The sequence below is a fragment of the Rana temporaria genome, chromosome 5, assembly GCF_905171775.1.
Source record: "Rana temporaria chromosome 5, aRanTem1.1, whole genome shotgun sequence".
NCBI lineage: Eukaryota > Metazoa > Chordata > Amphibia > Anura > Ranidae > Rana > Rana temporaria.
In genome coordinates, this window is record NC_053493.1 from 270,901,806 (window position 1) to 270,973,894 (window position 72,089).

The following is a 72,089-nucleotide window of genomic DNA, read 5'->3' on the forward strand; positions in this document are numbered from 1 at the left end:
CGCAAGTCGTCCGCGAATCGGGATTTACGTAGTTTACGTACACGTCGAAATCAATAGGCCCGTACGGCCTACTTAGCCGCAATGCGCACTGGGAAATGTAGTCGCCCGGCGCATGCGCAGTGTCAAAAAACGTCAAAAAACGTGAGGTCAAGCCTCATTTCCATACAACACGCCCCCTCCAAGTCATTTGAATTAGGCACGCTTACACCCGCTCGTTTTAGGCTACGCCGCCGAAAATTAGCAGGTAAGTGGTTTAAGAATCACTACTAGCCTAACTAAGTTACGGCGGTGTAGCCTAAAAAGACTAGGCTAGGCCGTCCTAAAGTTAGGCGCCCCTACGTGAATCTACCTATATGTTCCTTCCACAGCTACTTCCTGCAGTGCCCAGAGACTGTACACTCCCCTTTGTAGTCTTTCAGACTGTAAAATATGTAATTTCCCTCACAGCTGTGAGATTGAATGCATCCAAATTAGCATCCAATCCTTCCCAGTCACACCTGCAAAAAGGGTCCAAAATCTCATCTCACAGATCCCAGCATTATTCAAGGAAATAATATACACAGTCTGCTTTGAAATATAGCTGTGCTGATGCCAGGAGGTATGAATAGATCACAATTAGCCCTGGTTCACACTAGCACAACATGAAAGTCGATGGCACGTACCTGATCTGAGGCCAATATGCAGAGAGGGGCCCCCCTTGCGGCTAAGTGCAGTATACCCCTGAGAGTGGAACAGTAGATATAGTGCCCAAAGAAGCACAGGTTGCAAGCTGGGTCTGGATGAGCAAGGTGTATGATCACCTAGAGACTGTAGAGGACTGTAGGTGGCAATATGTGCACTTAAGATACAGAAGTAGAAGCTAAGCCATACACAGATGGACAAGCTGGAAATAGATAGCCAAGTCCATAGGGCAAGCCAGGGTCATACACAGGTGATCAAGCCAGTAAGCACTAGCATAGTCTGTGAAGCAAGCCAGGGTCACACACAGGTGATCAAGCAGGAGGAAGGTCAGTAGAACAAGCCAAGGAAAATGCAATGAGAAGAGGTCAAGCAGGTCTGGAACAAGCCGGGTCACAACCAGTGGAGGTGCGTCCATAAGGGTGCACGGGCGCCGCCCCCTCTCTCCTGCCCCTTTTCTATCACCAATAGATAGATTCATGCATTGCATAAATCTATCTATGGCCGCCGCTGCCCCCCCTATCCAAGTGCCCGACTCCTGTTTGGGCACCTAAATTACAGCAACGTTTTTTTTTAAGCACCTGATTAGAGCCATAGGCTCTAATAGGCGTCAAAAAGGTAAACAGCGAGCGCCATGCTTGGCGCTCGTAGTTCACTCAGCTGTGTTAGAAAAGCGAATGAATATTTGCTTTCCTAACACTGAACTGCCTCTCCAACAATCAGATGCTCGGGTCTGTTACCCGTCACCTGATTGGCTGAAAAGACAGGCGCTGTGATTGGATGCCTATCAGAGGACGGGAAGAGAGGACGGGAGAAGACATCGAGGAGCATGGAGAAGCCACCAGCTCGCAACCCACCGCCATCACCCCCTGCCCCACCGAGACAGGGTAGGTGCCTGCCAGATGGCGGTCAGGCGAGCAGGCTCACTGGTAGCATTTGATGGGCACAATGGAATAATTTGATTGGCACAGTGGGAGCATTTGGTGGCACAGTGGGAGCATTTGATGGTACAATGGGAGCATTTGATGGGACACAGTGGGAGCATGTGACATGGCACAGTGGCAGCATTTGATGGCACACTGGCAGAATTTGATGGGCACAATAAGAGCATTTGATGGGCACAGTGGCAGCATTTGATGGCACAGTGGGGACATTTGATGGCACAGTGGGAGCATTTGATGGGACACAGTGGGAGCATGTGATATGGCACAGTGCCAGCATTTGATGGCACAGTGGAAGCATTTGATGGCACACTGGCAGCATTTGATGGGCACAATGGGAGCATTTTATGGCACAGTGGCAGCATTTTATGGCACAGTGGGAGCATTTGATGGCACAGTGGGAGCATTTGATGGGGCACAGTGGGAGCATTTGATGGGGCACAGTGGGAGCATTTGATATAGCACAGTGGCAGCATTTGATGGCACAGTGGCAGCGTTTGATGGGCACAGTGACATCATTTGGGCATAGTGGCTGTGTTTGATGGGCACAGTGGCAGCATTTGATGGGCACAGTGGCATCGTTTGATGGGCACAATGGTGGCATTTGATGGGCATAGTGGTGGCGTTTGATGGGCACAGTGGCAGCATTTGATGGGCACAGTAGCGGCTATTGATGGGCCCAGTGGTTGCGTTTGATGGCACAGTGGCTGCGTTTGATGGCAGAGTGGCTGCGTTTGATGGTACAGTGGCTGCGTTTGATGGCACAGTGAGGCTGCGTTTGATGGACACAGTGGCAGCAATTCATAGGCACAGTGGCTGCATTTTATGGGCACAGTGGCTGCGTTTGATGGCACAGTGGCTTCATTAGATGGGCACAGTGGCTGAATTTGATGGCACAGTGACTGCATTTGATGGGCACAGTGGCGGCTATTGGTGGGCATAGTGGCTCAGTTTGATGGCACAGTGGCTGCGTTTGATGGCACAGTGGCAGCAGATGATGGGCCCAGTGGTTGCATTTGATGGCACAGTGGCTGTGTTTGAGTGAGTGAGGCTGCAATTGGTGTTTTTCACAACAGGAAATAAAAAAATTACACAGAGGTTCAGGAGCACAGGGATACTGGCGACGATCCAGCAATTTGGAGGAGACAGCGGCAGCCATTTATAGGCTAGCAAGAGATCCCATCTGTCATGTTATGCGTTCGCTATTGCGCATGCACGTACAACTGTTCACGTTGTTGCGCTACGCCAATTCCCCAAACTTCTACCAGTGCACATGCATTTACATTAGCGTGTTTCAGAATGCAAGGCAACTCACACATAGAACGCCTTGCCCAGGGGCAGACTGACCATTCGGGCAATCAGGCACTGCCCGAGGGCCCCATACCACTAGGGGCCCCATCAGGGTTGCCGGCCTCAGTAAAACCAGGGACAGTATGTAAAAAAATGTGTTTTTTTTTAAATCCCAAGATTATAGCTGCCCCGCTTCTCCATTACCTTTTCAGTGTGTGTATGTGTATTCTGTGTGTATGTATACTGTGGGCTGGATTCAGATACGTTACGCCGCCGTAAATTAGGGCGCAAGTTCCGTATTCAGAAAGAACTTGCGCCCTAAGTTACGGCGGCATAACGTATGTGCTCCAGCGTATGCCCGTCTAATTCAAATTTGGATGATGTGGGCGTGTTTTATTAAAATTTAGTGTGACCCCACGTATTTGACGTTTTTTACGAATCCCAGTGTGCATGCTCGAAATTCCGCCGCAAATCGTCAATGCTTTAGACGTGAACGTAACTTACGTACAGCCCTATTCGCGAATGACTTACGCAAACAACGTAAAAATTTCAAAATTCGACGCGGGAATGACGTCCATACTTAACATTCGTACGCCTCATATAGCAGGAGCAACCTTACGCCGGAAAAAGCCCAACATAAACAACGTAAAAAAATGCGCCGGACGTACGTACGTTTGTGAATCGGCGTATCGACCAAATTAGCATATTCCTTGCGTAAATCGACGGAAGCGCCACCTAGCAGTCAGCGTAAAATTTCAACTAAGATACAACGGCGTAAGAGACTTACGCCGGTCGGATCTTAGTCACATCTATGTGTAACTGATTCTAAGAATCAGGCGCATAGATACGACGCCGCAACTCAGAGATACGACGCCGTATCTGGAGATACGCCATCGTATCTCGTACCTGAATCTAGCCCTGTGTGTGTATATTGTGTGTCTGTGTATGTGTACTGTATGTGTGTGTATATTGTGTGTCTGTGTGTGTATACTGTGGCCCAGATTCTCAAAGGAGTCTGGGCGGTCGTATCTATGCGCCTGATTCTTAGAATCAGTTACGCATAGATTTCTATTAGAGCCGACCGGCGTAAGTCTGTTACGCCGTTGGATCTTAACTGCATATTTACGCTGGCCGCTAGGGGCGTGTACTCTGGTTTACGCCTAGAAATATGTAAATCAGCTAGATACGCAAATTTACAAACGTACGCCTGGCCGACGCAGTACAGATACGCCGTTTACGTTAGGCTTTTCCCGGCGTAAAGTTACCCCTGCTATATGAGGCGTACATGCGGCGTACCAATGTTAAGTATGGACGTCGTTCCCGCATCGAATTTTGAATATTTTAAGTAGTTTGCGTAAGTCGTCCGTGAATGGGGCTGGACGTCATTTACGTTCATGTCGAAACCAATACGTCCTTGCAGCGTACTTTGGAGCAATGCACACTGGGATATTTTACGCTACGCCGCTGCAATTTACGGAGCACATGCTTTGAGAATACAGCACTTGCCCGTCTAAATTGCGGAGGCGTAACGTAAATAGGATACGTTATGCCAGCACAAAAATATGCCAAACTACGAGAATCTGGCCCTGTGTGTGTATATTGTGTGTCTGTGTGTGTATACTGTGTATGTATACTATATGTGTGTGTATATTGTGTTTGTATACTGTATGTGTCCCCATAATCTATTGGCTGGGGGCCCCATAATCTCCTATTGCCCAGGTTCCCCATAATCTCCTATTGTCCTGGGGCCCCATAATCTCCTATTGCCCTGGGGCCCCATAATCTCTTATTGCCTGGGGCCCCATAATCTATTGCCCAGGGGCCCCATAATCTCCTATTGCCTAGGGGCCCAATAATCTCCTATTGTCCGGCGGCCCCATAATCTCCTATTGCCCAGGGGCCCCATAATCTCCTATTGCCAGGGGGCTCCATAATCTCCTATTGCCCGGGGGCCCCATGAGTTGTCAGTCCGCTCCTGGCCTTGCCGCACACTTCAGAAAGGCACTGTTCTGTGTGGGTTGACGCACATTCACAAAGGTACATGTAAGAACACAGTCTAATTGGTAACAGTAGCATGACTCACATTGCTGCACATTGTCAAAACGCACGGCATTTGGTAACACGCAGATACAAATGAATGGTAGCGCAAGCAGAACCCACGTTGCTGCATGTTTTCAAAATACAAGCGTGTGTTTTCTTGCAGGTTGCCATGCATTCGGAAATGCTCAGATGCAAACAAATGGTGATTTGCAATGCACGCAATGCACATTTCCACATGTTTTTGAAATGCACAGCAAAGGGTGGATTTCTGTGTGGGCTGACGTGCATTTGGAAACGCACAGATGAGAATGCAGCCTAAATGCTAACGCAAGCGTGGCACACATTTGAAAAGCGCCACAAAGCGCATGTTTTCTCACAAGTTGCTGTGTGTTCGGAAAAGTGCAAATACAAATGAATGGTAATGTAACATGGGTTGCCACACGGCTTTTGAACAGGTTGGCGCGCAAAAGAGGACTCTGCCTTAAAGATAAACCAAGTATGAAAACAGCATTGCCATGTGCTTTTGAAATGTGCTGATAGTTGTGCATTATATAGAGAACAGAGAAACCAAAGAAGTGGACAAGGGGAGGGAGAAAATAATATAGGCTCAGTTTTGGTAAGATTGAGGCCATAATACTAAGGAAGTGGTGTGACATCCAGACTAAAATGCAAGTCAGTAAATTAGTGATACGTGAGGAGACAGGGTGAGCAGAGGAGTAGCGAGATAGATGTGAGCATTGTCAGTAAAGAAATGGTATTAGATGGTATGGCGGGCTCTCAGCTGACCCAAGGAGGAGGTGTAGATAGAGTAAAGAAGAAAACAGAGGACAGAACCTTGGGGAAACCTTATGGAAAGAGAAAGAGGAGAGGAGGAGGTAAAGTGATACTGAAGGTGTAGTGAAACAGGTAAGATGAGAACCAGCTGAGAGCAGAATCACAGCGGCCAAGGGAGTGGAGTGTATTGAGGAAGAGCAGGTGTTCAACTGTTTCAAAGGCAGCAGAGAGGTCTAATGCCGCGAACACACGATCGGAAATTCAGACAGCAAATGTCCAATGTGAGCTTTTTGTCGAAAATTCCGACTGTGTGTAGGCTCCATCAGACATTTGCTGTCGGAATTTGAGAGCTGGTTCTCAATTTTTCAGCAGCAAAAGTTCTTGTCGGAAATTCAGATCGTCCGTATGCAATTCCGACGCACAAAAATCCTACGCATGCTCGGAGTCATTGAACTTCATTTTCCTCGGCTCGTCTCAGGCCCCATACACACGGGAGGATTTATCCGCGGATACGGTCCAGCGGACCGTTTCCACGGATAAATCCTCTCGAGGATTTCCGCGGATTTCTATGCGATGGAGTGTACTCACCATCGCATTGAAATCCGCGCCGAAATCCTCTGGCGATGACGTGTCGCGCCGTCGCCGCGATTATGACGCAGCGACGTGCGCGACGCTGTCATATAAGGAATTCCACGCATTTGTCGAATCATTACGACGCATGCGGGGGATCCCTTCGGACGGATGGATCCGGTGAGTCTATACAGACCAGCGGATCAAGCCGTTGGGATGGATTCCAGCAGATAGATTTGTTTGGCATGTCAGCAAATATTCGATCTGCTGGAATCCATCCCAGGGGAGAAATATCCGCGGAAACAGATCCGCTGGAGTGTACACACCATAGGATCTATCCGCTGAAACCCATTTGCTGGGATTTTTCAGCGGATGGATTCTATCGTGTGTATAGGGCCTTAGTGTTGTACGTCACGGCATTCTTGGCGTTCGGAATTTCCGACAGCATTTGTGTGACCGTGTGTATGCAAGACAAGTTTGAGCCAAAATTCCCTTGGAAAAAAATCTACGGTCTTGTTGTCGAAATTTCCGATCGCGTGCATAATGCCACGTACACATGATCGGATTTTCCGTCGGAATAACCTTGGATGTTTTTTCCGACGAAATTCCGCTTGCGGTGACATACAACACTACGATGAGCGGAGAAAATTAAGTTCAATGCTTCCGAGCATGCGTCAAATTATTTACGAGCATGCGTTGGAATTTTGCCTGTCGGAATTGCTACAGACGAACGGAATCTTTTGTTGGCAGAAATTCTGACAGCAAAAGTCCGATGGCGCATACACACAGTCGGAATTTCCGTTCAAAAGCTCACATCGGACTTTTGCTGTCGGAATTTCCGTTCGTGTGTACGGGGCATAAGAGTAAAAGAGTAGTTACCATTGGTTTTAGAACAGAGTAAATCCTTAGTGAATTTTAGGACAGTTTCTATGGAGTGTTTCTGGGCAAAATACATACTGAATGTGGTCAAGAAGGTTGTTATCAGTGTGGTGGTAGCTTAGGTGGTTGTAGACAAGGCTTTCTAAAGTTTGGAGGTAAACAGAAGGATATAGATGGTTCTTAGGCTGTTAAGATTGTTGTGGTCCAGAGAGAGATTTTTGGTATGTGGATGACCAGTGCACACTTTAGAGGGTTGGAGAACAGATGTGAGATAGAGAGTGTAGAATAGAAGAACAAGCAGGTGACTAGTAATTTTGTGTAAAGAAAATGAAAATACATTTTTTACACAAAGTTGTCAGTTTAATAAGATATTTTTCACACAGCAAGGACATGCTTAGAATTTAACTCCAAAACACATTCTGCTACTCCTCACAAGGGTGCGGATATACCATGCGTGAGACATTTTCAATGTTTGGACTAATTAAGTACCAGAAATTGTATCTTGTGCATTACAAAAATAAACTACTTGTATCAAAAACAGTGTACTGTAATGGTTGTCTCTGTATGCAAGGTCAGGGAATATAGCTTAGTGTAGAGTTACCTATAGCAGTTCCCATTTCTATAAACCGAGAAAGCCTAGCCTATTGGTACATAGCTGCCCATAAGAAAGTAATGTTTACTGACCAGGTAGTACAGGAGGCTAAAAAAGGAAGAACAAAGGAGCTTCTGTAGTTCCAGGAGAGCATGTGTCCACAGTGAATAGGAGGAACTGATGTCTAAACAGAACATAGTCAGTGGGACATGCAAAAGGGTCAGTTCAGGTGGCAGACAGAAACATGGTCAGCAAACAGGCAAAGGATTGGTCCAGGCAGCAGGCAAAAATGTAATTAATAAACAGGCCAGGGCCAGTACAGGCGGCTGGCAGAGGCAACACTGCACTGGTGTGGTGTTGATCAGGAGTACTGTTGATGACTGCACTGTCTCTGGTGACACTGGACTAATATGGTGGCAATCAGGGATACTTTTGATGGTTTCACTTTCTCTGGTGACACTGCACCAGTGTGGCTAGCAATAATGAACATTGTTGCTGGCTGCATTGGTCTGGGGACATTGTTGCTCATGTGGCATCAATCAGGAACATGGTTGATGGTGTACACTGATCTGAAAACACTGAGATTGGCTTACACTAGTCTGGTGACACTTGAACTTGTGTGTCGGTGATCAGGAACACTGTTGCTGGCCTATACTAGTCTGGGGAGACTAACGACTAGTGTGGCAGCAATCAGGAACATTGTTGCTGGCTTACAGTAGTCTGGTGACACTGGGATTCACATGGCAGTGATCTGGAACACTGTTGCTGGCTTTCGATGGTCTGGTGACACTGGTTCTTGTATGGGGACAATCAGGAACACTGTTGCTGGCATACACTGGTCTGGTAAAACAGTGAGATTGGTGTGGCAGTGATAAGCAACACTGTTGCTGGCATACACTAGTCTGGTGATACTGCAACTGGTGTTGTGGTGATCAAGAACACTGTTTCTATTTGTGCTGGTCTAGTGACACTGGGACCTGTGTGGTGGTGATAGGTGACACTGCGACTGGCTGCACTATTGGAGCTCATTCATGCATAAGGTTAGGGGACAGTGAAACCTTGCAATTGAGCCACAGTTTTACCCCCAACCACCACCCTTTTAAGCTGTAGAGGCACCACTTTTCAGAGAGCACCACACATGTGAACAAGACCTAATGTGAGACTGGTACTAGTGTGGTGGTGAACCCTGTGATTTGTTGTACTTGTCTGGTGAGAGGAAAAAAATGTATCATGTAGCCTTTGTTTACAATTGCGATCTCTGTTGTTGATTACATTAATCACAAGGTACAGGGTCAATTTCATTGTCCGAAGGACACAATAATAACATTAGTGCTTCTACTTGCCCCAGAGGGAGCTCACAAACAGCAGCTCCGGGAGGCCATAAATCCGTCGCAACCACCAAAATTCACTCTAAAACCCATTTCCATCGATGCCACTAAAAACATCATCGGGACTCTGAGTAATAGCACAGCACCCAATGATATCATCCCCACTAAACTGCTGAAAGAAAGTGCCGATATACTGGCACCAGCTATCACGCAGCTCATTAACCAATCATTCAAGGAGGGCATGGTGCCCACCTTGCTAAAACAAGGTACAATAAAACCAATTCTAAAAAAAACTACCCTCGACCCCAAAGACCCAAACAACCGGAGGCCCATAACAGCTCTAAATGTCTTCTCCAAGGTAATGGAGAAAGTAGTTGTACAACAGCTGCAACTGCATTTAGACACCCATAAATTACTTGATCCGTTTCAATCAGGCTTCCGTCCGGGTCACGGAACAGAAACGGCGCTGCTTAAAATATGGGATGACGCTCAAGAGGCCGCAGACGAAGGAGAATCTTGTCTCCTGATACTGCTGGACCTAAGCGCGGCTTTTGACACTGTAGACCACGGACTACTACTGGCTAGGCTAGCTGAAGTAGCCAGAGTCGCTGAATGTGTTTTACCCCGATTCTCCTCCTTCTTGGAAAACCGATCACAAATAGTGAAACTGGGGTCTTTCACTTCTGAAAAACGTACGGTGTCATGCGGAGTCCCTCAGGGATCTCCCTTATCGCCCGTATTGTTTAATATCTATCTTCGCCCTCTCTTTGAAATCATCAGTAACCAGAAGTTACTTTACCACTCCTATGCAGATGACACACAACTGTATTTCCGCATCTGCGACAAAAAGGATCATTCTCTTGGACTAGAGAAATGCCTCACTCTAATAGATAACTGGATGACAAACAGTTATCTTAAACTCAATGGTTCGAAAACAGAACTTCTCCTGTTTCACGCTAACCGGAAAAATCACCCCGCGTCAACATGGACTCCCCCACCCATTCTGGGTAAAACTATCACCCCTAGCACCAAAGTCAAAAGTCTCGGAGTCATTTTCGATACCTACATGACAATGGATGCACAAATAGGGTCAGTAGTCAGCGGATCCCACCATCTGCTGCGCCTACTACGCAGACTCACCCCCTTTATCCCGAAAGAGGACATTGCAGTCGTGGTGGGAACAATCATCAATTCCAGACTCGACTACGCAAATGCCCTCTATCTAGGACTCAAATACCAAATCACTCATCTGCAAGTCGTTCAAAATACGGCCGCTCGACTAGTGACTGGGAAAAAAACGTGGGAATCAATCTCACCTTCACTGAGATCCCTTCATTGGTTGCCAGTAAAAGACAGAATCACTTTCAAGGCACTCTGCCTAATACATAAGTGTATTCAAGGCAACACCCCCCAATATCTATGCGAAAAAATAAAAGCCCATAACCCCAATCGCATTCTGCGATCCACCAATCAAAACCTCCTCCAGATACCCAAGGCCAGATACAAGTCCAAAGGAGATCGAAGATTTGCAGTCCAGGGACCTCGGCTGTGGAATGCACTACCAACCACCATCCGACTGGAGTCGGACCACTCCATCTCTTCTGAGGTCAAGGGGTTTCCTTACCCATGAAATGGATACAGCTTGCATGTGTTGCGCTTTACAAGTCTCTCTCTCTCTCTCTCTCATGTACTGTATATACATCCTCCTGTTTTGCTGTTTATCTACGTTGGTCAGACGGTAAGAAGTTAAAGAAATATTAGAGGCTTCTATTGCTGATCTTCTGAAAATGCTAGATGCTAGGTCATAATGTAAGAAAACATGCCAATCCAAATAAAATCTGAACTCAGATTTGGAAGCCTGTGTTGCTATATAAAAAAAAAAAAACACACTAATACAACTGGCTCCAAGGCATCTGTGTTGAAAGATTGAACCGTTTTAGAATTTTAAACCAAACAAATAACTATTAACAAATTTATATTTGAAATAAATTTACTATATTGAGTTATTTTTCAAGTGAGACAACTGTTGACTTTTAAGTGTTAAAACATAAAAAATGCTAAATCTAAAAATCCATGCTTGATAAATGAAAAATCATACTGGTAATATACTTTGCTGAGACTATGTACCAGTTCTATTGCCTACATTTGTCATAATTTAAAATGTCAGTCTTTACTTCACTATATTTCAATGGTTGTGCTATCTGGGTTTTTGCAATTTCATACTTATGTAGTTAGAAAATGAAAGCAGAATTCTGAATCTTTTATTCCTAGCCTGCCAGTTCCAACTGTGTTAAAGAGTACTGCTTGTTATAAAAAAAAAAAAATTGAAGCCACGCTGTCTTTATGGTAGTAAGGTTCTATGTTTTTCATAAATAAATTGGTATAGATAGCTTCAGCATAGGACAATAAATAATTATTTTCAGATCAGTCCATAATTACTTACAATTTTCAATTAGGCCTTGTACACACGACCAGACATGTCTGATGAAAACGGTCCGCGGACCGTTTTCATCGGAACATGTCTGCTGGGAGGTTTTGGTCTGATGTGTGTACACACCATCAGACCAAATTCCCCGCGGATAGAAAACGCGGTGACGTGGCGGCGACGATGACGCGGCGACGTGCGTGAACCAGGAAGTTCAATGCTTCCACGCATGCGACGAATCACTTCGACTCATGCGGGGGATTTCGGTCTGATGGTTAGGTGTACTAACCATCGGACATGTCCGACAGACAGGTTTCCACCAGACAAGTTTCTTAGCATGCTAAGAAACTTTTGTCCGCTGGAAACCTGTTCGCTAGGCTGGAAAACTGTCCGCTAGGCCCTACACACGCTCGGACATGTCCGCGGAAACTGTTCCGCGGACCAGTTTCAGCGGACATGTTCGGTCGTGTGTACAAGGCATTACAGATCCTGCCTCTGAATTCCTCTGCACTACTTTCCTAAATCTCCAGTCGGGCAGTGCGCATTAATAACCCAATTCAAAGTATTCTGATTTCCCTCCATAGGACCACATGTTCCATAATTTATAGTTCCATTGGCCATGCATGCCCACTTTAAGGAGGAGGAGCAGAGGCATGTCTCCTCATGTGCCTCATGCAAGCTGCTGCCAAACATTGTTTTCTGCTTGCCTATGTGTGTCAGCACAGGCAGAATCTTTAAGTCAACCTGTAGTCCTCTCCCAGGAGAGTGAACAAACAGGTGACTCTAATGAACATAGCAACCCCAAACCAGAGATAGGACCAGCAGAAAATGGAAAAACAAATTAAAAGATTTAGATGCAGCATACAAGGTCATTATTGATCTCAGTGTCTGTAATTAGGATTTTGATATCACTTTATTAATGCTATTCAAATGTTGCAATTTTATATTATGGATCATTTAAACACAGAAATAGGTGTCCCTTCAAACAGCTTCACATCCACAGTAGCTAAAGTGGACCTTCCAGTAATTTTGCCTGTCTACATTAGGGATGAGCCGAACACCCTCAGGCGAAACATTTTTTCCGAACACACAAACACCGTTAAAGTCTATGGGACACGAACATGAAAAATCAAAGGTGCTAATTTTAAGGGTTAATATGCAAGTTATTGTCATAAAAAGTTTTTGGGGACCTGGGACAAGTTTTAAAAACATCAGTTTTTTCGGGAGCAGTGATTTTAATAATGCTTAATGTGAAACAACAAAAGTAGTGAAATATTCCTTTAAATTTCATACATGGGGGGTGTCTGTAGTATGCCTGTAAAGTGGCCCATGTTTCCTGTGTTTAGAACAGTGCCTGCACAAAATGACATTTCTAAAGGAAAAAATGTAATTTTAAACTACTCGCGGCTATAATGAATTGTCGGGTCCCAGCAATACAGATAGAAGTAGTTGAAAAAAAAATGGCATGGCTTCCATTACCAGGCCCTTCAGGACCCCAAACACTTTTTATGGCAATAACTTGCATATTAACCTTTAAAATTAGCACTTTTGATTTCTCCCATAGACTTTTAAAGGATGTTCCGCGGCTTTCGAATTTGCCGTGAACCCCCCAAATTGTTCGCTATTCGGCAAACGGGCGAACAGACAATGTTCAAGTTGAACCTATGTTTGACTCGAACATCGGGCTCATCCCTAGTCTACCTAAATAAATTCTATGAACAGTATAATTTAAAATAAAGACTGTTTAATTTTAAAACAGTTTTTGGGCTTCAGAAAGTGATTGTGCAGAGGATGGGAGGTGCAATCCAACCACATTATGTCATCACTCTGCTGAAGGAAGAAGGAAAGTATTATCTTAGTCACTTTTGTCCAGGTGAGTAATAAGGAAACTTGCTAAGCCTGCAATACTAGGTGTGCTTTAACCTTTTCATGTCAGTGACATACGGTATGTATTACTTTGGAGACAGTTACACTTATGTCAGTTGCATTTCCTCAAACTGTAGGTGTGTGGTCACTTAAAGCGGTGGTTCACCCTCCTTAACATCAGTCTAGCATTACATTTGGCATAGTAGCGCGAGCTACAGTATGCCTATCTGTATTTTTTTATCCCCGTACTCACTGCGCTATTGCACATTGAAGATTCCGACTCCCGCGGGGAATGGGCGTGCCTATGAAGAGGGAGGATGATTGACGGCCGGCTCTGGCACGTCACGCTCCCCCGAAGACAGCCGGTAGGTCTCGGCTCTTCACGGCGCCTGCGCACAGGCTATGCGCAGGCGCCGTGAAGAGCCAAGCCTATTTCGGCTATTTCCGGAGAAGCGTGACGTGCCAGGGCCGGCCGTCAATCACCTTCTCTCTCCATAGGAACGCCCATTTTAGCGGCACTTTACCGTTGTTTTTGCAGCGCTTTTCGGCCGATAGTGAGTGCCCCCGCTAGCGGCCGAAAAAAGCTTAAAACCTCAGCGGCGCTTTGCCGGCGGTTCGGAGGCACTGCCTATTGATTTCAATGGGCAGGGGCGCTCCTACAGCGTCTCAAAGATGTGGCTGGCAGGACTTTTTTGAGTGTTCTGCCAGCGCACCGCTCCAGTGGGAAAGCCCTCTGGCTTTCCCACTGGAGTGAAAGGAGCAGCTAGTTCAAGGTGCTTTGCAGGTGCTATTTTTAGTGCTATAGTGCCTGAAAAGTGTCTCAGTGTGAAAGTAGCCTAAACAAAAATTAATGAACAATAGCAAAAAAGTGTAAAATTGCAAAAATAGTTCAACCATCTAAGGTGAAAAATGTGAGGCAAGGCCTCTCATCGAATGGTTAAAAGTGAGTATTTAACTACATGCCGACCAGCCGCCGCAGTTCTACAGCGGCAGGTCCTGTCAGGGGAGAAATGCCTGACTGTCTGTTCATACAATGTATGAACAGCGATCAGTGACTTCCCCTAGTGAGTCCACCCCCCCTACAGTTAGAACACACCCAGGGAACATACTTAACCCCTTTCCCGCCCCCTAGTGTTAACCCCTTCCCTGCCAGTGGCATTTTTATAGTAATCAATGCATTTTTATAGCACTGATCGCTATAAGAATGCCAATGGTCCCAAAAATGGGTCAAAAGTGTCCGAAGTGTCCGCCATAATGTTGCAGTACCGAAAAAAAACGCTGATCACCGCCATTACTAGTAAAAAAAAAATATTAATAAAAATGCCATAAAACGACCCCCTATTTTGTAAACGCTATAACTTTTGCGCAAACCAATCAATAAACGCTTATTGCGATTTTTTTTTACAACAAATATGTAGAAGAATACGTATCGCCCTAAACTGAGGAAATTATTTTTTTTATATATTTTTGGGGGATATTTATTATGGTAAAAAGTAAAAAATATTCATTTATTTCAAAATTGTCGCTCTATTTTTGTTTATAGCGCAAAAACTAAAAACCGCAGCGGTGATCAAATACAACCAAAAGAAAGCTCTATTTGTGGGGAAAAAAGGACGCCAATTTTGTTTGGGAGCCACGTCATATGACCGCGCAATTGTCAGTTAAAATGACCCAGTGCGGAATCGCAAAACGTGCTCTGATCTTTGACCAGCAATATGGTCCGGGGTTTAGGTGGTTAACCATAGATCAGTCAATAAAATAGTTACACAGTCCTAACAGACAGCAAATGAGCTTTAAAGCAAGCCCACAGTGACCTATGTAGTTGAAGGCTTTGCAAAGAAATGTATTATCATAATTCAAAGCAGAATCACCAAGGTCACTTAGGTCATCCTTTCAGGCAGTGTAGCTCATCCTGCTCCCACCTCTCAGCAGTGACTTGGATTTCTTCCAGCCTTCTAATTTCTGATTAGTTTTGGGAGTTGTGCATGGAGGGGGGGAGTTTCTGAAATGCTGTTAGGAGAACTTTAATGGTTTGCAGGAAGCACTGGTGTAAACTTTGAAAATGATTGCTCCACAGTGCCTGTTGCTATAGAGATCAGTGAGGGCTTGGTTTGAAGCTCATTTGCGCAAGTGCTAAAATATGAGTAGCTGGTAAAATCAGAACTACAGTCCTTTGACAAATATAATGGCTGATAAAGAAACTAAAATACGTATGTCAGATTCTGTAGATCTCATGAAAACATAACTTAAGCCCTGTACACACGGCCAGAATCGTGTCAGGAAAAAAACATTGTACACACACTCAATTCAAAAGAAGCGGTACCATTATTTTGAATGGTAAGAACACGGCGACGTCATCACGTACGACGAGCATGCACTCGTCACATTCGATGCTGTCGTTTCCATCTTCCTGCACCCTACACTGCCCTTGAAAGCTACCGTGCATGCGTCAAAGTCATTTTGAGCATGCACGGGTTTCCACGGCGACAGGTAAGTATACAGACGCTCAGGTTTCTCGGTAGGAAAACACTGCCGAAAATCACGACAAGGAAAATAGAGAGCAGGTTCTCTATTTGTCTCGTCGAGATTCTGGGCAGTTTTCTTGACGAGAAACCTAAAAGCCTCGTACACATGCACGGTTTACTTGGCAAGAAAGCTCTGCAAGCAGTTCTTGCTGGTTCTTGTCGAGAAAACCGTGCTTGTGTACGAGGCTTTAGAGACAACTTTGTGAAAGCTAATTATATACGGTATGCACATTAGATAATTTTATCAGATTTTTAGATGTTTATCATGATATACATGATATAAAAAACTTTGCTATTTTTGCAATATACTGAATTTTTTGTCTCACTGATTACTTTATTTTATGATTTAATTTAATACGTAATATGTAAATAATTCCGTACAACTATTGCTTTTTGCACACCAAACCAAAACATTATTGTAGGGAAACAAATTTTACATTTTGATATAAGATATTATTTCAAATTGCCATATCTGTAATTTTGCATTATGGTTGTGTTGCAATGAACACAAAAGCTTTTTTTTTTCCTTTTTTGCTGGCAATAACACATTATACAATGCATTGTCATTGGGTTACTTAAGATTCTATTGTAATATGATGAACCAAAATGTGTAATATTATTCCTGCAAGCTATTCCAAGTAGTATTTGTAAAGCTGGACACCACTTTCTGTGAAAATAAGAAGGGGGCATCACAGCAGCTACTGATTGCCGAGACGTTGTGTGAAAAGGGTTCAGGCTGCCTTTCCCTTGTCAGTGGGGTGGCCGTGTATGATTCAATCTGCATTCAAAAATAAAAGCTTTCAAACCACACCAGCTATCACCTCTTACAAACTCTAAGTACCCTTTTGACTGCTATTGCTTTGCTGGAAAATAACACATTTAGTCATTTGTCATAATTATAAGAGTACCAACGACATGGAATGCAGGACCGCCTATTAATGCTGCCAAGACTGTTATAATACAATCAGCAGGGGATTGTTGCTGTGAGCAAATCACAACCGCAGTGCCAGTTAAATTCCAACTGAAAGGTCATATATGACCTTTGTAAGCAGTTCATCTCTAGTGATTGATCTGTTAGCAACAAAACTAATAATTACACAGCTCTTCATTTCCACTTCGTCTTTGTAACATAACATTTCTCTCAGTGTGGAGGATCCAGGCCACATAGGAATAAATTGTTGTACCATAAACCCTGTAAAACCCCACAGGTGCATCTCAAGTTTCCACTGCTTATTTTCTCCGCTCTGCAGGTAGTTTACAAAGAAGGCTAAACAATGACACATTAATTTCTATGTTTCATTTTTAATTCCCCACCTGTTAACACAAGTAATGTATTTTTAATGATCTGTCTCACGTATAGCTCTACTCTTTGGTGTGTATTAACAATTCTTTGTTTTATGACTTACTTTTTACCTAATCATTTCTTTTCAGAGAATCGAGGCTAATTGTTTGCTGCTTGTGCGCAAAATGCATAATCTGGACATGTACTGTTGTATGCTTTTGTTTGTGGTTCCCTTAAATATTTCCACTATACTGTACATATTTTAAAAGATACATTTTAAACAAAATCAAATCAAAACAATAATAAAAATAAAGTAAATGTTTTGAGATGTTTTATATATATTAGGGGCATTTAAAAGGAGTGCACAAAAATGGCAGCAACAAGGGGGGAACAAAGTGCACTTCCCGGCGCCAAAGGAAATGAATTCACTTATTAGTGAGATACTGTTAAGTAGAGGAAAGAAAAAACATAAATAATAATAAGAAATATTCAAATATATATATCAATATCAGAAAATACCCAGCAGTGTGATATGATAAAAAAGTATATATATATTGCAGCAGCTGTTTAAAATAGATGAAGACTCGTCTATTAAGGAATATAAAATTGTATCAAAAACATATAGCCTAAAAGTTGTTATAAAATGATAAAACAGCGCTAAGATGGATAAAGTCCAGTGTAGATAATAAATATTGGAAAAGTCCACAGATAAGTAAATAGGGCACAGTTCAGAGAAGTGTAAGAAGTGCTTCAAGGAATGGTAGTACACCCTCCACCGACTTCCAATCTTCACCACGCAAAAAGTGAGGCACACTTCCCCTCTGGGGTTCACACTCACCAGATAGCAGGTTAAACAGAGCCTTATAAATAGATCCTCCTGATCAGACCTCCAACATCATTCCAGAAACCGCAAAGGTTTTAATTCCAACTCACGGATCATAAAAAACAAAAGCACCAATATAGTGAAATTCAGCTTTAATGTAAAAAGAACCCGTGTAACAACACCCCGCTTCCTATCTACGTACAATAAAACAACTGTAAAAGAGCATAAAGAGTGTAATCACCGCTCTCCTCCACACACAGGGGGTCGCGCTTGTGCTGAATGCACGCTGCTGGAGATGCCTGTCCTGGTTACGATGGTTCAGTGGTGGAGCGCACTCCTAACAGTTCCTGGATATGCCGTCGTAGCCACGCCCTGATGCGTTTCGTCACATCTGACTTCAACAGAGGGCGCCCTCTGTCAGGACAAGGAGGGGATGGATGGATCACAGGGGGAACAGGTATAGGTACAGAGCAAAGAGCAAAGAGTACAAAATCACAGGATCACAGGATTCCAGGATTCCAGGTTTAGGTACAGGTACAGGTTTCAGGTTCAGGGCGCAAGAAATATATCAAGGCCAGGTCTAATTGTCACTGCCAGGTATTTATACACATCTCCTGCAATCAGGCTCAGGTGACGCCTGATAGCAGGAGATGTCGGCCCCACACTGCCAAGAACCCTCCGCTGGTGGACGCCAGTACTTCAGCCCAAGGGGAGAGCTCCCCTGGCAGTTCCAGACTGCCAGGAGACACCTGGTGGTGGACCACAGTACTGCACGCCAAATACCAGGCAGTATCACCAGCGGGAGGAACCTTTCCCGACAGTACCCCCCCTCAAAGGAGCGGCCTCCGGACGCTCCAACTAGCTGTTGCTGGGGAAAGTCCATGGTGTCAAGCCGGGCAGCGGATAAAGTCACGTCAGGTTGGGCCAGAGGAAGGTCCATGACTTTAAACCAGGCAAAGTGCAGCTCGAGCTGGGCAGCGGGTACAGACATCTCAGGCTGGGCAAAAAGTACATCAAGCTGAGTAGTAGACACAGGAATCTCAAGCAGCACATCAAGCTGGGCAGCAGACAGGGGAAAATCAAGCTGGGCAGCAGACTCCGGGTCGTCGAACTGGGCAGCAGACAGAGGCTCCGGGTCGTCGAGCTGGGCAGCAGGCTCCGGGTCATCGAGCTGGGCAGCAGACAGAGGCTCCGGGTCGTCAAGCTGGGCAGCAGGCTCCGGGTCATCGGGCTGGGCAGCAGGCTCCGGGTCATCGGGCTGGGCAGCAGGCTCTGGGTCATCGGGCTGGGCAGCAGGCTCCGGGTCATCGGGCTGGGCAGCAGGCTCCGGGTCATCGGGCTGGGCAGCAGGCTCCGGGTCGCCAGGCTGGGCAGCAGACAGGAACACCTCAGGCTGGGCAGCAAACAGAAGCTCATCAGGCTGGGCAGTAAACAGAAGCTCATCAGACTGGGCAGCAAACAGAAGCTCATCAGGCTGGGCAGCAAACAGAAGCTCATCAGGCTGGGCAGCAAACAGAAGCTCATCAGGCTGGGCAGCAGGCAGACGCTCATCAGGCTGGGCAGCTGGCACTGGAACAGGCTGGGCAGCTGGCACTGGAACAGGCTGGGCAGCTGGCACAGGAACAACAGGCTGGGCAGCTGGCACAGGAACAACAGGCTGGGCAGCTGGCACAGGAACAACAGGCTGGGCAGCTGGCACAGGAACAACAGGCTGGGCAGCTGACACAGGAACAACAGGCTGGGCAGCTGGCACAGGAACAACAGGCTGGGCAGCTGGCACTGGAACAGCAGACTGGGCAGCTGGCACTGGGACAGGCTGGGCAGCTGGCACAGGAACAACAGGCTGGGCAGCTGGCACTGGAGCAACAGGCTGGGAAGCTGGCACTGGAACAACAGGCTGGGCAGCTGGCACTGGAACAGGCTGGGCAGCTGGCACTGGAACAGGCTGGGCAGCTGGCACAGGAACAACAGGCTGGGCAGCTGGCACAGGAACAACAGGTTGGGCAGCTGGCACAGGAACAACAGGCTGGGCGGCTGGCACAGAAACAACAGGCTGGGCGGCTGTCACAGGAACAACAGGCTGGGCGGCTGGCACAGGAACAGGCTGGGCAGCTGGCACTTCAGGCTGGCAAACTGGCTCTGGCTCCTCAGGCTGGCAAACTGGCTCTGGCACCTCAGGCTGGAAGGCAGGAGCCAAGACATCAGGCTGGAAGGCAGGCGCAAAGACATCAGGCTGGAAGGCAGGTGCCAAGACATCAGGCTGGAAGGCAGGTACCAAGACATCAGGCTGGAAGGCAGGCGCCAAGACATCAGGCTGGAAGGCAGGTGCCAAGACATCAGGCTGGAAGGTAGGCACCAGGACATCAGACTGGAAGGTAGGCAACAGGACATCAGACTGGAAGGCAGGTACTGAGACATCAGACTGGAAGGCAGGTACTGAGACATCAGACTGGAAGACAGGCGCCAAGACATCAGACTGGAAGGCAGGAGCCAAGACATCAGACTGGAAGACAGGCGCCGAGACATCAAGCTGGAAGGTAGGCACCGAGACATCAGACTGGAAGGCAGGTGCTGAGACATCAGACTGGCAAACTGGCACAGGAACTTCAGGCTGGCAAACTGGCACAGGAAAGTCAGGCTGGCATACAGGAACATCAGGCTGGCATACAGGAACATCAGGCTGGCATACAGGAACATCAGGCTGGAACATCAGGCTGGCATACAGGAACATCAGGCTGGCATACAGGAACATCAGGCTGGCAAACTGGCACAGGAATGTCAGGCTGGAAAACTTGCACAGGAACATCAGGCTGGCATACAGGAACTTCAGGCAGAGGCACTGGCCGGATAGCAGGTAGAGGTTTGGCAGAATCAGGCTGGTTATCAGGTTCAGCTGGCATGCAAGCAGACTGGAGCAGGTTGGTTGGTGTGGAGACAGGTTGGGTTACTGGCAGGATCGTTTTGGTTGGGAAAAACTTTCATTTTTTCTTGGGCTTGGCCACAGAAGCTCTGTAGGTAAGGGGTGCAGCAGACTGGAAAGGAGGATTGAGATATGGCAGAGAAGAGGGAACAGTAGCTGGAGGAAGTTTTTGTGGGTTTGTAGGCAGCTGAGAAGAGACAGGTGGGTTGTATGCAGGATAGATACAGGGAGCAGAGGCTGGATATTGGTATCTGGTGGGAAGCAGTGTATACTGAGCTGCAACTGGGGTTGCCATGGGTGATGGGAGAAAAGACTCTTGAACAGGTAGGTGTCTGATGGTAGAAGTGGTTTGCTGTAAGTTTGCAGGCAGCTGAGAAGAGACAGGTGGGTTGTATGCAGGATAGGTACAGGGAGCAGAGACTGGGTATTGGTATCTGGTGGGAAGCAGTGTATACTGAGCTGCGACTGGGGTTGCCATGGGTGATGGGAGAACAGACTTTTGAACAGGTAGGTGTCTGATGGTAGAAGTGGTTTCCTGTGGGTTGGCTGGGATTGATTGTAACATATCAGTCCATGCAGAGAGTATTGGTTGGACAAAGAATGAAGCACATGCTGCCTGTCTGACAAGGGTCTGTACTGACTGAATACATTCCAAAAGTTTTTGCCGGGAACAAACTGAATAGTGCTCACAAAAGCATGAGGGATCATCCTCTAGCAGCGACACCAGAGATTCCACCTGATCAGCACTGAAAGGGGGAGAAAAATCATCACAGGTCCCTGGAACACAGGATAGTGCTAGCTCAGCACATATTTGGATCAAAGGCTGCACCTCTCCAAACAAAACACAACCTTGGTCAACCTGGGAGTGGGCCGAACGGATGATCTCAAGCAGCTGGTCACGGGTCCACTCTTTTAGTGTCTTGCGTAGATAGTCACCACTTTTAGACACCAGCAAAGCATAATAGGGAATCACGTTAGGGTTCATTTCAACAAGCCAACGGAACCAGTATGGTTCCTCTGTGCAGCCACTTCTGATCAGGGATGGCCTTGATATACTGTCATGAATCAGATGTGATCAGAACTGTGTGGACTGCAACAGAGGGAACCCAGACGTGTTTTAAGTGAAAATATGGTTTATTAAGGATAGTGAAATAATATATTAAAATAACAACCTCCAAAAACACTCCAACCAACACCAACAGAAACCACAAATAATAACAGTAATAGACCAATATGTACAAGTAATAGGGACAAACCGGAATCACAACAGGGCCAGGCCAGGATCGTTAACGGGAGGTCAGCAGCTGGGGTAAGGGAGCACAAACAGGACAAGGAGGGGATGGATGGATCACAGGGGGGACCGGTATAGGTACAGAGCAAAGATTACAGGATCACAGGATTCCAGGATTCCAGGTTCAGGTACAGGTACAGGTTTCAGGTTCAGGGCGCAAGAAAGATATCAAGGCTAGGTCTAATTTTCACTGCTAGGTATTTACACACATCTTCTGCAATCAGGCTCAGGTGACGCCTGATCGCAGGAGATGTCGGCCCCACACTGCCAAGAACCCCCCGCTGGTGGACGCCAGTACTGCAGCCCAAGGATCACATAATACCACCAGGGGAGAGCTCCCCTGGCAGTTCCAGACTGCTAGGAGACACCTGATGGTGGACCACAGTACTGCACACCAAATACCAGGCAGTATCACCAGCAGGAGGAACCTTTCCTGACAACTGGCAAGATTGCCAGTACTTCCACGACCATTTCCCTGACAGTGCCCCCCCAAGGGGCAGCCTCCGGATGCCCAACCGAGCCCATTTTTCAGGGTATTGGGCCCAAAATCTCTGGAGAAGTCTAGGAGAATGTATATTGCCTGCAGGTTCCCAAGAATTCTCTTCTGCTGAGTAACCCTTCCATTTAATAAGAAATTGAATAGTCCTACCTCTCTTGCGACTGTCCAGGATGGATTCTACATCGAATTCGGTTTCAACTCCCACTGAAACTGGAGGCGGTGGGTCTTCTTCTCTTCCTGGAAAAGGACTAGAGACAACAGATTTAAAAAGAGATACGTGAAACACAGGATGCACTTTATACAAACTTGGTAGTAACAGTTCAAACGCTACTGGGTTGATTTTTCATTTAATTTCAAAAGGACTGATGAATCTTGGACCCAATTTCCGGGAGGGACAAGGGAGCCTGAGATTTGCTGAAGAGAGCCAAACCTTATCTCCAACTAGGACTCTCTCCCCTCTTCTTGTCATATTGTTTCTTGTAGTCCTTTTGCACTTTCTGCATGGTTAGCCGGAGGGTTTGATAATTAGCCTGAATGGAACTTATCCTGTCTTGAACTGCTGGGACTGAGGCTTCCGGAATGATGTTAGGTAGAAATGAGGGATGGAAACCATAGTTGGCCCAAAACGGAGATTGATTGGTGGTTGAGTGTACTGAATTGTTGTAAGCGAACTCTGCACAAGGGAGTAGAGAGATCCAGTCATCCTGGGAGAAGGAGCAGAAGCAACGCAAATATTGTTCTAAGGTCTGCTTAGTCCTTTCAGTATGAACCTTGCTTTCGGGGTGATAGGCTGAGGACAGGCACACTTCAATTGATAGTGCTTTGCAAAGCTCTCTCCAGAATCGGGAGGTGAATTGTACCCCTCTATCAGACACAATGCTGTCAGGAAGGCCATGAAGTCTGAATATCTCCCTTATGAAAATTTTGTCCGTCTCTGCAGCAGAAGGAGTTCCTGCCATGGGTAAGAAGTGCGCCATTTTGGATAGGCGGTCCACAACTACCAGGATTGTTGTAAATCCTTCGGATGGGGGCAGCTCTACTATAAAGTCCATAGATATATTTCTCCATGGTTGTTCTGGCACTGGCAGTGGACGTAACAGACCCCAAGACTTGACGTTGGCCCCATTATTTCGCTGGCAAGTAGTACAGGAGCTAACAAACTCCTTGCAGTCAGATTTCAAGGTAGGTCACCAGAAGGATCAATGGATAAGGTCTGTAGTTTTCCGCACTCTGAAGTGGCCAGCGAGTTGGTGGTCATGCAAGGTATTTAGGACCTGAATTCGGGCTTTTTGCGGAACAAAGAGCTTGTCCTGATGCCAGAGATACCCCCCATGGTTTCTTAGAGAGAATGCTTCTGGTTCCTGGCATTGGTGGGAAGCCTGTTCAAGGGAAAATCTTAGATTGGGTTGGATCAAAAGAAAGTTCTGAGGTGACAGGATTGTGCTAGATATTGTCTCTTCTGGAGTATTGGGGAACATTCGGGATAAGGCATCAGCCTTTCCATTCTTGGAGCCAGGGCGGTAGGTAATGTGGAAGTTAAACCTTGAAAAGAACAGAGCCCAGCAAGCTTGACGGGGTCTCAGGCATTTGGCAGTGGGGAGGTATTCGAGGTTCCTGTGATCTGTAAATATCCTTATGGGGTGAGCAGACCCCTCAAGAAGGTATCTCCACTCCTCTAAGGCTGTTTTAATGGCCAAGAGTTCGCGATCACCTACATCATAGTTCCGCTCGGGCTGGCTCATTTTTGGTGAGGAGAAGGCCACGGGGTGAAGCAAAGACTTGGGTCCCTGGCGCTGTGAAAGGTCTGCCCCTGTGGCTACTTCTGAGGCATCGACCTCCAAGATGTATGGCAAGGTGGAGCCCTGTGGTGGTCAGATACCCAAGATACTTGACCATTTATGACAGGGTCTCCCTAGCAGTCTTTGGAAGACTCTGGCTAGTGAACATTTATAATACTTTTGTATTGCATCCAACTTTTTCAGCTGTTTCAAATGTGTTTTAAAATGGCTGAAGCATGGCTGCTTTACATGAGATTTAAATCTAGCCATTTTTATTATCGACTTGAGAGTATAGTGCATGAGAGATTAAAATTGGGCCTGAAGTTCAGTACTTTTTTCTCATTCTCTCCATACAGTTTGTGGTACATCAGACCTCAGTATTATCACATTTCAGTCGTTTCCCTTCATTAAAAATTTCCTGTTGCTGCTTTATTATCCGCAGTCTTTATGCCGCGTACAGACGGTCGTTTTTTTGTGATGAAAAAAAAGGATGTTTTAAATCATGAAATAAAACGACGTTTTTGAAACATCATTTTCAAAAACGATGTTGCCTACACACCATCGTTTTTTCACAATGCTCTAGCAAAGCGAGGTTACGTTTCACCACTTTTTTCCATTGAAGCTCGCTTCATAACTAGCTTCTGGGCACTATGACCTGGACATTGATGGAATGCCAGTGCTTCCTATTACAGTATATATGCTCTAGGTCACGGGGGGGCCGTAGTGCCACATGGGTACAATCAATGGCCCCCACAGTGCGTGGGAATCTGGCAATTTGGTAGAAATCTGTCACTGCCTTCTGCCGCAGGTCCTCTTGGGTGGGTTTGATGAACTGGTGGGACATGCGTCTCAGGATTGCGGGGACAACCTGGTGCACACACCTGCTCATGGAGGATTGGGACATCCCAGCCACCATTCCACCTGTGCTCTGAAAAGATCCACTTGCCAGGAAATGCAGGGTTGCCACTACCTTGACCAGTGGCTCCACTGCATGTCCACGATGTGTCTGGCTGGTTATGTCATCATGCAGGATTGTGGCTAATTCCAGGATGACTTCAGGGCTGAATCTAAACATGCGATACACCTCCAAATCACTCATGTCAAAGATGTTCCTGCGCACTCTGTATATCCTCTCCCGTGCCCTCCTACGAGTCGGTTCACTCTGTAGTATTGCTAGAACCATAGCTGCCCCTGGCATGTTGGCACACAGATGTGAGGTCCAGAAAGTGTGGGTGCTATGCTTGCTCAGCTCGTCCGTAACGGTGCTGCTGTAGTTGCTCTCCAGCTGACCTGTGGCCATCTGTTGCTAACTTGCCCCTGCTTTTATAATGTGCAAGTTTGCCCGGGCCAAACAGCTTGCGCACTTGTTGTGCAAACTGCGCCTCACACGCGCAGGTTTTCGAATCAGCGTTAGTTCCTCATTTGTATATTTGCTGAGGGAAAACAATGAGAGTGCAAGTTGCACCCTGCGCAAAAATGCCCATTAATTGCGCCTGGGCAGAGAAACTGCCTCCCTTGAAAAATGCCTAATTTCAGGCTTAGCTTGTTTTCTGGGTTATCCTCATATTTGCCTGGGCTCAAATCCGTACTTGCGCGGCGCATATCACAATTGCGCCCGCGCAAGTCGTACCTGAATCCGGGCCAGTGATTATATTACATAATATAATAAATATATATAGTTATATATTTGCAAGAGAATCCGGCAGGCTGGTTGTACCCAAGTTGATTGAACAATTCAGCCTGCCCATTAACGGTTCCAATCTCAGCTGGTTCAACAGGAACTGGACGAGATTCAAACCGTTTATGGCCGGCCTTAGATATACAATTGAAAGTGTTTTATTTTTATCAGTTTGTTAAGTGCAACAAACATTACCTGTTGGTTTTGCCAGTAATCACCAGTTGATAATTTTCCATTCACTCTGCCTGTGATTACTGTTGTGCATTGCATTGTTTCCAGCTATCTCTGAGGACAAAAGAACCAAGCTCCTTTATGATGTTTATATCAAGTTTGAAGTGCCACACCAACCATTTCAATGTTCAGATACAGCTTTTTCCAATATCAAATGAATAGGAATTGTTATTGAGCTAACACATTTTGGGGGTCAAACAACAAAGCTACAGATATAATAATGTGGAATCTGTTATAAATACGGTAAATAGAATTACATTCAAATCACCTAGAATAATATAATGTAAAAAAATGTATATACAAACGGTATAAAAAATTTCAAAGTTCCAAACAAAGGAAAGTAGATTACCTTAACCAGTTGAGCTGTAGAGCAATTTCTTTCATTTTTGCACACATATACAAATCTTCATTTTTGGCAATGCAATTAACTAAACCCCCAGAACATGATATGTTTTCTGAAAGCAGGGGCCCTTTAAAATAAAACAATTATATTTGGACATTTTTACGTCACAACATATTTGTGCAACAGTTTATTAATCATAAAATTCCAGCAAAAACACATGCGTGGGTCTGTGATATTGCAAAAAACAATGGTGCCCAAAAATCGCTGTAGGTAATTCTTTAAACGCTTGTAGAGCTCATCAGTTTAGAGTTAACAGAAGATCTTGTTTGCTAAAACTATCTGTCACGTTCTGACATTTGTGGCAGAATGTCACATATGTGGTGCGACCTCTGTTTACATTCGCGTACGCACCTTGGACTGCATTGCATTTGTGCATTCTTTTTTTCTTACTGGCTAATTTTTAAAGTTACTCTTTATGGGTTCATTCACTTCAGAGAGCCATACTGATCTCACTATATGACACAGTGATCTTAGCGCGTTGCCCCTTTCCTTTCCGATCCACCTATTCACCGCGGCTCTCGCGGCTCCTCCCTGCATTAGATAACCCCCTCTGGGAATCTCTTTCCCGAGGGGGTTACCTTGTGGGTGCGCTCCTGTGTCATACACTCAGCGTCCATATTCTTTGATCTAAACCATTCCAATGTAGCTCTGGCTGTATGTAAATACAGGGCATTTCCCCCCCTTTCTGTCCAGACCAATTTTCAGCTTTCAGCGCTGTCATACTTTGAATGACAATTGCGTGGGCATGCAACACTGTACCTAAACAACATTTTTTGCATTTTGTTCTCACAAATAGAGTTTACCTTTGGTGGTATTTGATCACCACCGGGTTGTTAATTTTGCTAAACAAATAAAAAAAATGTTTTCTTTGTTTTTGTTGTAACATTTTGTAAATAAGTAATTTTTCACCTTCACTGATGGGCGCTTATGAGGCTGCACTGATGCACACTGATAAGGCGGCACTGATGGGCACTGGTGAGGTGGCATTGATGATCACTGATGATGAGGCCCTAATATGCGGCACTAATGGGCACTGATAGGCAGCACTGAGGGGCAGTGATATGCAGCACTGAGGGGCAGTGATATGCAGCACTGATGGGCATTGATAGGTGGTACTGGTGGGCACTAATAGGCGACACTGATGGGCACTGATAGGTGGCACTAATGGGCACAAATGGGTACTGATAGGTGGCACTGATGGGTGGCACTGATAGATGGCTCTGATGGGTGACACTGATAGATGGCTCTGATAGGCAACACTGATGAGGAGACACTGGCAGGCATTATTGCTGGGCACTGATTGGCATCTACAATGGGCACTGATTGGCAACCTTGGTGTCATTAGTGGGCATACCTGGTGGTCAGGGGTGGCATTCCTGGTGGCCCTGGGTACGCATTCCTTGTGGGCATCCCTGGTGGTCCTGGGTGGCATCCCTGGTGGTCCTGGATGGGCATCCTACCAGGAGAGCATCTGATCGGCTCTCCTCTACTCGCATCTGTTGGACGTGATAGAGGAAAAGCCGATACATGGCTTTTCCTGTTTACACCGTGATCAGCTGTGATTGGACACAGCTGATTATGTGGTAAAGAGCCTCCATCAGAGGCTCTTTACCCAGATTGGAGATGCAGGTTATCCTGCTTCACATCATATGATGTTCAGTCAGGATAACTGAACCACTTTACACATTACATATTGCTATTTGGTGGACAGGAAGTGGTTAAATGTCATTGTCCTGCTGGAAGGAAAATCTCCACCCCAGTCTCAAGTCTTTTGTGGACTCTAAAGCCCTGTACACAAAATCGTTTTGTCCGATGAAAACAGACCAATGGGCTGTTTTCATCGGTCAAACTGATCGTGTGTGGGCCCTATCGGTTTGTTTTCCATCAGTGAATTTTTTTTCCTATGGATAAAAAACCGATAGACTTCCACACAGACGATGTTTTTTTTCTATCAGTCAAAAATCCATGCATTATCAGAATCAGGTCGACGCATGCTCGGAAGCATTGAACTTATTTTTTCTCAGCACGTCGTAGTGTTTTACGTCACCGCGTTTGGACACGGTCGGATTTTTGACCGATGATGTGTGTAGGCAAGACTGATTAAAGTCAGCTTCATCGGATATCCGACAAAAAAATCCATCGGATTAGATTCCATCAGATATCTATTCGTGTGTACAGGGCTTAATAGGTTTTCTTCAAAGATTGCCCTGTATTTGGCTCCATCCATTTTGCCATCAACTCTGACCAGCTTCCCTGTCCCTGCTGAAGAAAAGCATCCCTACAACATGATGCTGCCACCACCATGTTTCACGGTGGGGATGGTGAGTTCAGGGTGACGTGCAGTGTTAGTTTTCCGCCACACATGGGGCCAGATTCTGAAAGGACTTACGACGGCGCAGCGCCATGTACGCCGTCTTAAGTCCTAATCCGACCCGTTGTATCTATGCGCCTGATTCTTAGAATCAGTTACGCATAGATATTCATTAGATCCGACAGGCGTAAGTCTCTTACCCTGTCGGATCTTAACTGCAATTGTTTTTTTGACCGCTAGGTGGCGCTTCCATCTAATTCCGCGTCGAGTATGCAAATTAGCTAGATACGCGAATTCCCGAACGTACGCGCGGCAGACGCAGTAAAGTTACGACGTTTACTTTAGGCTTTTCCCGGCGTATAGTTGCCCCTGCTATATGAGGCATAAGTGCGGCGTACCAATGTTAAGTATGGCTGTCGTTCCCGCGTCAAAATTTGAAAAAGTTACGTCGTCTGCGTAAGTCGTCCGTGAATTTGGAGCAATGCACACTGGGAAATTCCACGGACGGCGCATGCACCGTTCTGCAAAAACGTCAATCACGTCGGGTCACAGTAGTTTAACATAAAACACGGCCCCCTGATCCAAATTTGAATTAGGCGGGCTTACGCCGGCCGATTTACGCTACGCCACCACAACTTACGGAGCAAGTGCTTTGAGAATACAGCACTTGCCCATGTAAGTTGCGGAGGCGTAACGTAAATCAGATACGTTACGCCCGCACAATTTTACACGGATGTACAAGAATCTGGCCCATAGTGTTTTGCTTTTAGGCCAAATGCTCAATTTTAGTCTCATCTGACCAGAGCAGCTTCTTCCACATGTTTACTTTGTCCCCCACATGGCTTCTCGCAAACTGCAAACTGGACTTCTTAGACTTCTTATGGCTTTTTTTCAATAATGGTTTTCTTCTTGCCACTCCTTAAAGGCCAGATTTGTGGAGTGCGCAACTAATAGTTGTCCTGTGGACAGATTCTCCCACCTGAGCTGTGGATCTCTGTGGATCTCTTGGCTGCTTCTCTGATTAATGCTCTCCTTGCCCAGTCTGTCAGTTTAGGTGGATGGCCATGTCTTGGTAGGTTTGCAGTTGTGTCATACTCTATTAATTTTTGGGTGATGGATTGAACAGTGAGATGTTCAAAGCTTGGGATATTGTTTATAACCTAACCCTGCTTTAAGCTTCTCCACAACTTTATCCCTGACCTGTCTGGTATGTTCCTTGGCCTTTGTGATACTGTTTGGTCACTAAGGTTCTCTAACAAACCTCTGAGGGCTTCATAGAACAGCTGTATTTCTACTAAGATTAAATTACACGCAGGTAGACTCTATTTACTTTTTAGATGACTTTTGACGGCAATTGGTTCCACTATATTTTAGTTAGGGCTATTAAAGTATAGGGGGCTAAATACAAATGCATGCCACACTTTTCAGGTATTTATTTGTAAAAAATTTGGAAAACTGTTTATGTTGGTCTATCACATACAAATCCCAATAAAATACATTTACGTTTTTGGTTGTAACATGGCAAAGCATGGAAAATATCAAGGGGTGTGAATACTTTTTCAAGGCACTGTATCTGCCTTTTTTGCCCTGACAAAGGTCTTGTTGCCCAAATCTGTAAACAAACTGTAATTTTTTTGTCTGATGGACATTTAAATAAACTTTATGTATGCTGCAACCCCCTGTTTTTTTGGTATCTTGCTACATATTGTGGCTTAAAGGCAGGGCTCCTGAACAGTGGGAGGATGGCTGAGAAGGTGATAAAAGGACAGAGTTAACAGGCATTTGTGTAGAATATGAAATCTATGTTATGAGGAAGAGGACATAGGTGGAGACCTGTAGTCCTATTCTGTTTCTGTTGCCATGATACAATAGGATGAGTATGTGTTGTCAATCTAAGCCTGGAAATATGGTACTGGTAGAATCACCAGGTGAAAATATATTTAAAGAAAGCTATAGTCAACACCACAGCTAAGGACCCGTAAGATGTGTTATATTTTTACTTTTGAGTTTAGATATACTTTAAAGCCTTGTACACACGACCGGTCCATCCAATGAGAATGGTCTGACGGACCGTTTTCATCGGTTCACCGCTGAAGTGGCCTGATGGTCTGATGTGCGTACATACCATCAGTTCAAAATCCGATCGGGTCAGAACGCGGTGACATAAAACATACGACATGCTGAAAAAAACGAAGTTCTTTGCTTCCAAGCATGCGTCGACTTGATTCTGAGCATGCGCGGGTTTTGAACCGATGCTTTTGTGTACTAACCATTGGTTTGGACCGATAGGTCATCGGTCCATCGGTTCGATTTTAAAGCAAGTTTTAAAATTTTGGTCCGAAGGACAACAGACCGATGGGCTATACACACTGTCGCTTTGGACCGATGAAACTGAGCTTCGGTCAATTCTCATCGGTTTTGTCCGACCGTGTGTACGCGGCCTTAGGATTATAGCACTTTAGTTGCAATATTCAGCAATATTCTTAAAGCTAAACGCAGGGTAATAAAATGTTTATATTGCTTTATACCCCAAATGGAATGCAGAGCAACTAGCAACTATAGTTAGAAATTCAGAACAGACTCTGTGATCTCTCTCGAATTTGTTAGGATCCTCACTGCAAGTGGCAGCCATGGGAGTAGGTTGGATGATATTCTGGTCAGTACGTTTGAGTGCTGATTGCTGAACACCAATGATAGAGGAAAGACCACTGCAGGAAACTTTTACACAATTCAGTGCTAATTTACTGACAAAACCCCTGCCTTGAGAATGCTGGGAAGTAGGGTGAGTGTCAACCCAGTCACCAAAACATTTGCAAGCTGCAATTGTGATTGACCCCTATAAAATACAAGGGCTTAGGAGAAGACATTACCAGGACAGAGATATCAACTTTTCTTTCCATACAGGCAAGGAAACTTGCACTTCCTTTCAGGTAAGCCAAGATATCTTCTATGCATAACTAATTATATTTCTTTGCACGGAGTTCAGCTTTAATACTACAAATGTTGCCCAAATATGTTGACAACTAAGAAAGCACACTAAGAAACTAAAGTTTCTATTTACTAATATAGGTAAAGTGAACTCCTGCGCTGTCTAGAATGAGGGGAGCAAGAAAAGGGGACAAAAAAGGGGGGTACTGCTGCAAATATAAATAAGGTCTACCTCAATAGACAAGAAGTGATATATATATAAAACAAGTGAAAATATTGCGCTGTACAGTGATATACAAAATGGATATAGATATATATAAATATACATACATACACACAAATATGTATGGGTGAATGAAAGAAACAACGTGAAAGTGACACTTAAATGACAGTGAGTAACAATGTTGAACAGTCCCTGTTCAGGGACACAACGCAAAAGGTCCAGAAAAACAAAGATCCAGCCATATAAAGATACAGTTCATCAACACTTGATCCAATCAATGCAGTGATGTAAACTTAAAAAATATTTTATTAAAATAAAAATAGTTCAGAGAAGAGAGGCCTCGTATCCGGAAATGGGTGAGAAACAGAAGGTAAGCCGTAACCAAGATCTCATATATACACCTCTAGTGGTCCCAGCAGCTCACCTCGGATCTGGCAAGCCGGACTGAGTCGGCCTAGTCCTAGTGAATGTGGTCCGGGACTAAATATCAGATGCGAGTCTCCGTATAGTTCGATGCATGAAAAACATAAAAGGCAAATACCGAATGGTGTAATAACGTCACAGAAGGGGGGGGGGAAGCCTTGATCCTAACCAGTGGAGATGCACTCACATATAGGAAAAAGCTAAGGGCTTATCTCCACAAGCGCCAAGCTCGTCAGTCCCTCCTTCCTCTCCTTATCCAGTTCTCCAATATGTCAAGCTAGGAATCCTGTGTCTCAATTGGCTCCCCTGATGAAGTCACGTGTTGTGACGATACGTGTCGGGATTGGAGGGCTAGACATACTCTAGCATCCGACGGACGGACAAACGAGCTCGCTACTCGTAGGATTGATGCCGGTTTTACACTTTTAAATGTGAGTTTTATTTTATTTTTGTTTTAATAAATTTCCCATTGCTGACCGGGTCACGCTATGTATATCCATTCATTATCCTTCCATGCATGATATTGTCATCTGAGCACCCAGCCTGAGTCATAGACAGAGGAGAGGAGGTGGAAGGAGGAGGTCCATTGCGAGTCCGCACTCGTGGAGATAAGTCCTTTTTCACCACTTTTATGTGAGTGCATCGCTATTTGGGTTCTCCTGGGGGTCCCATGTTACATATGGTATCACACGACTAGGCTTCATGTCCTTCTGCTCTGTCTTACATGTACCATCGAGACCCACATCTATATGCATCAGGACTTGAGGTATTAGACTCCTAGAGCCAGCTGTGAGCCAATTGAGACACAGGATTCCTAGCTTGACATATTGGAGAACTGGATAAGGAGAGGAAGGAGGGACTGACGAGCTCGGCGCTCGTGGAGATAAGCCCTTAGCTTTTTCCTGTATGTGAGTGCATCTCCACTGGTTAGGATCAAGGCTTCCCCCCCCCCCTTCTGTGACGTTATTACACCATTCGGTATTTGCCTTTTATGTTTTTCATGCATCGAACTATACGGAGACTCGCATCTGATATTTAGTCCCGGACCACATTCACTAGGACTAGGCCGACTCAGTCCGGCTTGCCAGATCCGAGGTGAGCTGCTGGGACCACTAGAGGTGTATATATGAGATCTTGGTTACGGCTTACCTTCTGTTTCTCACCCATTTCCGGATACGAGGCCTCTCTTCTCTGAACTATTTTTATTTTAATATTTTTTAAGTTTACATCACTGCATTGATTGGATCAAGTGTTGATGAACTGTATCTTTATATGGCTGGATCTTTGTTTTTCTGGACCTTTTGCGTTGTGTCCCTGAACAGGGACTGTTTAACATTGTTACTCACTGTCATTTAAGTGTCACTTTCACGTTGTTTCTTTCATTCACCCATACATATTTGTGTGTATGTATGTATATTTATATATATCTATATCCATTTTGTATATCACTGTACAGCGCAATATTTTCACTTGTTTTCTATTTACTAATGTTTTCACTCAAGATTCAGCCAGCTTTCACCCAAGATTCACACATTTTTTACCTAAGCTTCGAGAGCAAGAAAGTTGGGGAAAGTTGGGCGAATTCCAATCAAAACATTATTAATTACGGTAGATTCAATAGAAAGCAATAGAAAGCAAATGTTGCTAAAAGGGTACTCTAAATGGCTGTTTTATATGCATATGTGATTGCATACGTGATTGGCTATGATAATGGATCTAACCAAAACTTTAGTTTCAGTAATAGCAAAAGTTGTGTGTACACAGTTGTTTGCAGCTAATCTACAATAATAAAGAATATGTTATATTTGCATTTTGCAAATAAAAAATCTTATTGATCATATACAGAAGTTCTTAAACTGAGCATTGCAACATTTGATATTGCATTGAAGGCTTTCTATACAAAATTAATTTATAAACTGTTTCTTAAAATCACTATTTGATGTTACTTTATTCTATTTACCGTACTGAAATGTTCTCTATTTTCTATAATTTTCTATTATAAACTGTAAAAAGTCTGTGAATTCAGCTAGCATCAAGTACAGGTCATTGTAAAAACTCACTGTACTCAATTGGAGTTGGTAAGCCAGCATTTAGTAGTTATGACCTTTAAAGAAATTGCTCTATAGGTATACTTTTAGGACTTGCCCTCCAGCGGCTGCTTCTGTACAGAAACTGAAATTAGCAATACCTGAAAAGAATAGAGATCAGACTATAGTATAAGATGGATGGCTTGCATTTTCCACCAATCACTGAGCAACACATTGGCTAAAGCATTGATTGATGAAGTATTTAAGTCATCAATCACACATCACAGGCCTTTTTACAAATGGCTGCTAAAAAGCTCAGACATGTAGGTAGTATCAATGAAAGTTGGTTTGCTACAAAATATAAGACCTCTGGCCTACAATTTGTTCACTTTTAAAATGTTCAATAACAATGTTGGTTGACTCCTTTGCGAACAAATGCTTCACTTTAAATGTCAGTATTCTTTATCCAATGCTGTGTCGCAGCTATATTGGACTTGTTCAGAGGGAAGATTTTAATTCACATATTTTACTTCTGGTTTGTTAGACAGGTATGCCCATATGCTCAGAGATTTAAATGGTGAATTGTTTTTTTATTTGAACTTCATATTTAAAAAATAAACTTAAAGCGGGGGTTCACCCAAAAAACACATTTTTAACATTAGATTGAGGCTGAGGCCCCATACACACCATAGAATCTATCCGCAGATAAATCCCATCAAATGGGTTTCTGCGGATAGATCCTATGGTGTGTACACGCCAACGGATATTTATCCGCAGATAAATCTCCCCTGGAATGGATTTCCAGCAGATAAATATTTGTCGACATGCACAGAATATCTATCTGCTGGAATCCATTCCAACGGATGGATCCGCTCGTCTGTACAGACTTACCGGATCCATCCGTCCAAAGGGATTCCCCGCACGCGCCGTAATGAATAGACGCATGCGTGGAATTCCTTATATGACAGCGTCGTGCCCGTCGCCGCGTCATAATAGCGGCGACGGCGCGACACGTCATCGGCAGAGGATTTCAGCGCGGATTTCAATGCGATGGTGTGTACACGCCGTCGCATTGAAATCCTCTGAAATCTTAGAGAGGATTTATCCGCAGATACGGTCCGCTGAACCGTATCTGCGGATAAATTCTATCGTGTGTATGGGGCCTAATTGTGGGAAGCACAATCGGGTGTTTTTTTTTAAATCAATGCAGTACATACCGTTTTAGAGATAGATGTTTTCCGCGGATTCCGGGTATGGTCTGCGGGACTGGGCATTCCTATTTGATTGACAGCTTTCCGACCGTCGCATACAGCGCGTCACGAGTTGCCGAAAGTAGCCGAACGTTGGTGCGCAGGCGCCGTATAGAGCCGCACCGACGTTCGGCTTCTTTCGGCAACTCGTGACGCGTAGTATGCAACGGTCGGAAGCCTGTCAATCAGATAGGAACGCCCAGTCCCGGAGAAGACATACCCGGAAGCAGCGGTGAAATAAGGTATGTACGAGGGGAAAAAAAAAAAACAACCGATTGTCATTAGGACAACTCGGCTGAATGTAATGTTAAAAATTTTTTGGGTGAACCCCCGCTTTAACACTGAAAGCAAGGAAGACTGGTTACAGATTTGGTCCACAGTTGCCTATTGTTTCTTCGACATAACCTTGGCCTAATCAGCATTTAAGGTTCTCACCAGATGGCACATGATTCCATTCAGATTGGCACATCTATATTTTTCACTTGATGTTACAGGGGTAGATCCACGTACCTGGGCGCATTAATACGCTGGGCGCAGCGTATCTAAGATACACTACGCCGCCGCAACTTTTTTTTTTTTGAATCCACAAAGAATTTGCACCGTAAGTTACGGCGGCGTAGTGTATCTCTGGCGGCGTAAGGGCGCGGAATTCAAATGGATTCAAATTAACCCGGAAAAAGCCAATGCTTCCGACAGTGACGTCATTCTACGCAAATCCCTATTCGCGAACGACTTACGCAAACAGCGTAAAAATTTCAAAATTGTGCAGGGAACGACGGCCATACTTAACATTGAGTACGCCTCATAACAGCACCTTTAACTATACGCCGAAAAAAACGAAAACAACGTAAAAACATGCGCCGGACGTACGTTCGTGGATCGCCGTAGATAACTAATTTGCATACTCGATGCGGATTTCGACGGAAACGCCACCTAGCGGCCACCGAAAAATTTCATCTAAGATCCGACGGCATACTAAGACGTACGCCTGTCAGATCGATCCCAGATGCCGTCGTGTCTTGTTTTGTGGATACAAAACAAAGATATGACGCGGGAAATTTAAAATTACGCCGGCGTATCAATAGATACGACAGCGTAATCCTTTTGTGGATCTGCCCCACAGTCTTTAGACTTGCCTAGAACCTGCCCTATGTTAAGTAGTCTTTAAACCAAAGAACTCAAACTCTTACAGACTCTGTTTAACAATTCTTTTCCTAGAGACCCTTGGCTTGCACACCACCTCCTCCAATGCAAAGGTAAGTGCTTCTTTAGTGAGAAGCGTACCGGTATTCAACTGAATACCCACAAGAAGTTTCTTAGGCCTCGTACACACGATAGGTTAACCAGAGGACAGCGGTCTGAAGGACCGTTTTCATCAGTCCAAACCGATCGTGTGTAGGCCCCATAGATTATTTAAACTTAGGTTAAAAAAATGGCAACTTGCTTTAAAATGTAACCGATGGATTGCTAACCAATAGGTCAAAACCGATCGTTAGTATGCACAACCATCGATTAAAAATCCACGCATTCTCAGAATCAAGTCGACGCATGCTTGGAAGCATTGAACTTCATGTTTCTCAGCACGTCGTTGTGTTTTACGTCACCACGATGTCAATGCTTCACTTCTGTCACAAAGCTTCACCAACACACTTTGTGCATTGAGCTACTCCAAATACCATGCAGCCTTTCTGTGCATATTAAGGCTTTTTCATAGCATGATGTTATTCAGGACATTTTACTTGATGACCACCTGCCAAGTATAGGTACTTCTGGACTAAGGCAACACGCTTCTTCTATTAAAACTTTCAACATGATTAGTCTGCTTTTAATGGCTGCAAAGCAGTACTTGCTAAAGAAGTGAACTGCCTGACCACAATGACATAAATACAACAAACAAAAGTCACTGCCCCTACCTATGACTGGTCTATACAATAAGGAGCACTGAAAAGGGCGCGTATACATACAAAAAACATAGAATATCCAGGCTCAAACTTACTGACCAATCAGCAACCAACCAAATTCACCTGTCTAACAGTGTGCGTTAAAAACAGAGGTTTAGTTGCACGCATTTGCAAATGCATGTGTAAGCTGAAGGCCCCGTCAAGGCTCTCTGTGTACTGCAGTCCTAACCATAACATTACATTTTATGTCTCCTCAGTGGGAGCACATGAATGCTGAAGGATAGATAAAGGGCAGGTCACTGGAGGTAGCCCAGCCCTTATTAAAGGGGCAGGAGCACACTAAACACCCAGCACATGGAAGCCAAGGTGCCAGTGCGCTGCCTGACCACAATGACATAAATACAACAAACAAAAGTCACTGCCCCTACCTATGACTGGTCTATACAATAAGGAGCACTGGAAAGCGCGCGTATAGATACAAAAACATAGAATATCCAGGCTCAAACTTACTGACCAATCAGCAACCAACCAAATTCACCTGTCTAACAGTGTGCATTAAAAACAGAGGTTTAGTTGCACGCATTTGCAAATGCATGTGTAAGCTGCAGGCCCCGTCAAGGCTCTCTGTGTACTGCAGTCCTAACTATAACATTACATTTTAAGTCTCCTCAGTGGGAGCACATGAATGCTGAAGGATAGATAAAGGGCAGGTGACTGGAGGTAGCCCAGCCCTCATTAAAGGGGCAGGAGCACACTAAACACCCAGCACTAAACAGTCCATATATCCTGGGATGTAAAACGAAAAAAGTGTACTGAAGGCCTACAGAACACCTCCCAGCGCCAAACCCGGATATAAGCTGATTGCAATAAGCTAATAACTGAAAGAGCGTAGATGACAGAGAATCTGTATACTACGATGATGGGAGCAGCCGTTTAAAACAATAAAGACATGATAAAAAAATGATCACAATTAAAAGAGCATAAATGCACAATTAAAACAATCACAAACAGCGCTAAAAGTGATAATTCTGGTGTAAATGCTCAAGGCACCACTAATACACTATAAAACAATATTGTGTGAAGGAAATCAGTCAGTAGAGGTAAAGTCCCATATAAAGATGTGGTTCACTTTAAGAAAGGACAGACAGCGTAGCACCTTCCACCCGAACTCCTTAAAAGACGCCCTCTGTCGAAGTCCTATGACGAAACGCGTCAGGGCGTGGCTACTCACGACGCTCAGGAAGTGACGCTTGCGCTCCACCAGGGCCTCGGCTGGAACCAACGTTTGCTAGGCTCTCTGAGACTGTAATAGGACCAGCACGACGCTCTACCTTGCTTACAGGAGTTGGTGACTATGCGCTTGTTTATCTTTTATATTGTACGTGTAATGTTTGAAGGGTTTATCATATCTGTGGGCTATTTATATTTTTAACCCATTAAAAACGGAATTATGCTATGGCACTGTTTTTGTCTTTTTTTGGATTAATTGGGAGCCTCCATACAGATTCATTTGATTACCCTGTTTGAAGGATATATACCAGTCTGGAGCTTTATATACATCGCCAGATATAACTTACTTTTTGGTAAGTGTGTACCCCAGAGGGGGCTCGTTTTGTCCCACGCGGTGTCTTTTAAGGAGTTCGGGTGGAAGGTGCTACGCTGTCTGTCCTTTCTTAAAGTGAACCACATCTTTATATGGGACTTTACCTCTACTGACTGATTTCCTTCACACAATATTGTTTTATAGTGTATTAGTGGTGCCTTGAGCATTTACACCAGAATTATCACTTTTAGCGCTGTTTGTGATTGTTTTAATTGTGCATTTATGCTCTTTTAATTGTGATCATTTTTTTATCATATCCTGGGATGTACCTCAGTGATATGTGACAGTCTGGAGGTCAACACTGGAAGGCAGAATGCTGAAGAGCAGAAGCAACTCTGGTAGTAAGGACATAAAAAACAAAAAGAGCAGCGCCAATCTGAGTGCAGAGATTTTTTAAGGCAAGGTTTAATGACAAGTATTACACTCACGAGACAGTGGTGGTTATAAGGCACATCCGAACGCGTGCATCATATAACATCATCCTCGAGCCAACCACCCAGCACCTGTGACTTCCTGCTGACTACTTCCTCCTGTGCACCCTGCATCCTGCCCAGGACACCAGAAGCAATCGGTGCCACCGAGTACGATACCACTGCATTGGTCTGAAGCCACCCTGGACTCCTGAGATGTTTTTGGTCACCATCACAGATGAGCATTATAACCACCACTGTCTAGTGAGTGTAATACTTGTCATTAAACCTTGCCTTAAAAAATCCTCTGCACTCAGATTGGCACTGCTCTTTCTGTTTTTTAAAGGTGCAGATGCAGGTACTGGCCATATTTGGGCTGTGATGTCAACACTATCCCTGTTCCTTCCCAGCACAGGCTGCTGTCATTGAGCTATGAATAGTGTTGGGATGGGTCATTGTTTTTTTCGGTGAGTTGGCAGGCTGGGAGCATTATGATTTATAATAGATTTACAATGAAAACTTTTTTGGGTTTTAATTTTTTAAGGCCTTGTCAAATCTTTGGGTGTCTTTATTTCTAGGTGGCATATTTTCTGTGAATGAGTAGGGGTATTTTGTACATGTGGCTCAAAGGTTATACTAGCATCAAATATCACCCCTAGATTTTTCAATTTAGACTGAAGCTTAAAGCGGAGTTCCGGCCACAATTTCACTTTTTAAATAAAAAATACCCCTGTAATACACAAGCTTAATGTATTCTAGTAAAGTTAGTCTGTAAACTAAGGTCTGTTTTGTTAGGTTGTTACAGCATTTAGACACTTTATAAAGTAGAAATTGACTGGGGCCATCTTAAGTGTGAGCATCATGAAGCCAGACTGTATGACTTCCTGGATTTCAGCATTGCAGATCTCGCACATGTCAGATCAGCTTTCAGCACCTGTGCTGTCCAAGTCACATGATTCTTTGAGACTGGGGAGTGCAGACTCCTGGAAAGTTACACCCACTACATTCCCAGGAGTCTGTGCGGTGTAGGTTAGGAAGCATTAAGCACCTAGGTGCAGGAAGAGGGAAGATTAACTATTCTGCCTAGCAACAACACTTTGACTTTGAAGGCATCTAAAAAAAAAAAAAAATTGTAAAGGACTAATGACATTTTTTTTAAAACTACTGATGTAATGTTATATTTAAGGGTGGAACTCCACTTTAAGTACAGTGCCATCAATAGATAAGCTATTAGGACTGACCTTACATGATTGATGGAGGGTGCCAATAAGAATGACTTCAGTCTTGTCACAGTTTAATTGAAGGAAATTATGGGCCATCCAAATTTGTATATCACAAATACAGTTTGATAGAAGAAAAGCAGCCAAAGTATAATCCGGTTTAGTCTGAATGTATGGCATCAGCATAGAAATGATAATTGAGGCCGTGTGATCTAAGCAGTTGGCCAAGTGGAAACATGTACATTCTAAAAGGTAAGGGACCCAACATTGAGCCCTGAGGAACATCGTACATGACTGGATAGAGAGAAGTGGGAGATAGAGGAGCCAGGTAAACTAGGTAGGTCAGGAAGTGATATGGATAAAACATGTGGTGTGGTAAGAATTTGGTGTCTTCTTTTTGTTCATTTTTGAGGAGAAAAAATCTAGGAATGTGTTACAGAGCTGTATTTAGGCACGTAGTGTGGAGGGACTGTGAGGTATTGATAAACTGTCAATGGTGCAGAAGAGTTGTCTAGGGTTGCTAAGATTTTTTTCAATAGCATTGGAGAAAAAGTTTACCCTTTTAGACACACAAATAGTCTTTCCATTCTTGATAATGGACAGTCAAGCCAGATCAAAGCCAATTCATCTACAGTCTCCACAAGACTGCTTTCATTGAACGTAATGAGAATTATACCATGGAGCCAGATGGGGGAATGAGAAGGCTCAAGTTTTTAATGGGGCAAAGGTGTCAGTGAAAGATGGAAGTGCCTGATTAAGGGCATTAATTTTTTCAACAAGGGTGTCAAAAGAGGAGATGCAGGATAGGGGGGAAGTAACAGAATTTGAAAATTTGGGCTGGTCAATAGAAGCCCAGTTGCAATAATTTACAGATTGAGACATGGAGGTATTATAAATTGCTAATTCCAGATTGAAAAGAATTGCTAAATGTTCAGACCTTCCTAGGTCAAGGGGAGTGAGGTCAGAGACAATAGAGCCATTTCCAATTATAAGGTCCAGGATGTGTCCCTTGCTACATATGCGGGTGCAGACAAACTGGGTTAGGTCAAAACATTTCAGAAGAGACAGGAAGTCTTTAGCTAAACTTGAAGTATAACAATTATTTTAAAACAAAGGCATAAAAACTACAGTAGATCAGCAAAGTCACCTAAAAAATCGTAGTAACACGTCACAGGATCCCTTGTTGCTAACAGAAGCCAGAGCCCGGAATGGATTAGAGAAGCCTAACAAAAATAAATCACCAGGATCAGATGGCTTACACCCAAGAGTCCTTACAGAACTCAGTCAGGTTATAGCCAGACCGCTATTCCTAATCTTCATGGACAGCATACTGACAGCATTGGTACCAGCTGATTGGCAAAAAGCCCACGTAGTAGCAATATTCAAAAAAGGGCAGAGATATATTCCTGGGAACTATAGGCCTGTCAGTCTAACTTCGGTAGTTTGTAAACTATTTGAGGGGATGATAAAGGACCTTATCAACGAATTTGCTAATGAAAACAGTATAATTAGCAGTAATCAGCACAGGTCGCTCTTGCCAAACCAACCTATTAACATTCTATGAGGAAGTGAGCTGCCATCTGGACAAAGGTAGGCCTGTGGATGTGGTGTACCTGGAATTTTGCAAAAGCATTTGACACAGTCCCCCACAAATGCTCTATCTACAAGCTGAGGTTTGTAGGCATGAACCCTCAGCTTTGTTCTTGGATAGAAAACTGGCTATGGGGACATGTCCAAAGGGTTGTGATAAATAACATATACTCAGAATGGTCTAGAGGGGTTAGTGTGGTACCCCAAGGCTCTGTCCTGGGACCAATTATGTTTAATTTGGTGGGATAAGCTCAATCTCAGCATTTACTTACAACATAAAGATATGTAGGGCAATAACAATACAGCAGGATATATACACTTTACAAGATGACCTCAATAAATTAATGGAGTTGGCTACTGTATGGCAAATTAAGTTTAACACTGAAAAATGTAAGGTAATGCACTTAGGCGGTAAAAATATAAATGCAAGTTACTCATTAGGGGAGAACCCCTAGGGGCATCTAGGATGAAGAAAGATCTAGGGGTCCTAGTAGAAGACAAACTGAGAAATAGCATGCAGTGCCAAGCTGCAACTAACGAGTATTGTTCGAGGTCATCTTTTTGCAGCTTATGTCAATTCAGCTTTACTGCGATTCTTTCAACTACACTTGTGAGTAGGCCCTGTATATATTTTAAATTTTATTAAAATCTTTTAATGGTAATACACTAGGCTGGTGCGCCTTTGTTTTCTTCTTTTTGCCACTAGGATATCCTCATCCATGAATGGCAGCAAGGCCTGCGGCACTGTTGTTGGTATCATCCCTATGGGCAATTGATTCTTGGATTATCCTCTCGTGCACAGGAGAATTTGTTTTCTGTGTTTTAAAGTACTCTATTTGGGGTCCCCAGCTGCAGAGGGGGATTCATCCTTTAACCAACCTACCTTGGACAATCATCTCTTCAAGTAGAAATGGTTATATCAATTGAAAAAAGGCAGTTAAGAAGGTCATCATTAGCCAAAGGATTCACTACTAGTATAGACACTTTTGAATCTGAAAATGCAGCTAATATAGCTGTTCCTGTGGCTATAGGTGACATTGAACCCTCCCCATCGAGAGAGGACGAAATGGTATCATTATTTTATAGACTCAGGGTTGCATTAGAGAAAGAGATGCTACAGTGGTGGGACATTTTGTTGCTTCAGAAATATTTAGAATTTAAAAGGATACCTAGAGGTCTCAGGATTACTAAATTGTGCTCTTTCCTAGATCAGGATCTTAATGAGGAATGGATCTCCTGTTTGAACGAATGTAATCAGTCATGGTTATGTCTTATTATTACTCAAAGGGAGCGCAATCTTGTCAAAATTCGTGCTGACATTGAAAGCTTACAGGTGGAGCTGTCCCAGCTCTCCGATGTCACATCATTCGAGAGCTGGGACTGGAAAACTAATGAGCAGATGATGAAGTATGAAACTGACCTCATTAGTAAAAAGTCACCGAAGTTTGAACGGATCGTTTAGATTACCTGAACAAATGGGAATTTAATTGGAAAACACCCAAGACCACCCACAAAGGTGTTCCCCAGTCTGGGCCTAGAATAGATCCAAGCAGCTCACTTCACGCCTCATAGCCCTTTCCCAAGCCCCATGCCCACCCCAGCCCTACATTCCTTCCCGGGTTGATAATGCATGGCATTACAACCACCAACCTAGTCGTCCTAACTACAACAACCAGTCTAGATCTAGAGTGAAGCATAAGGGTAGACAGTACACATCTAACACTAAAAATAAAAATCAGTATCAGTCACCCTTTAAAGGCCGTCAGGCCATCCATGCACCCACACTTCCTTCATTTCTATCCAACCTAGAGGCAGCCACCATTTCCAGCCATATAGACACCCAATTGAGTCTCAAATCAGTTGGGAAGTTCCACACTAATAATCCTTTCACTATTCTTGAAAATCTTGACACGGATCCATCCAGTGGCATTTTGGCCAATATTACACCCCCATAATTTTTTTAGGGAGAGAAGTTGCACCAGCAGGGGGAGTTGCAACGGAGAATGTGAAAGTGGACCCTCTGGCGAACACTCCGCTATTGAAGAAGGCAAGGAAAAGAGGAGAGGAACCAGACGAGGAAAGAGAGGAGGAAAGGGACACAAAAAGAGTGTAGAGACTTCCAATTCCACCATTAAAATCTACAACCTATCCAGCTCCACTGAGCTTGATCTCTTAAGGCCTCAACTATGCACCACCTAGCACACCCAATTTATTTGAATTGTTTATAGATCTTAATAAATACATCAGGAAGCTTACCATTTAACGGTATTTTATTCTAAAAGAAAATGGCAAAACTATCACGACGATCAGTGGAGCTGAGTCTGCTTCTGTATCCTCATCATCCATAGAGATTGGTGTGGACGATGATATCGCTCTCAACATCTTAGAGAAACTGTATCTAGAAGCCCAGCATCTTGAGGTGCCCCCTCTAGAAGTAGATGCATCTGTAAAAATGCCATTACTCACACACTGTTCAGATCTAAGTCCTCTTTCTTTCCTCATTGGGCCAAAGGCAGGTTTATTTCCACCTTTTATGATGTGGTTATGATGTGGTTTTTGAGTCTTTTAAAACGAAATGTTGCCACGAGTCGAGAACCAATAAGAACCCATATGACAAACATCAGGATAGTCTGACAATGACGGTTAATGGTCTTAAACAGAATCAGGATGTGATCATAAGGAAAGCCGATAAGGGTGGGAGTCTGGTCATTCAAAATAGAGTCGACTACAATGCGGAGGCAATGAGACTGCTGGGGGATACTGACACTTACACCAAACGTAAAAGGGATCCGGTTCTGGATTACACCAAGGAGCTCAAGTTGTTACTTGACCGTGCTCTCCTGGACACCGTTCTTACAAAAAACTAGTATTTCTTCTTGTATAACAGACATGCAGCTACTCTCTACTTCTATCACATCCCTAACGTGCACAAGTGCATGGTGAATCCTCCAGGTAGGCCCATCATCTCTGGCATTGATAGCATCTCCAGCAATTTGGGATGCTACATAGATCATTTTTTGAAAGATCTAGTAATTGATCTTCCATCTTTTGTCAGAGACTCTAGTCACATTCTAGACATTCTGTCACAATACACCTGGCAGCCTAATTTTAGATGGCTCTCACTTGATGTGGCCTCTTTATACACACCCATCGACCATGAACTAAGGGCCTAAGGGCACTCAATTACTATTAGTCGGAAGCTAGTGACTTGAATCCCTTGCAGGCCAAGTTTTTATCAGACTCTGTTGAATTTGCACTTGCACATAACCACTTCTCCTTTCTGGGTGAGCACTTTTTACAGATTAGGGACACTTCAATGGGAGCCAGGTTTGCCCCAAGCCAACCTTTTTATGGGATATTGGGAAAGGATCTCGATTTGGAATGACAATCCTTTCAAGGCCAACCTGGCTCTCTTCGCCAGGTACATTGATGATATTCTAATCATCTGGAACGGTACAGATCTTGAGTTAACCAACTTTCTTGAATACTGTAAATCCCTTTGGAATTGAGTTCACCCATGTCATCAATAAGGATACACTAGTCTTCCTTGATTTAGAACTGAGGTGTGATCTTAATGGGAACATAATTTCTAGGATCCATTTTAAATCTAGTAAGGGTAATTCCTTTCTACACGCTAAAAGCAACCATCATCCCAGATGGATCAGGAACATCCCCTATGGACAATTCTGTCGGCTAAAGTCGTATTTTACGTTGTTTACATAGTAGGTGAATAGGGCTGGGCGTAGGTTACGTTCATGTCGTAGGCAGTGATCCGTCGTATCTTAGGGAGTAGTTCCGACGTGATTGTGAGCATGCGCACTGGGATACGTCCACGGGAGGGCGCATGCGCCGTTCATTTTAAGTACTTGGATGGCACTCGGCCCATCATTTGCATGGGGTCATGCCTCATTAGCATGGCTCGCGCCCACTTCCACCTACGACGGCTTACGCCAAGAGAACCCAGCGCAGTTTGGGAGGCAAGTGCTTTATGAATTCGATGCTTGCCTCTCTGCGCAACGTCGGCGTAGCATATATTAGATACGCTACGCCGGAATAAATATGCGCCAATGTATGTGATTTCGGGCCTATGACTCTACACTTATAGAGACGGCCTGCAAGAAATATGCTGACCTCTACGATAATCCATCAGACAGTACAGCGGTAACGTACTCTTCTATTGCCAGCTCTGACCTCTCCCAAACCAGTTTCTCTACCCAATATACCAATAAGGCTTTCGTGATACAATATATTTTAACCACTTCCAGACCTTAGGTGTTTTTCAGATTTGGTGTTTGCAAGACTAAAACTGTTTTTTCTGCTAGAAAATTACTTAAAACCCACAAACATTATATATATATTTTTTCTAACACCCTAGAGAATAAAATAGTGGTCATTGCAATACTTTTTGTCACACCGTATTTGCGCAGCGGTCTTACAAGCGCACTTTTTTTGGAAAAAATTAACTTTTTTGAATTAAAAAATAAGACAACAATAAATTTGGCCCAATTTTTTTATATATTGTGAAAGATAATGTTACGCCGAGTAAAATGATACCCAACATGTCACGCTTAAAAATTGCGCCCGCTCGTGGCATGGCGTCAAACTTTTACCCTTAAAAATCTCGATAGGCGATGTTTAAAAAATTCTAGAGGTTGCATTTTTTGAGCTACAGAGTAGCTCTAGGGCTAGAATTATTGCTCTCGCTCTTACAATCGCGGCAATACCTCACTTGTGTGATTTGAACACCATTTTCATATGCGGGCGCTACTCGCGTATGCGTTCGCTTCTGCGCGCGAGCTCGTCGGGACGGGGCGCTTTAAAAAAAAAATGTTTTTGTTTTCTTATTTATTTTTATTTATTTTATTACTTTTTACACTGAAAAAAAAAAATTGATCACTTTTATTCCTATTACAAGGAATGTAAACATCCCTTGTAATAGAAAAAAGCATGACAGGTCCTCTTAAATATGAGATCTGGGGTCAAACAGACCTCAGATCTCATATTTGGGCTTAAATGCAAAAAAAATAAAAAAATTTGGAAATGTCATTTTTTCAAATGACAAAAAAAAAATTGTCTCTTTAAGAGGCTGGGCGGGACTGACGTTTTGACGTCACTTCCGCCCAGCAGAGCTATGGGGACGGGCGAAGGAGATTTTTCCTTCAGTCTCATCCCCGCTCAGCTGCCGAACGGTCCCGATCGCCTCCGCCGCTACCGACGGCGGAGGGCGCGGGAGAGCGGCGGGAGGGGGGGGCCCTCTCCCGCCACCGATAACAGCGATCTCGTGGCGAATCCGATGCGGAGACCGCCGTTATCGTTTACCAGACCGCGCACACTAAAGATTGATACCTCGGTTGTGGCAGCAGCTGCTGCCGTTACCGAGATATAAATCTTTAAAAATAGGACGTACATCGTCGTGCGCAGGTCTGGAAGTGGTTAAAGAAAAATTGGGGGATCCTGAAACAGGATCTTGTTCTTAACGGGTTCCTCCCAGAAAAACCCAATGTTGTTTTCAGAAGACCATGTGATTTAAGAAGCATGATTGCTTCAAGCAGGGTCAAAAAACCCATTAATAAAACTACTAATGCTTGGTCTACCCTATTTGACCATAAGGGTTGTTACAAAAGCAGCGTAAAGAACTGTGGCACGTGTATTTTCATGTGACACAGGAAGAAGTCAGTAGTTGGCACCGATAGTACGGTTCATCTGTGTAAGCAATTTATCAAGTGTGGGACGGACTTTGTCGTGTATGGTATTGCCCTTGTGGTCGCCTTTAGGTAGGTCGCACATCTGGTCCCATGAGAGTGCGCATTGGTGAACACAAATGTGTAAAGGAGTGCACCAGCGATCAGCAGATCTCTGGTGGTATGCCGGTTCCCTGCAGATCTGTCAGTGTATAGGGTTGGTCGTACCTCATATGAGAAAGCCGATACATTGTGACAGGAAGACTCGATAAACTACCCCAGTGATCACAGCGTTGTGATAGTTCATTGAAAACTACACGCTGACAGCCTCAAAGGTTGCCGGACGTTTTCGTTTTCAATTCACAAAGGACTGTGAATAAGTGATGCGGCTGGGTGAGCTGAGCCCCACCCGGCCGTATTTTTTTTTTCAATATATTTATTGAGATTTTTAGAATAAATGTAAAAAGTGACAATACAGATAAAGTACCCTCCTGCAGGCCAACATAGCCTGATGAGAGTGTTAAACATGTAAGGATCAAATATCCAACATTAAGTGTGTGACATATAACTGTGTATAGATCTCTATACTTAGTACAGTAGCTATCAATACGGTGTATATCGTCTCAGTTTCAGTATTTTCTAATGGAAATATATAAAAATAGTAACAGTAATGCCATGTTGTTAACAAACGTGGAGGTCCTCTGGGGGGCCAGTAGAACCTTTGAACAGTTGGCACTGAACAGTTATTCGGTTTAGACTTCACACTTGGCTCATCTGTCCATAGGGTTATCTATTATCTAGGTATAATGGGCCAGATCACATAGAAATAGATTGGCGCAGCATATGTGAGATACGCTACGCCGATATAACTTACTTTTGGCTGCTTTGAATCCTCAAAGAATTCACGCCGTAAGTTACGGCGGCGTAGTGTATCTCTGGCGGCGGAATTCAAATTGACGATTAGGGGGCGGGTTTCATTTAAATGATGCTGTCATATCTTGGTTTGAGGATTCAAACTAAAGATACGACACGGGTAATTTGAAAGTACGCCGGCGTATCAGTAGATACGCCGGCATACTTGCTCTGAGGATCTGGCCCTATGTGTTTATTCTGACCTTTATAACCACTGCGTGTGAAGGTGAGCTTATTAATCATGTCCACTGTGGGGCGCGGTATCGATGTCTCAGAATCGATTAGGGTCTCACTGAGCCAGGACCTCCAGGTTAATCACCCCACCCCTATGGGTGCACACTGTGGAGTGACAGAGCCCGTGGTCCAGCCGGTGATGTTCCCCGCCGTCACCTCTCTCCCCTCCCAAGGGATGGCTGCCCTGGCAGTCTCCTGGGTCACAACAGTCCCCCCGGGTCACAAAAGTTCCCCCGGTTAGGGAGATGGGGGTTGTTCACTCAATGTCAGGTCACTCCCAATCAAGAGCATAGTCATTTATCCACTGATCATGACAATTTAGTTTGAGTGGAATAGTGCACTTTGAAGAGCCAAGTGTAAAGTCTGCGCCATGCCGGTCCGCATCTTTTTTGAATCATGGTAGCAGACATGGGGACACAGTGGGGATTGGAGGGGGAGGGGCCTGTGCATTCATAACATGTTACATGTTATACCTTGAATATGGGTGTAACATGTAACATGTTATGAAAGATGAACGTATCCTTTAAATAGAGCAGTAAAAACTATTTAATGATAAGTTCTAATAGCCTTCATATTTATACATTTCAAATGGATCTTGAGTATTAGCATTAGGTTAGACCAATGTAATGCTGCGTACACACGATCGGAATTTTCGACAAGAAAACAGTTTTTGGCTCAAACTTGTGTTGCATACACACGGTCACATAAATGTTGTCAGAAATTCCGACCGTCAAGAACGTGGTGACGTACAACACTAAGACAAGCCAAGGAAAATGAAATTCAATGATTCTGAGCATGCAGAGGATTGATTTCGAGCATGCGTCGGAATTGCATTAATATTATGCATCTGTATACAGTAAATTATATTGGCTAAAGTAAAGCTCTTTTTTCCTGGTATTCAAATACTTATTCATTGTGTAACTTTAAGGTTTCTACTACTTAGTTAACTTACAAGTATATTTTACATTTTTTTAATTAAAGTAGCTTTATGACTGTGTAAATTTCAGATACATATAAACCTCTTTCTTCTCCTGAACTGCTTTAAGACTGTTTTCATTTCTAAGACAGATTGCTTAGATTTTCTTGAATAGTCAGGGTCACAGATACACAATTGATGTTCAAAGATAATGTGCGGGGTCCATGTGTATATGGCTGCTTGCTCTGCTTTTCAGAAAGATTTATGTTTTCAGCCATGCAAAGTGAAATAGCTGCATTGTAGAAAAGAAGTCAAATGTTTGCTTGTTCAAGCAGAGCCCTTATTCATCTCACAGCTGACCAAATTCATAAAAGTAAACATGCCATGACTTCTTCAGCCCAGCAGTGACTGCATATTGTCCTCCAATAAATACTGCTATATTTTAGCTCAACTCATTGGATATTGACAGGCTATGAAAACAAGATGAAACAATGCTATAACTCACAGCGTTCCCGACCTTAGTTTTTCTTAATGTTGAAAAAAGAAAAAGGGATTAAATTGTCAAGTCTTATTTAACCCTGTTGAATTTCATTTTTCCTTATCATGATTGGGATATCCTTGAAGTAATTTTTCATATGTGAAGAAGTATTAAGTAGCTAGTAGCTACACTTTTCTCCAGCTGAGCCAAAGCACATTCTTTTAAATGAATCACGCTTCCATGGACGACCACAGCACTCTTTTAACTTCCAACCGGCAAACACTTTTCAAAATGAGATCAGTGAGGCAGACATAAGCAGGACAGTCTTTGTATAACATGACAATATCCATTCCACAGCAATCTGTTTGATAATAAAAATAATTCAATGGGACATATTATGAACCTATAAAAAAGTAAATACAAGACACTGTCACCTTCCTAATATATTACTAAAAAAATGAAAGGATAACTATGCTGAGAACAAGATGAAGGTTGTCCTTACTGGCATACCTATAAAAATACCAGCTGCCTGGCTGTCTTCGGGTTTAGCACTTTCTAAGTTAACTTTAACCTGAACTTTAACCTCTTGATCTACAAAAAGTAGTTGAGAAAAGGACTTGGAGAGCTAATGCCATATGATCAGCATAAAGCTTTCTGTGTTACACGCATTGAACTGAAAATAAGGTAAAGGCAGCTGCTGACTATTTAGAAATTATACATTTTTTTAAACACTTTTTTCCCCTAGGTAGTTAACCACTTCAATACTGGGCATTTTCAACCACTTCCCGCACAAGCCAATTTTCAGTTTTCAGTGCTGTCGCACTTTGAATGACAATTGTGCAGTCATGCAACACTGTACCCATATGATTTTTTTATATTGTTTTGAAACAACAAAAAAAAGACCAAATAATTGAAAAACAAAATGTCTTAAGGCTCTTTCACACGGGTGGACCGTTCAGGTCCGCCTGCCAGTTTTTTAGGCAGACCTGAACGGGCGCTCGGTGCTCCTCTATGGAGCCACGGATGTCAGCGGTGACATCCGACCCGCTCCGATCCACCAAAGTGTGACGGAGGAAAAACCTACTTTTCCATCCGTCTGGTGGATTGGATCGGGTAAACACGGACAGACGGTCCATGTTCATCCGATCCCCCCATAGGGGAGAGGGGAGAAAAGATAGGGCGGTCCCTGCACAGTGTGCCGGGACCGCCCTGTCATCCGCCGGCTCAGCAGGGATCAAAAGAGCGACCCCCGCTGAGCAAGCGGAGGTTCACGGGGCAGATCATTACTGATCCGCCCCGTGTGAAAGGGGCCTTAGCGTCTTAGCTTCTGTTACAATTTTGTAAATCAATTATTCTTCTTCACTGATGTGTGCTGATGAGGCTGCACTGATAGACACTGATAGGCTGCACTAACGGGCACTAATAGGCTGCACTGATGGGCCCTGATAAAGCTGCACTGATGAGGTGGCACTGATGGGCACTAATGAGGTGACACTGATGGTCACTGATAAGCTGCACTGATGGTCACTGGTGAGAGGGCACTTATGAAGCTGCTCTGATGAGCACTGATAGATGTCCCTGATGGGCACTGATAGGCTGTACTGATGCGCACTGATAGGCTGCACTGATGCGCACTGATAAGCTGAATTGATGGGCACTGATGGGGCTGCATTGATCATCAGTGCCTTGATTATCAGGGTAAAGAATGTACTGAAAGCCTTGCTGGTTATCTTAAGCGCATGAGGAAAAAAAACTGCTGATAACCGGCAAGACTGTTTACTTGTTATCATCCAAAGGGCGCAGAAATCACAGAGCGCTGCCGATGCTTACACCAGGGGGAACACAGGGGGTGCGGTTCTGGGTGGACATGCATGGACGCCCTCCCAGAACTAGAAAGTTACGCTGTAGCCATCTTTTGGCAATAGTGTGTTGTTAAAGTGGTTAAATGTCATTATTTATTTAAATTATCCTTCTTCTTAAACGCTTTGTACAAAACAGGAAAAAATTGTTTAATTCACACTTTAAAGCGGAGTTCCGGCCACAATTTCACTTTTTAAATATAAATACCCCTGTAATACACAAGCTTAATGTATTCTAGTAAAGTTAGTCTGTAAACTAAGGTCCATTTTGTTAGGTTGTTACAGCATTTAGACACTTTATAAAATAGAAATTGACTGGGGCCATCTTAAGTGTGGGCATCATGAAGCCAGACTGTATGACTTCCTGGATTTCAGCCTTGCAAAACTCGCACATGCTCAGTGCTGCACAAGCAGTGTCAGATCAGGTTTCAGCACCTGTGCTGTCCAAGTCACATGATTCTTTGAGACTGGGGAGTGCACAGACTCCTGGAAAGTTACACCCACTACATTCCCAGGAGTCTGTGCGGTGTAGGTTAGGAAGCATTAAGCACCTAGGTGCAGGAAGTGGGAAGATTAACTATTCTGCCTAGCAACAACACTTTGAAGGCATCTAAAAAAAAAAAAAAATTCGTAAAGGACTAATGACATTTTTTTAAAACTACTGATGTAATGTTATATTTATGGGTGGAACTCCACTTTAAGATTGGGAGATTTATGCTTGTTGCCCTTAACAATGGTGACACAATGTGCACTTTGTCAAACTGAGGTACACAAGGTACTATCTGATACAACAATGTAATTGTTCTTTATTACAGCTTTAAATACTTGTTTCACAAACAGCCATTAAAGAAGACAATTTGTTTATAATTGTCATATCATAATTTGCATTGTACATACAATCTAAAAATGCAAGTTTAACAATTTATTTGTTATTTGTATTTGAGGTGCCTGCAAACTCCACCCATATAGTATAATAGTGTGACAATTTAACTTTTTCTAGAAGTCCGCCTTACATACAGCATGTAACATTATATAATGGTGGATGTGTTCGCAGTATATTTTGAAAATGGCCTCCACATTTCAAGAGAAGGCTAGTTGGGTACTGTGAGTCTATAAATTCTAGTTTGAGCTAATCAGTTGTATAAAAGAAAGAATATTTCACATTAACAAACACATGAGGAATCATGAAAATCAGCTTAGATCTCCCCTTGCTGACATATTAAAATGCAAAATATTAATATGCAATTATTCATATTCACCTATGAAATATACTGTATATGTATTTTTTAGTGTGACCATAATACTTGATCCACTTTTCTTTGTACTATAGTGAACAGTCCATTGGTTCAAAGGACCAAAGGAAGAGAAAGACAACTGCATCTGTATACATGCACACTCTAATTTGGGAATTCCTACACTTCTTTGTGGCCCATGAGGTACAAAGGAATGGGGGGGAGGGGGTTAGCCTTATGGGACCGTGGCGCTGTTAGCTTAGGTTTAATGTTAAACTATTCGCCCAAGTTTGTTGGCCTGATTAGGTCAGGTGTTAAGGTTAAGGAATAAGGTTAAGCTTTAATAGGATTGGTTAATATAGTCAGGTGACCGTTAGATTCTTCTAAAAGTAGGGACAGAGGCTACTTAAGGGACCAGCTGGAAGGATTGTAGGCCAGTCGCCAGAGTAGGAGACGACATACGGAGCTCCCCTCTCTGCCCCCCCCCCTCGTCTCAAACCGATTTATGTGGTGGGTCCATTTGGTCTAAATACCAAAGTGGAAATGTAAGGAAATGTTATGATAAAGGTTGAGTCAGCTAAAGTCTCAGTAGCTGGGCTGTGAGTGGTTTAATATATCAGTTTGGTGTATGAATTTAAATTTGATGGAAAGAAGTTTTTTTATCCATTGAATTATTTATTGAATTATTTTTTAAACCAATAAACCGGTCCGTGGCAGAATTGAATCAAAAAATAAATAAAAAATTGAATAAAATATTTATATAAATTTTTTTGGTGTTGTGTATTTATTTATATATGCATGTCTGCAGATTCATTTTGTGGCACCTACGATCCCATTCCATTGCCATTCAACACTAGGGGGTTGATTTACTAAACGCAAATAGGCTGTTCACTTTACAAGGGAATTTTCACTTTTCATGGGAATTTTCCCTTTAGCTTAATGAATGAGATGAAGCCCTGCTGACTTCCATCTTCAGTTGGTAAATCAGTTCACAACTTGCTTATCTGCATTTGATGACCTTTGATGAGAATAAACGGGCCAATAAAAGCTTGACAAGCTTGGCAAAGCTTACCAAAAGACCCATTTGCCAGATATCTGAATGGTTTATTTTACAAGGCAGGCAGCAAAAAATCTATCTTCATCAAATCTTTGCTAAACAATCTGAATAACCCTAGATCATATGAAACACTTCTTGTACAAGATAAGCACTGGACAGCTCAGTCAGTAATGCCTAACAATGATTTAACCCCATATTTTTATTATGAACTTCAATAGCCATTTAAAAAAGTGTCCTAGGATTGTACTACTGTTATTTGCCCAAGAGAAAATATATTTTAAAATGACCCCTCAAAAAACCTGTGAAAGAATTCATAGTTGAACAATTTAGCAGAAACATAGTAATAACCATATAATTATAACAGTATAACAACAATAATTTTCAACACTAAAGTGACTCTTAGGCCGCGTACACACGATCAGTCCATCCGATGAGAATGGTCCGAAGGACCGTTGTCATTGGTTAACTAATGATACTGACTGATGATCTGATGTGCCTACACACCATCGGTTAATGAACCAATCGTGTCAGAACGCGGTGATGTAAAACACAACGACGTGCTGAAAAAAATGAAGTTCAATGCTTCTAAGCATGCGTCGACTTGATTCTGAGCATGCGTGGGTTTTTAACCAATGCTTTTGCATACTAACGTTCGGTTTTGACCTATCGGTTAGGCGTCCATCAGTTCAATTTTAAAGCAAGTTCCTATTTTTTCGACTGAAGGATAACTAACCAATGGGGCCAACACACGACCGGTTTGGACCGATGAAAACGGTCCTTCAGTCCGTTTTCATCGGTTTTGACCGATTGTGTGTACGCGGCCTTATGTGAGACATTCAATATAAAAAATAAGCTAATTGATTTTACTTTTCATGGACAGATATAATTTAAGTTTACATTTCATGGATTTTTCGGGTACATATTTTTAGTATATGAAGTTTACCTCATCACAAAACCACTAGTAGATTTTATAATTCTTCTCAGGAGATACTTCTAGTATAGTATTTATTATATGATTTAGCAAAGCAAGGATATAGATATTAAGGTTTTTGTTATTTATTACCATTCGTATGTGTATACTTTTTAATAAATTTAATGTCAAATATTTTAGCATTGAAGGCAATTTTTTTTACTAAGTCTGGTCACACTGCAACTGCACACGTTTCTTCAATCAGGGGTGCTTAAATCCCAGATAGCAAGCAATTATGCTGCAAGTTTGAAAATGAATTGCTAAGGTATTGCTAGACTTGTCAGGCTTCACAAGTTTGTTGCACAATCTGCATTGCATGATTCCAAATCAACATTCTTTGCAAGCATTATGCAAGTCTGCTGCAAGTTCTGGTTCAGTTATGTTGTGTAATACTCATCCCACCACAGGGGTCACTGTGGTTGAATTTTCATGCTGTAGACTTGCAAAGCTCTTGCTGTAGACTCACCACTGCAGCTTTGTTTGTGCTAGAGACTTGCCATGCACATTTGCTACAAATTGGAAGTGTCAACTAGAACTTATACTTCAAGTGATCTTCAAGTGTACAACTTGCCAGTGAAAATGTGCAGCAAGTTAAGAGACTTAAAATTTAAACTGCTACAAATGTGTGGCAAGTTATCCTTGCTATCTGGGATGGAACTCAAAACACTCAATCACTGATCAAACATCCTACTTTCCTGTCTGCTATCATATTTTGGCATTTGTTAGCCATTAATACTTGGGCTGTTCTTGGCTTCTGCTGTTGTCTGCTGCCTACCCTGATCTGCAGCTTTTTCTTAACTGTGTTTGTGTGTCACAAGTCCTGGGCTTCATAACCGCTAACAGCACACAAATACCAAATGCTACCAGTCCAGGGCAAGGAAAAAGAAGCTAGTGTCCGTAAGCACAAACATGTATTAACTGCTGTAGATCAGTTCCTGCAGGCTCCCCCTATGGACCCAGGCTGGTTTTAGATTTTGTCTGTTGTCTTTTATGTACAAGCCATGGGCTTCAGCCTGTCCTGACTAATGCTCTGGGATTGTATGATACATTTTGGTTTTGCCTATATAGCTGGATGTCAACTTTCAGTGACACGAATAATTCACTGTATCTGTTAACACTAATAAAAAAAACATTTTTAGTTATTATTTTATGTGTGAATTTGGGGTGTCATCATTATAAATTGGACCATTACTGGCCATTAATAGAACTTTCATAAAAAAAAAAAAAAAATAACAATATAGCTCAAATGTAAAAACATCTGAACTAGTTAATCCAGTTGGATTGAGAGGACAATTACTGAATATATTTAAAATATGAACAAATTATACTTTTCACAATGCAAAAATCAACTGTTAAGTGCCCAAATCATTTTTTTTACAAGAAGCTTTTACCTTGTCTTGTTAATATTACTTTCAGCGCATAAATATATTTTTACTCAGACATTTACACAAGCTGTTATGGACATACAAAGAAAAGTAATAAATAAAAGTTGGGTTTAAGCTTTTCACAAGTGTCTAGAATGTGAAAATTAGAAGCAGATATAGGTTGAAAGGATGAAGAAAAAATGGAGTCTGCCAGTGGTTAATTGAGCATATAGATTCCTAATGTGACAGACACTGCCCTCTCCGATGAAGGATGACACTTCTAAGGACGCATTCTCCTTTGTTAGCACTTTAAGTTTAATGAACCATACAATTTATAAACCTGATGCTTGACAGTAATCTTTTTGTAATTCATTCAGATTGCTGGGAGATTTGAAATGCATAAATCTATGCACACATACGTGGGTTGCAGAAGTGTTTAGTGTTTGTTCTTGTATACATTTAAGAGAACATAAAACAGATTTTAAAACTAAAGTTAGATGCAACTGTCTAGAGAATATGCTCCTACTGTATTTATAGAATCTTTGTAGAAGTAATCTTGTGAATGACATACTACAGCCAGCTAAACAAGATAACATAATTTGATAAAACATTTAAATCTTTAAAAAAAAAAAACATATAAGTTAAAAATAAAACCTCTTCTACATAATTTGACCTCTGCACAGCTGAATTTAAAGATGTTACCTAGTGTGTTACCACTTTAAAATTAGCCTTGCAGCATGCCAATTCACATGAAGCATTTTATATGCATTAACCCTGTCAGTTGGGGCTCTCATAATGATGTCAGGCTTTTTTTTTCTCTTAATATCTAAAATGCATGATGTTGTTACTCTGTGAAGACTACCAGTACAGTCCACAAGCAAAAAAGTTGAAATTGCCATAGAAAGTTAGCCATATGCATGCAGCTATTCTGTTGTATATTAAACAGTGACTTGTGTAGCAGTTATATGGGTTATAAGTGGACGATTACCTTAAAAATACACCTGTCAGGGCAGCAATGTGGTATCTACAATTGCTGAAGCTGTCATAGTTTTTCTGGTTTTATTACCTTGTAAATCATTGATCCAGAACAAGCATAGGCTTGTGCAGTGTAATTTTCCCATTATATGATGTAAAATACATGATTGATCCTGCCTGTTCCTGGGTCCCCCTGTGTGTGTTGACCAAGGTAATCATGGCTTCTGATCCATTATACCATGGTCAGTTGATGTGCCTCCATCATCACGTTATCTGTGCTCTGCTGTGAGTCTCTCCCCCTCACTCCCTGCCTGTCAGCTCAGTAGTCTGTGTAAGAGGCAATCTCCTCCCCTCCTGACACTATTCCTGTAAAGTAATGTATTAAAATCACTGGCACCCCCTCTGTTCTAGGCAGATATAAAGCACAGTGTGTCAATTTCTAAAATAATTACAATCACAACTACCTTCTTCTACAGATCTGCGGTGTGGTCACATGGTCTCCCTCTACTGGCCAGCTGACTTTAGAGGGGAGTCTTAACCACTCCTACTACTCTCCTTAGATCAGGGAAGGAGAGCAGAGGAGGTGCGATACACAGCGGTGTGCGATACAAGAAGGTATTTAATAATTATTTTTAAATTGACATACTGTGTGCTTTATATCTGCCTAAAACAGAGGGGAGCATGCAACACTGAACAATCAATTTCATCTGCCTAATTTATAATCTGATGTGTTCCTGCTAAGGTATATCTTAATGATTAAATCACCCTACTGTCCCCCACCCCATTAACCACCATTTCATCTAACTAAGCACCATAATACTTTAAAAAAAATCACTTTATTGGCCTAAATTTGGGACTTAAAGCGGATGTGCCATGAAAAAAAAAAATATTAAAAGCCAGCAGCTACAAATACTGCAGCTGCTGACTTTTAATATTAGGACACTTACCTGTCCTGGAGTCCAGTGCCGTCCGCTCGTCACTCTGCTGCTCCCCCCGCCATCCACGGTGAGGGAACCAGGAGATGGCTCCGGCTTCACTGCCCGATTCCCTACGGCGCATGCGCGAGTCACGCTGCGCCTGCCGATTGGCTCCCGCTGTGTACTGGGAGCCGAGTGTTCCCAGCACACAACAGGGGGCAGCAGGAGGTGACATCATGCCCACAGTCTACCCAAGACAGTTGTGGCCGGAAGTGGGTGCAAATACCTGTCTTTAGACAGGTATCTGCACCCCCCTCTCCCTGAAAGGTGTCAAATGTGACACCGGAGGGAGGAGGGTTCTGATCAGTGTGAGTTCCACTTTAGGGTGGAGCTCCGCTTTAAGTTTTCTCTTCTCCTTGCTGCAGAATATGACTGTCCTTTGGGTGCCCACATCTCTGTCTGGGCGACATGGACACTTCCTACTAGCTGTCCAGTGGTGGGTGCTTTTAGGTCCTGAAGACTGCATCAATGTGAAAAATAGTCTATCTTCCGAGAAGAAAGCTGTCTTATGTGAATAAAAAAGGTGTTAAAAAAAATGTTGCCTAGCAATGGGCTTTCTTGCTTAAAAAATAAATAAATAAATATATATATATATATATATATATATATATATATATATATATATATATATATATACACATATATATATATATATATATATATATATATATATATTGTACAATTGCTATACAAGGGAAATATCAGAACACTGAGAGTATACAAGGTAATTTTAATGGACCAGTCATGCCTATTCAGAATCAGTATCCAAATGACAAGGTCAAGCAAACACGTTTTTAAAAACAATAAAAAGGTAAACATCTGCAATAAAGTCTTTTAAAATCTATATAAAATATATTGCTGAAATGACTGTTTACAGGGTATAGAGACATAATAGTTAACCGATTCCTTTTAAAAACGATAAAAAAATAGATAAAAATCAATCATATAATGTGCCTCTAGATGCAAAAATGAAACTGAAACTAGTTTAGTCTTTGCATGTTATTTCATGCCTCTGTGCTGGACAGTGCCATAGAGATTCATGGCTAGGAAAACGAAACTAAAATCTCAAATGACTTTTTTCATAAGGAGCCAGACAACCAGGAAGTGTCCAGAACAGAGCAGTATTACAACATCAAAGCAAAAACGAGCAATGAGGACATGAAACCAGGACTGCAGTAAGGTAAAGGAAGCTATTTAGCTAAAAAAATAAATTCCTTTAGTGATCCTTAAAGCAACATGACTCTATATAATTTTAAGGGAGCCATCCTTCACTTTGCATGTGTTGTGTTGGAAAAAATGTTCAAGCTAGTAAAGACAGAATAGTGGTCACCGGAGTTATAATTTTTTTTGAAGAGCAAGCAATTATTGTTTAGTTAGCAGCAAAATATCTGCCTTTGAATGGCAGAGTATAAAAGCAACCATTATTAGGAGTTGGCACACTAAAGCTATATTTAAACTACCATAAGTTTTTTTTTTTTTTACCTATGCTCCGTTTTATTAAAGTTAAAATTTAATTGGTGTTACTTAATTGGGCAAACGATACCGACTGTTAAGAAAAAAACAAGCAATAGTTCAAGAAATGCTATCTACAGTCCCAAAACTACTATAAAATGATAATTGATAAAATCTCTGTATGCGGTTTTTGTTACAATAGCATTTCCACAAAATGATAATGATCATAACTGGACAGAAGCCAAAAGCATCATTAATGGAAATGGAACATGTTCTCTCTTAGAAAACAGGCCATAATGATCTACTAAAACAATTAAGTGCACAAAATTGTGTAAGGCAGATATGTAATTTGCATATTTTTCTCCTTTCTACATAGAATGGTTTGAACTTTGAGTAACTGTTCACTGGACAAAGTATTTTTCAAATTTAAAAATATGTTTATTGTATAGACATGATTTGATAATTATTGTCAAAATCATACAATTTCACTCTGGATCTCATAAAATATTTAGAAGCAATTTAAGTAGAAATCCAAATAAATTTTATTCAAATAACTTAAAATCATTACTAATGGTTAGCAATTAATTGTTTAAAAAAATCCTGATTCTAGGAATGTCTTCATATCTTTACAAAGAAAGTGAAATATAAAAAAAATGCAGAGTACGATATAAACCTTAGCAGTATGCCCTTTGTAGGCTATATTTATGCAAAACACTTTCATCTGCATTATTTGGTCTGCAATAATTCATCCCCTACTGATTTAACTAGTATATAGTATAGGATTTTTTTTGTTGACCAGTATTTAGAAAACATCTCACTAGAAATGAACAAATCAACCAGGGCAACTTAGATCCTGTGGGAATGAGTTGGTTAAGGTGCAGCAGATTATTCATAAGTATAATTTATTTTCAGGCTTGCCAATTTAAGAAGTAGGCAGCTCCAAGTCACATGGTCTAAAAATCTTACATTACCATGTTGCTAGAGTCTTTCGGTTATCTAAGGGGTTACTTTTTTGCCTGAGTCGACACTTACGACTGATTTATTTAGCACTATGGTGTCCTTTTATGAAAGTGAGATCAGCGGTGATCCCGATTCTCACTGCTGATCTCAGGTCATACACAGTTTATGAAGCTGAGGTAATCAGTTGAGAACATGTTCTTCACTGATTATCTCACCACAGTGAGAATCTGTAACTCACTGTCACAGAAACGGCCAGTTTATGAAGGTGTGATCTCAGCACCTCACTGGCGATCTGTGACAGAATTCTCACTTTCCGATTCACCATCTCTGAGGTGGAGAATCAGAGTGAGAAGCGTGAAGCTGGCTGAGTATTGTGGAGGAAGAAGGAAGTCTTTTGACTTCCATGCTTCACACACAAGCAGCCATACCGTCAGATCACATCTTCTCCACTTATTACACACCCCAAAATTAGCAGGTTAGGAATTTATAGTGTATATATTATTATTATACAGGATTTATATAGCGCCAACAGTTTACGCAGCGCTTTACAACATCAGGGAAGACATTATAGTTACAATACAATTTAATACAGGAATGATCAGAGGGCCCTGTGTATATATATATATATATATATATATATATATACATACATATACACACCATCATATAGCATATATATGTGTGTGTTTATTTCTATGTATATCTATATATATATATATATATATATATATATATATATATAATATGCACACACACACACATATATATATATATATATATATATATAATATGCACACACACACATATATATATATATATATATATTTATATATATATATATATATATATATATATAAAAAATATATATTTTTATATTTATAAATAAATATATAAATAAATATTGTTTATATATATTTTATATCTAAATCAATATTATATATATATATATATATATATATATATATATATATATATATATATATATATATATAAAAAAATTCTACCTGCATTAAAATGCTATTATTAAAGTCATTTTTATATAATTCTTTTATTTATTAGTAAAAAAAAATTGTAAACCCTAGAATATGGTTTTACCCATAGACTGTTCTATTACAGTTATACAGGGTTTATATTTGTATACGTTATTAAAAATAAATAAAATGAATGATCATAAATGTATTTTTCATTTATATGAATGGTGTATAGCTGCATTACATATGTGGATTTCCGTTCATATACTATACACCATTCACATTTAAATAGGCACATGTATGAGCTTTAAATATTGATAAAAACAATGTATTTTAATAATTAGGTTAATGTATATTGTTTGGTAGGAATGTAACTTTATTATTTTATTAATATGTGGTGTATAATGTGTGCTGATTCGTGTTCAACTTTTGTATTTTTTACTTCCTCATACTGTAATCCCGCTATATCACACAAGATTACAGTGAGCAATTAAAAACACACATTTAAACAATGTGCCAAAATGTGTGTAAAAAAACTGAGTTAAAAAAGCACTTATTTTTATGTAATAACACAGTCTTTTTAACTTTGGTTTGACTTTAAAAACTCAGCTGCTCTGTAATCACACAGGTGTATGAGGAGATCACAGGCAGCCCCTCCCTCTTCTACTCAGATCTCAAGTGTTCTCAGAGGAAAAACTTCTCATCTATTCTCATTCTGAGAACAAATGTTCTCAGCTTCATAAACAGGGTGCCAGAGGAGAAGATTTTTTTCTGAGAACTGCTGAGAACTGAAATGAGATAAATTATCACCGTTTGATAAACGTACACCTATATTAGATGTTAATATATTTGTACGTGGATTAACCCTTAGAAAACATTATTTCAAAATTTCGGCAGACGCAGGAGATGGAAGTTCTGATGAGTTCCTCTCCACTTAGTTTTGCAGAGCTTTGTGCCCAGTGTAACCTTGAAGAGCTTGCCTCTGAGTCTGATCTTAAATTGGTTAAGTGGTCGGGTGAACACACGGTTATACCTTTCAGAATACGATATGATTTTTACCTGATAAACTCCCGAGGTAAGGACATTGATCTCTTTTAGAAATTGGTGGAGAAGGACCTGACTCGCCTAGCCCGTGAGTGTCATGACACTCTGGGGTCTGATAATCTCACTAGTTTGGAGAGAGAGAGGTTTTAGTTCATCTCAGTGAGGATAGCAGTATTGTTATAAGAAAAAAAAGGGGGGGTCTATTGTGCACCTGTACTGGATCAGAGATCAGAGATCCCTGAACGTGTAAGAGAGATGCCTGGGAGAGGTGTAAACCCGAACAGGACTTTCCCAGGCTCTCTCTGGGACGCTCTGCTACACATCCTCCCCCATTGTTTCAACCCCAGGGTTGGAACACCTGTAGCCCAACAGGAGTGAACACGGAACAGGCATCTACATTCCCCATCTCCTGGCCTGTGTTTTACCATGAAGGAGTAATCTTGTAGGGCCAAAAACCACCGGTTCACCCATCTATTCGTCTCCTTCTTTTGGGCCATCCATTTCAGGTGAGCATGGTCAGTTATCAACTCAAACTGGCGGCCCAACAAGTAGTACCTGAGTGCATCCACGGCCCACTTTATGGCTAAACATTCCTTTTCAATGACTGCATATTTTTTTCCATGGTCATTAAGCTTTCTGCTTAGGTACACCACAGGGTGTTCTTCCCCATTGTGTACCTGTGACAGTACTGCCCCGATACCTACATCAGAGGCATCCATTTGAACCAAAAAGTATTTGGCGAAATTGGGGGAGGTATAGCACTGGCTGTGCCCAAAGAGCTTTTTTGAAGACTTGGAAAGATTCTTCCACTACTGGGGACCATTTCACCTTTACGGAGTCTTTCCCTTTCGTAAGGTCTGTCAGTGGGGCAGCTATAGTTGCAAAATTTGGGATAAACCTTCTATAATACCCCGCAATGCCAAGAAAAGCCCTGACCTGCTTCTTGTTTGCAGGACGTGGCCACTCCTGGATGGCTTCTATTTTATTCACCTGGGGCTTTATGACACCACGTCCAATAGTGTAGCCCAAATACTTAGCTTCCTCTAGACCGATGCCACACTTTTTGGGATTTGCCGTAAACCCTTCATTGAAGAGGGAATCAAGGACAGCCTGGATACGGGGCAAGTGAGACTCCCAGTCAGTGCTATGTACCACTATGTCGTCTAGATAGGCTGCTGCATGCTGTCGGTGAGGTCCTAGGGTCCAGTCCATAGCCCTCTGAAATGTTGCAGGGACATTTTGCAAACCAAAAGGCATCCTTTCATATTGAAAGGAACCCTCCGGGGTTACAAATGCAGTTTTCTCTTTGGCGCTAGCAGTTAGGGGTATTTGCCAATACGCTTTTGTCAAGTCCAAAGTGGTCAGATAGCGAGCTTTGCCAAGTCGGTCTATAAGTTTGTCTACTCTGGGCATTGGGTACATGTCAAACTTTGTCACTGCATTAAGCTTCCTGAAGTCATTGCAGAACCTCCAAGTGACATCCAGTTTTAGGACTAACACGATGGGGCTAGACCAGTCAATATTGGATTCCTCAATGACATCTAGCTCCAATATCCTTCTAACTTCATCACTGATGTCCTTTCTCCTCACTTCAGGAATTTGGTACGGTTTGAGCTTGACACGGACCCCAGGTTCAGTAACAATATCATGCTGATCTGCTGAGGTTGTGCCAGGCAACTCTGAAAATTTCTCTCTATTCCTTATCAGGAACTCTCTAGCTTCCTGTTTTTGGGAATATGACAGGGTGTCTGGAATCGTGACCTCAGGGATCAGAGGGGACTCAGTACCTTTAGGCGTTACAGGGAGGGACCTCGCAGTCAATGCCAGTCTATCCTTCCAGGGCTTTAACAGATTTATGTGGTAAATCTGTTCGGGCTTTCTTTTACCTGGTTGATACACCTTGTAATTGACCTCCCCAACTTTTTCAATTACTTTAAAGGGACCCTGCCACTTAGTCAGGAACTTGCTCTCAACAGTGGGAACCAACACAAGGACCCTGTCACCAGGTGAGAAAACACAGAGTTTGGCCCCCCTGTTGTATATTCTCTGTTGGGCTGCTTGGGCCTGCAGTAAGTGTTCCTTTACCACCGGCATGATTCCTGCAATCCTCTCCTGCATTTGAGCGATATGCTCAATGATACTTTTGTGGGGTGTCTGTTCCTCCTCCCAAGTTTCCTTGGCTATGTCTAAGAGTCCCAGAGGGTGTCTCCCATAAAGCAGCTCAAATGGAGAGTACCCCATAGAGGACTGGGGAACCTCCCTAATGGCGAACATCAAGTATGGTATCAGGAAGTCCCAGTTTTTCCCATCCTTGTCAACAACCTTTTTTAACATACTTTTTAATGTCTTATTGAAGCGTTCCACCAAGCCATCCGTTTAAGGATGATACACTGAGGTTCGCAACTGCGTCACCTTAAATAACTTGCACAGCTCCCTAGTTATCCGTGACATAAATGGGATACCCTGGTCTGTAAGGATTTCTTTAGGGATGCCAACCCAACTGAACACCATAAACAGCTCTTTGGCAATGTTTTTAGCAGACGTGGCGCGTAAGGGAACAGCCTCAGGGTAACGGGTAGCGTAATCCATGATCATGAGCATATGCTGATGACCACGGGCAGATTTGGGGAGCGGACCCACAAGGTCCATGGCAATCCTCTCAAAGGGCACTTCAATAATGGGCAAGGGCACTAAAGGACTTTGGAAGTGGGGCTGTGGGGCTGACATCTGACACACAGGACAGGATTGACAATAATTCTCAATATTTTTCTGTATCCCAGGCCAGAAAAACCTGCGCAACACTCTTTCCGTGGTTTTCTCAACCCCCAAATGGCCTCCCAGCAAGTGCCCATGGGCAAGTTCCAACACCACCCGTCTGTATGGCTTAGGGACCACCAACTGCTCAACCACTTCATAATTCATTTTACATACACAATGCAGTAAATCCTCATTTCTGCAGAAATAAGGAAAACAGGTCCTATCCCCTGGTTCGACAGGTACGTCATTAATCACCATTAAATTTTCCCAGGCCCTGGCAAGGGTAGGGTCTTTTCTCTGCTCAGTACCACAATTTTCCTTGTGCGCATTAAGGTCAGCAAACTCCAACGTAGGCTCAGAGTCAGCAGACATCTGTCCGGCTCTACTGGCTGTGGGGACTTCCTCAGGCTCCTCCAGCTCTCCTGCCATAACTAAAAAAAGGAAAACTCGTAGAGCCCTGAGAGGAGTCCCCTGAACCCACAATATCAGAAGTAGCCAGGAGTTCTGGCTCTGTGACTGAGTCAGGTACTGCGACTGGGTCGGGACGATCCCACAGTTCCCAAAACTGTCAATGATGGCCTCATGCACCAAGTGGGGCACAAGTCCGACCGCATGGGACACTGTACCTAAGCCAGTTTTAAACTGAACAGTGGCTATAGGATACTCCCGGGTATCCCCATGTACACAGATCACAGCAACTTTTTTAGCAGAAAAATTCACAGTTTCCACTATCTCAGCTGTAACCAAAGTAACCAGACTTCCAGAGTCCAGCAAGGCCGTAATAGGCTTATTATTAACAGTCATTTGACACATGTGTTTCCCCACATTTTGCGCTGCAGCGCATGAAACAGCAGCAAACATAGACTGCTTTCTAATAGATAGATCACACTGCATTGGTTCATCTGTCAACGGACAGTTTGCTGCAACATGTCCCAGTTCTTGGCAACGATAACACCTGAGGCCAGATTCACGTAGGAGGGCGTATCTTTGTGCGGGCGTAGCGTATCCTATTTACGCTATGCCTCAGCAACTTAGACAGGCAAGTGCAGTATTCACAAAGCACTTGCTCCGTAAGTTGCGGCGGCGTAGCATAAATGGACCGGCGTAAGCCCGCGTAATTCAAAGTAGGCTGGTAGGGGGCGTGTTGTATGGAAATGAATCGTGACCCCACATAAATGACGCACCTAATGAATGGCGCATGCACGCGCATGCTCAGTATCACATCGAATTTTCTCCGTAAATTACGCCGGCTCAATGCTTAGTCGACGTGAATGTAACCTATGCCCATCCCCATTCACGTACGACTTACGCAAACAACGTAAAATACGACGCTGTTCCGACATTTCCGACGTCCATACCTTAACATGACTTACCCCTGCTTTATGAGGGGTAAAGTTACGGCGGTCGTACGCCTTTCGTAAACAGCATATTTTAATACGCGTGGCGCAAGTACGTTCGTGAATCGACGTATCTAGCTCATTTGAATATTTGATGCGGAAATATACGGAAGCGCCCTAGCGGCCAGCGTAAATATGCACCCCAAGATACGCCAGCGTAGGAGACTTACGCTGCTTGTATCTTGGCAACAGTGAGGCCTATCTGATTCTATGAATCAGGCGCATAGATGCGACGCCTCACATTCGGACTTTGTGAATCTGGGCCCTGATGTTTCCCCAGTTTGGTTTGCTGACAGGCAGTGGTTTCCCTTGTTTAGGAAGCCAAACTTCAGTCCTGGCACCAAAAATCCTCCCCCCTACTTCCTTGCCATGCTTACCACCCACTTCCCCTGGAACACTCTTACCGGTTGCCTGGGGAGACCGTGGCTTTGGGTGGAAAATCCGTGCGGCTGTTGGGGTGGTGACGAGGTTCTCAGCAGCAAAGTACTTTTCAACGATTTCCACCAGGTTATCTGCCAAATTGGGGTCTCCTTGACTCACTCACTTCTGCAGGGGAATTGGCAGTGACCTCAGGAATTGGTCCATGACCACACGCTCCACTATTTGTGGCGCAGACAGGGACTCTGGTTGTAGCCATTTTCGCACCAGGTGGATTAGATCAAACATCTGCGATCTTGGGGGCCTCTCAACTTGGAAGAACCAACTGTGGACCCGCTGTGCTCGAACGGCCAAGGTGACACAGAGTCGCGCCAAGATCTTCTGCTTGACCTTCTCATAGTCTCCTGCTTCTGCCGACTCCAGATCATAGTAGGCCTTCTGCGATTCACCAGAAAGTAAGGGGGCAATCAGTCCTGCCCACTTGGTTTGAGGCCAACCTTCCCTCTCAGCGGTCCGTTCAAATGTTAGTAGGAAGGCCTCTGGATCATCATCCGTAGTCATCTTAGACAGAAAGTGACCCACATGGATGGCTGAGGGCTTGTCTCCAATATCATTGATTTTCGCAGGTGCCCACTGTGCTAGCGTTTCTGCAACCTTAGTCAGGGTTTTCCTATCCGCTTCTGCAGCAGTGGCAAGCTGTTCAAACAGCCTCTGCGATTGCTCCTGTGCAGCATCAATCTGCCTCCGCGATTGCTCCTGTGCAACACTAATCTGCCTCTGTGATTGCTCCTGTGCAGCACCAATCTGCCTCTGCGATTGCTCCTGTACAGCAACAATTTGTTGGTACAGCATCTTGGTTTGCTCCTGTGCGATAGCATTGGCTTGCTGTTGTGCAGCATTGGATAACACCATTTGTTTGAGGATTTCCTCCATGTTGTCACTTTAGGTACTGGCTTTTTAAATAGTAACTTATTACTGCTGGTCGCAGCCTCCACCATATGTAACCTGGGGGATAGGTAGCAGGTACAAAAGCTCCCTGGGATGAGCAGGCACAGATACCAAGTCCATAAGTAAGTGACAAACAGTGGGGTGTTTATTGGTGCTATATACAAAGTCTTATTTACAGGTGCTGTACAGTGTGCAGAAAAAACAGAAAAAAATAGTTAAACAAAACCCTAGCCGTGTCTCGGCTCTAACTATACAATATTACACGCCCTCACTACCAGGCTGAACAAGCCTACAGCTTGTCAGCTTTAACACAAACTACTTAACAGTTTTCCACCAACCTCCTTGCTCTCTCACAGATCAGTCCCAACTGTGTTTCCCAGGCAGAGCAAAGGCTGTCTGCTCAGATGAGCTTAAATTGGCCTGGGGGAGAGGGCCAACACCTGTACTGGATCAGAGATCCCTGAACGTGTAAGAGAGGAGCCTGGGAGAGGTGTAAACCCCGAACAGGACTTTCCCAGGCTCTCTCTGGCATGCTCTGCTACAGTAGATATACAGCAGTTTATATGGAATCCTGAGTTGGTGTGGATCACCTGTGATGTGACAAGCTTGTATTCGTCTATCCCTCATTCGTTAGGAGTTCAAGCAGTGTCCTATTTTTTAAAAGATTTTAGTAACCACTCCCTTGTTCACCAAAAATAATTTTTTTGAGCGTAGAATACCTGCTGACCCACAATTACTTGTGGGGATTACTATCTCCAGAAGTGTGGGGTCTTCATGGGAGCCACATTTTCCACCTCCCTTGTCAATTTATACATGGGATGTTGGGAGAGGTCCCGCATTTTTGGTGCTGGTTGCCCCCATCGTTTAGCTATAAAATTATTTAATAGGTACATTGATGATCTGCTCTATGTTTTCACAAAAGAAGTGGGTGACATCAGCGAGTGGCTTCTATATGTCAATGATAATGACCTTAATTTGAGATTTACAGGCTGTATGAATTCAAAACAGGTAGAATTTTTGGATGTCATTTTGGTGGGCGAGGAGAACAGGGTTTTGTCCAGATTATATAGGAAACCGTCTGCTGGCAATTCTTTGCTGAGAATGGACTCAACCAACCCTAAACATACCATTACGGGTATCCCAGTGGGACAATTCCTAAGGTTAAAACATGTATGCAGTGAGGAATCAGACTTTACATTAGTAGCCCTGGGTATGAAATCACGTTTTGAGAATAGGGGTTATACTGAGTCTGTTCATAACAGAGCCATGAATATTGCCAATAACACAGCAAGGAATAATCAGATTCAAGACGACACTAGTAAGTATAAAAATGGTAATAAATACAGATGTAAGAAAAGTAGTCAGACATGTATTGATGTTCCGTTTTTTTCCCACCCCCTTTAGTTTTGAGTTTGATAAATTTAAGAATACTATTAAAATATATTTTCCAGTGCTCTATAATGGCTTGATCTATGAACAGATTTTATCAAAAGGAGTTATAATCGTTTCTCGTCTCCCACTCTGGGTAAAATGTTATCCTCTAGTCTATATACTAGCAGATTGCATCGCCCCCATTGGTTGCAATTCAAGGGATCCATTTTTTTTTCAAATATATTTTATTAGTTATGTTATAGATTTGACAATTGGAGTAGTTTACAAACAAATTTGTCAGATAACCAATTTAATCTCTGCAACGATAATAACAGCCATTGCTACAAAAAAACATGGGGGAAACGTAAGTAGAGGAAAATAAAATAAATAAAGAACTGCTAGGGGTGAGAGGAATAAGGGAAAGAAGGGTTTTAAAAGGGGAAGAGGGGACACTGACCAGGGACAACTGGAAATTGTCCCTCCGCTGTGATCCCAGACATAATCCCAAGAGGATAGGCATGAACATCAATAGTAATTCACATGCAACCTTGACTGTTTTGTAGATCCTAACAAACAACGGTATTAAGCAAAGTGAAGTTAACCAATCAAAATTGTCCAGTTCAATATCGGCTTGTGGTTGGGATGTGATTCTGTTCGATGAGAGGGAATGATGACGAGTATAGGTGGGTTTTTTCTGAAGGAGTCAGACAGCAAACGACAAAGGATGACCATTTTCTTTTGAATTTGTTATTGGGCCTTTTGTGATGGATCATGGCATTCAGCTTTTCTTGATAGAGCAGAGATATAAGGTATTTAATTGTTTCGGATATTTTCGGAGGTTCAGGAACAATCCAATGGTTAAGGATGTTTCTACAGGCTATGATTAGCGTTAGGAGGATCCATTGTCATTGTTTTCTTGGGGTAATAAATTAGATGTGTTTGGAGACTTTGATTTCGGTGTTGGGTATCTGAACAGAAGGAGCATGGGGTCTTTCTTGGGTTGCCAGGACACTTCATAAATGAACGTAAGGATTGAGGACCAGTAGTTGGTGATCTTTGGACAATGACAGAGGTGGTGGCGTAATGATGGTTTATGGAATGAGCACCATGGGTAATGTGGTCCTGTAGTGGAAGGGTGATTAGACGAAAAAGGATAGTAGGCTCTATGCAGTATTTTGAATTGAGTTTCCCTCCAAGATTCATTTGGTGTAATGCTTCTGGTGACCCTGTAGCCTGTGAGAATGTTATTTATATTGACTTGACCCGGTAGGTCCGTTATCCAGGATTTGATCGAAGTGTCATGTAAAGGTTTTGTAAACTTCTCGTTTAGAGGGTGATACAAGTCCATGATAGAGTATCTGTGTTCCTCGAAAAAAACATCCTAGTGGTCAGTGTGTAATGGTCAGTGTGCAGTGTAGTGTAGTGGCCAATGTAGAAATTGGGTAGGTCAGTGCAGT